We start from the raw sequence: 72,089 nt of genomic DNA on the forward strand, positions 1-72,089 counted from the left end.
GATTGTAGATTATCAACCGAAAAGGATCGTGTTAAAGATAATAGATGGAAATGAGAAGGAGGCTGTATATGAGATGAAAGAAGATGAGTACAGAACTGGTTGGAAAAAAAAAGAGTTAGTTTATTGGTATATACCGTGGTAACTATGCAATGCTCTTGATGTTTGTGCTGTAAGCTGCAGATTACAGTACTGACTTGGGACTATTGTGTAGAGCTACGTATTTCCAATAGTAAATCGAGATAAGGATAAGATTGTAGAACTAGGATTAATAGGACAAACTAAAGAAAAAGTAAAGTGTTATAACACAAAAAGGCGAAAAGACAAGAAGATAGCGGTCCCTCGATTAATTACACTGTGTAAATTTTGAGGATGAAATTTAATTTAGAGGGGAAGAATTGTAACGCCCTCACCATAGGCAGTCCATACATTTTACTGTTCCGACGACTAATGTCTGTTCGAACAGTCAGGATGTCTGGAACTACACTTAAACTATAGTGATGAGGCATAAATTAATGAAATAAATATTAAAAAAATATAGGAAAAATTTTGAGAAATAAAATAAAATTTAGAGAATTTATTAATCGGTATAAATAATAAAAATAACCCGATGAGCACCATGAAAGGGCATTTTGGTCATTTCACCTATAGAGGTGAATTTTGACCTAAATGTCAAATTAAAATTAGGAAATAAAATAATTAACATAAATTAAATTTTTGAATTTGAATTTGGAAAATGAGAAGAGAAAGAAGAAGAAAAGAAAAGAAAAGAAGAGGAAAGAAAAGAAAAGAAAGGAAATAGATTTATGGCATAAAAAAAAATTAAAGTACAATAATTATAGAATATATATAAGACACAAGAGACAAGAATTCACCAACCACAAGTCTTCTTCATCTTCCTCTTCTCTCTCTTTGAGCCGACAACATGGAAGCTTTCTCTTCCCCCATTTTCTTCTTTCTCAAAGCTTGATTTCCCAAGCTTTCTTCCCATAAAACCTTAACCCCTCCTTCACAAAAAATACTCCCCATACCCTAAGGAAGCTTTAGATACCCATTTGAAGAAGAAAAATTGAAGTTTGCAAGTTGGGTCACAAGGTAAGTGCAAAAATACCACTCCCTCTCTTCTTTAAATCTTGTAAGAATGATGAGATGAGTGAGTATTCCATGAAAATGAAAACAAATAAAAAGAAATTGAAGAACCCTAATTTTGGCAGCCATGAGTCTTGCGAGGTTTGCTATTTTTAAATGATGAAAAATGGTTCCATAAGGATATTTGAATAGTTGATATGATAAGAAGTGTAAAAGAGTTGAGTTTGTGTAAATTGGGTGATTGGAATTAGGGTTTATGTATATGATGTGCGGACTTTATGTAAATTCTTGAAATTGACTTGGTTGAGTTAAGACTGATGTTTATGTAAGTGCCATATATGCTTATTTGGAGTTTGGAAGAAGGAGGAGATTGAATTTTGGGAGTGTCAAATTTTCTATAGGTTGAGACTCAATGAGTCCAGCATGAGTTTTGAACCATAACTAAAAATATGTGACTCCAATTGGTATGAGGCCAATTAGAGGTGAAACTAGACCCAAAATAGCCCATTTTCCATGAAGAAACTATGCCCAAATTCTATTCAAAACTTGACCTAAATACTGCCCAAATCCGGATTACCCTACACCAAACCCAGAAAATGACCAAATGAACAGTACGTGTTCATTTGGTCATAACTCTCTCTATACTGGTCCAAATGACCTAAAATTTCATCAATGGAAAGCTTAGACATAGGTCTACACTTTTCATGAAGACCACTTGACCTAGTTTTGCTTTTAACCAAATCAAATTGTTAGCACAATTTGAGTCACTAAAACTGCCAACCCAGAAATTGTCCAAAATACTGTTCCTTTGGTATACTTGACCAGTTTTGGAAAAAATGCCATAACTTGGTCTCCAAAGCTGAAAATTGAGTGAAACTAGTGCCAAAAGTTTTATAAGACATAGCACAACAATTTTTATGTTTTGACCAAGCTCTAGAAACCATTGCATCCTAGGGAAAATATTAGCCAAAATTAGGAATTGAAATCTGGAAAATGTTAAGTTGAACCCAGAATGTCATTTGATACCCATGTGTTCATTTGGCCATAACTCCCACTAGGAAATTCCATTTGAGATGTGTCAATATGATCTGGAAACATGATACTTAGGGCTACAACATTGATTTAGACACCTTTGCCAAATTCTAAGTGTAAAGACCCTAAAAAGAGGGTCAAACATACTGCCCTGAAGTTGGTTATTGCCCTTATAGGACTGAGAGTCCAGGTTAATACACTGACTATAACTCACTATACCAAGCTTGAAAAATTATGAAATTGTACTTGGGAGTCCCTAAGACATAGAGGAACATATCTTGTGAAGGAACCTAAGTCTAAAAATGACAATAAGATGATCAAATGACTAGTCAAAATTTATTGACCAGAAATTGTAAATTCTGGATAGCTTAGAGGCAAACGGACCAGTTATGGTATTTTGACCATAACTTGAGTTCTATAACCCCAAATTCAGTGATTCAAAAACTGAAATTCAAGTTTAAACATAGAGGAGCAATTGTTATGAAGGAAATGTGACTAAATAGACATCCTAACCTAGTCAAATTCCTAGATAAATATAACACATCAACATGAACCTAAAGAAAGGTTCATGGGAAAAATGCTATATATGAAAATTAAAGTACTCATGAGGATAATTAAAAATTAAAAATGATATGAATATGTAAATTGGGACTAATGTCCTATTAATATGAAATTAATGGTACTAATGAACAGTACCAGAAAATAGTAACAGTGAATAGTGCTAAAATAATTAAAAATGTTTAATTGCCTATAATATACCTAGACTTATTTATTTAGTTGGATAAATTGGTATACCAATTAGGGACTATAGATAGCAGTACTGCCTACCGAAAAAATCATGAACTGACAATATATGTCTGGTATGATTGTTCTACAGGCTATATGCCTACTTACTGGCCATTATGCCTACTTTATTTCTGGCTTTACAAGCCTGACAGAGGGTCTCGTGCCCGATAGCTGGCCTCGTACCTGACAGATGTATACTGGGTAGACATATGGCTATCTAACCCGTATACTCCCGTGTATCCAGCTTTTATAATTTGTTATAGGTTTCTTGGACATTGATAATAATTAATTAATACTGAATATACAATAAGTAAACAGGAAAGATCCCAATAATGTTAATTGTTTCCAAAGAGCAATAAAAATGTAAAAGACCCAGAAATTATGATTTGCATATATTAATTCAATTGTTTAATTATTGTTATTATAAATTATGCACCACTAAGCGTTATGCTTAGCGCGTTGGTTTTCCATCGCATAGGTACTGAAGATCAGCAGCCGCAACAGTAGTATTCGGACAGAGTTTCGACCAGATCTGCCACCGACCAGAGTCACCTCACCAGTCTTTTGTATTTTGATAGGGCCCATGTATAGACTAGTATTTTGATTCATTATGCCTATTCATGATGTATTTCATTTTGGACTTGTAATTAAACTTGAGATTGAAATGAAAACTTGTAATTTATTATCTATGAATTTCTATATGAATGCAATAGATGATACTTCATTTTTAGATCTCATAAATAATTGTAAATGATATGATATAAGAGAATATGATATGGAAATGTGTGAAATGAATATGGACATGTTAACAGGTGATTAGTGGAACCCGCCAGATGCTAATAAAACAGGGAAGGCTCTGTTCGGGTCTCCACAGAAATAAGATATATAAAAAAAAATTCTACACATAGATTACTACTTTTAAATGATATTAAAAGTTTACAATAGATATGATAAAACAAGATAGGGTGCTCCCGCACTGAATGTGGTACTCCTCGCTCAGCTACACTGTAGACGGGTGAGGGACGTCACAAGTAGTGCAATAATATAACAAAGAAATACTATACAAATAAAGATAGAAATGAAACGTAATTTGGATAATTAAAATTTAATTATATTTCATATGAAACTTCTAATATTGACTATCTTTTATTCTAATTTGTTTCTCTTTGCAAGTGCTTAGTTCATAAATTTTACAGTAATAATATACAACATACAAATATTCTAAAAATATTTAATTTATGCTTATGTTATTGTGAAATATGCATTTGTAATATCTATTTAAGTTAAATTTCTTTTGCTAATCTTTTTATCACCTCACTAAATACTTTCTAGGTATTTTGGATCATTTCATAATAAACAAAATTTTAAAGCTAATCTAGTTTATTTCAGGTATTTCTTGCTCGTTTATTTAATTTTCATTATTCATAACAAATTTCAATGCCCAAGTAACCTATGACAGGCTGACTAAACTGGATAAGCGGGTCCTTAGCACTGGACACCATGGTATCTCAAGCCGTCATACCATGGGACACAAAACGTCAACCACGTATGCAATCAATATAGCTGACACAGGGCACCGCAGTGCCTCAGGCCGTCATACCATGGGACATGAAAATGCAAAACATCAACCATGTATGCAATCAATATGGCTAAAAAGTCATGGTAACAAATAATCAGGCATACAAGCCATGAATACGGGCATAAAGCCATAAGTACAGGCTTAAAGCCTTACATAGTGCTGCTCAAATAATCCCCTATTGGCATGCCAATCTATCCAATTTGACACGCGTGTCTAGGCAATACATGAGCACATTAGTACTATTAAATGTTCATATGTTTTATTATTTCATTATATTTTCTATTTATATTTTATAGCATTTCAATTCTAGTTATGATGGAAGCATAATTTCCAAATCACATTTCTACATAATTTATACATTCATTATATGATCTGTTGTCCCTTGTAGCAACCCAAGAGGGGGTGTAACACCCTAGGCAAATCCCACATCGACAAAACATGGGAGAGATGCTGGGTTTATAAGTTGGTGGTTCGTAACCCCTATTGACGCGTTTTAAAACCGTGAGGGCTTCAGCCCAGAGCGGACAATATCACTAGTGGGCCGGGCCGTTACAGGGGGGGGTGTGAATTGGGTTCTAATTGCAAAATTAAAGATTAAAAGAAATTTAAACACAAAGAAGAGTAAAGGAAGAATGATGACACAAGAGATTTATAGAGGTTCAGCTATCCCAAGCCTATGTCCTCTTCTCAAAGCCCTCCTTGAGAGTTAACTCCACTAAAATTCTTCTTTGGGTGAAGAATAAACCCCTTACAATCACCACAAGAGCAAACCCTTGCTCTTTTACAAGTCCATTTACACTCAAGAGCTATTTAAAGCTCTATCACACTCAAAATTACAATAAGTGCTCACAACAACCTTGAATGAACTCTCAGAATAAAGAATTTACAACTCAAATATCAAGTTCTCAACATTAACTATGGTAGCTCAAGTTCTAGAGAGAGAGAATGAAGAAAATCTTTAGAACACAATAAATTTTCAAAAGATTATTGTTGTAAAACTTGTTTTCAGTGATAAATGGTGCCTATTTATAGTTTTTGCAAGAAAATAGCTGTTGGGGGTGCATTAAATGCAAAACTAGCCGTTCAATCACCCAAAGCTCTGTTTTATCGAGTTGCAGAAACTCAGGTTCGGCTATCGAAGGTTGAAGCGCCAAAAAATAGCTTTTGAAAAGTGACTTTCAACTACCGAAGTTCCCACTTTCGGCTGCCGGAGTACTCTTTGGACAAAATGACTTTTAACACTCAAAAACCACGATTTAAAAAATGAACTTCGGTAGCCGAACTTCCCACTTTCGGCTGCCAAAGTGCTCTCTAGAAAGAAAGTGTCAAAAGGGCACTTAGGTTTCAGAAATGCATAACTTTTTGACCGGAACTCGGATTTTCGATCCGTTTGAACCGTTGGAAAGCTAATTTGATAAACTTTTCAATGAAAATACTTTCAAAAACAAATTTGCATTTCCCAAATGTAAAAATTTTATTTTAGTCCCCCTTAGTTAAGAAAAAGTTATAAGTAAAGACACTACGAAATTAAGAGTTCAAAAAACTCACAACTTTTTGATCCAAACTTAGATTTTTGATCATTTGAACCATTGGAAAGCTAATTCAATTTATTTTGCAACTAAAATACTTTTCAAAATTAATTTTGCATTTTTGAAAAATTTATTTAATTTTCCCTTAATAAAGAATTAGGTGAAAACTAAGTTGAGCAAGATATTCTTAGTACCACCTAGACTTGAGCCAACACAATTAATAAAATGAGATTTACAAGATATAAAATAAATAAAAGTTACATTGTAGGGTCCATAAATGTTTGCTTCCTTATCTCGCTCTTTCCTAACCTTGATTTGAAGCAATTTGGCAATTTTGAATCTAGGGCCTACAAACTCAACACAAACACTTCCAAAGTATATTAGTAGCACACTAATTGTTTATTATCATCAAAACATGGGTCAAGACACCTAGGTCCAATAGTCTCCCCCTTTTTGATGATGACAAACAATTAGTGGATGAGAAAAATTAAGCACAAGTGAAGTGAGTGTTTTTCAAAAATTCTCCCCCTTAATGTACTCCCCCTTTCAAAAATAGTTTGTGCCTTACTAAATAGAATTTGGAGAGCACATAAGAGAGGCTTTGACTCAATGAATGCAATGCCATGAGTCCTAGGTGAATGATGATGCAAAGTTATTTTTATATAAAAAAATAATTCAGAATATGTATTAAAGGATTACCAAGAAGCATCAAATAAGTATACCCAAAACATGTATTAAGTATACCCAAAATATGTATCCCACTAAATCATCATTTATATATCATGTTTAAAGCTTAAAATTTGGAATTATTCATCCACTTAGCTAATTCATCCACTAGCTATATATCTCCCCCTTTTGGCATCGTCAAAATGCACTCTAAAAGGAAAAACATACAAAAATTATGGCATCATTCAAAGGCGTACCACCATGCCAAAAGATATAAAAACATATGGCAATATATAAAGATTACAAGACAAGGTGCAATTCTATGATAAGGCATAGCTTATTGGATTTGAATCCTATCATGAATACAACTGTATTGTTTAGACACTCAAATCACATATCTAGTGTACGCTCAATCTAGAGGCAGCATAAACAGCTATTCTCAAGAATAGCCTAAAGAGCCAAAAGGACTAAAATACAAATTTAGTAATTTAATTTGCATATGACTTGTAAAACTATCAAGGAGTCTATTCAAAGCAACAATAGAATTTTGGCAAATAACCTTCATAGAATAATCAAGGAAAACAATCTAAATTAATGAGAAATGGTATTGTGTTCATATGGCAGCTAAAAATAGGAAACCAATATTTTGTTCATATGAACAGTAATGTGAACAGTAAATCATAATCTCAAGCATCAAGGTTGTTAAGCATGCCTAATTCTCTCTTAATGAAATTAAACCTATCTTCACATAAAGGTTTTATAAAGATATCAGCTAATTGGTGATTTGTATCAACAAACTTAAGAATAACATCACCGTTCAATACATGATCACGTATAAAATGATGTCTAATGTCTGTATGCTCGGTTCTAGAATGTTGTATAGGGTTCTTGGTCAAATTGATTGTACTTGTGTTATCACATTTAATAGGAATGTGAGCAAGAGATACTTTGAAGTCTCTCAATTGTTGCTTGATCCAAAGTATTTGGCTACAACAAAGACCCGCGGCCACATATTCGGCTTCAGCCGTGGAAAGTGCAACCGAGTTTTATTTTTTGCTACACCAAGAAACTAAAAAGTGTCCTAGGAATTGACAAGTACCTGAGGTCTCTTCCTATCGAGGATGCTTCCAGCAAAATTGGCATTCGAGTAGGAATATAAATCAAAGGATGCATTTCTAGGATACCATAAACCTAAATTCAATGTACCATTCAATTATTTGAGAATACGTTTAACAACATGCAAATGAGACTCTTTAGGACATGATTGAAAACATGCACATAAATATACAGAAAACATAATGTCTGGTCTACTAGCTGTGAGATATAAGAGACTGTCAATCATACCTCTATAGAGCTTTTCATCAACCGATTTTCCTTTATCATCCTTGTCAAGTTTGGTGTTTGTGCTCATTGGAGTTCTACTTGGCTTGCTATTCAGCATTCCAAATCTCTTGATCAATTCTTTGGTGTACTTAGCTTGGTTGATAAAGATGCCATCCTTAGCTTGTTTGATTTGAAGCCTAAAAAAGAACTTGGGTTCTCCCATCATGCTCATCTCAAACTCACTCTTCATGGTATTAGCAAACTCTTCACACAAACACTCATTAGTAGCACCAAATATAATATCATCAACATATATTTGCATTACAAGGATGTCAATTACATGATTTTTAACAAAAAGAGTGGTATCAACTTTTCCTTTTGAAAAACCATTTTGCAAAAGAAAGTTACTAAGCCTTTCATACCAAGCTTTAGGAGCTTGTTTCAAACCATACAAGGCTTTAGTCAATTTAAAAACATGGTTTAGAAACTCATGATTTTCAAAACTGGGAGGTTGCTCAACTTATACCTCCTCGTCAATAAAACCTTTTAGAAAAGCACTTTTAACATCCATTTGGAAAAGTTTAAAATTCATGTATGATGCATATGCAAGTAAATTCTAATGGCTTTTAATCTAGCTACAGGGGCAAAGGTTTCATCATAGTCAATGCCCTCCTCTTGGTTATAGCCTTTGGCTACTAACCTAGCTTTTTTCCTAGTTATGTTTCCATCCTCATCTAATTTGTTTCTAAACACCCATTTGGTGCCTATGGATGGATGCTCCTTTGGCCTAGGAACTAAGGTCCAAACCTTATTCCTTTTAAACTGATTGAGCTCCTCTTGCATTGCAAGTACCCAACTCTCATCATTAATGGCCTCATCTATGCTCCTAGGTTCTATTTGAGAAATGAATACAAGGCTATTACATATATTTCTAAGAGATGATCTAGTTGTTACCCCTTTTGATGTATCACCAATGATTAGGTCTTTAGGGTGATCCTTCTTGAATGTCCAATTTTTGGGTAAATCTTATTGAACTTCTTGATATGAAACTGGTTGACCTTGTTGCTCTTGAAGCTCAACTTTATCAACTCCCAAGTCCTTCAAGGGATATTCCATGTGTTAATCTTGAATTTCACTAGATTGAGCTTGAATTTCACTAGATTGAGGATCTTCAAGAGTCAACTCATCAAGATTACCTATAATATCATAATCACAAGAAATATCCTTTCTAGGACCAAAGGGGTTAACTTCATCAAATACAACATGCATTGACTCCTCAACAACTAAGGTTCTCTTATTGAAGACTCTATATGCATTACTAGATGTAGAGTACCCCAAGAAGATACCTTCGTCAATTTTGGAGCTAAATTTATCTAAATTATCTTTGGTATTCAAAATGAAGCATTTACAATAAAAAACTCTAAAATAACCTATTTTAGGTTTCTTGCCATTCCATAGCTCATAAGGGGTTTTCTTCAAAATAGGTCTAATCAAAACTCTATTTGAAACATAACAAGCCGTATTAATGGCTTTCGCCCAAAAATAAGTAGGCAAATTATATTCATTTAACATAGTCCTCCCCATGTCTAAAAGAGTTCTATTTTTTCTTTCAACAACACCATTTTGTTGGGCAGTCCAAGGAGAAGAAAAAATGTGAGTGATTCCTAGTGAGTTACAAAACTTATCAAATTTCTCATTTTCAAATTCTCTACCATGATCACTCCTAATAGAAGAGATTTGAAAACCCTTTTCATTTTGAACCCTTTTTGAAAATCTCTCAAAAGTATCAAAACATTCATCCTTATGAGCAAGGAATGCAACCCAAGTAAACCTAGAGTAGTCATCAACAATCACGAAGGCATAATATGCACCACCTAAGCTAGCTACTCTAGTAGGACCAAACAAATCCATATGCAACAATTGAAGGGGTCTAGAAGTAGATACCTTATGAATAGATTTAAAAGAGCTTTTGACTTGCTTACCCATTTGGCATGCATTACACACTTTATCCTTTTGAAACTTGATCTTTGGTAGCCCATCAACTAGCTCATCCTTGTTCAAGTTTGCAAGAAGGTCCATGCTAGCTTGTGCAAGCCTTCTATGCCAAGTCCAAGAGTCATCACTAATAGAAATAAAACACTTGACATCTTTGTTAGAGAAAGCATGCAAATCAATAACATAAATATTTTCAATTCTTTCACCAATAAACAACATTTTGTTATCACTCATCCTAGACACAAAGCAAGATTTAGACTAAAAGACAACTCTACAGCCCTTATCACATAATTGACTAACACTAAGCAAATTATGTTTTAAACCATCAACCAAAAGCACTTTGTCAAGAATAGGGGAGTTTTCCTTACTAACCTTACTTATTCCTATAATTTTACCTTTACCATTATCACCAAAAGTCACTTGCCCACCTCTATCTTTCTTTTCAAGTGAAAGGAAGAGATTGGCATTTCCGATCATGTGTCTTGAACATCTACTATCCAAGTACCACTTGCTTTTAAGCTTTGAGGATTTCAAGCACACCTACACATGATAATTCAATTTACTTTAGGTACCCAAATGTACTTGGGTCCTTGGGGGTTAGTAGTTCCATTATTAAAATCAAATATTCTACCATATCCAAGATGGATTTTCCTAATGGCACACCTATAGTTGGTGTGACTAAACTTGCCACAATAATGACAATGACCATTGAACCTTCTTGTTCTTGGTCTATATGCATGAGAGTGTGAATATGGTCTCATGTGACCATTCTTTTTATGTCCATTATATGCATGTGAGCATGAGGCATGGTGAGTGTGATGATGGCTATGAGGCCTAGTAACATGTTCCTTATGGAAGTTTGGTCTAGGTGCAACTCTCTTAGATGTATATGTCCTACTTACATTTTGTCTGGAAGCATTTTGATGAATTGAGATATTTCTAGTTTCATTTCCACTTGATGTCTTTGGTTCTTGTCCTCTAGGATTAGAACCCTTTAGATTAGGCATTTGAGGACTAGGCTCATTAGAACTAGATACTTTAACAAAGATGGTCTTGGAAGGAGGTGCTTAGGCAAATTTACTATAGCCAAGTCCATACTTGATGCTAGGAGACCTTTGAGAGTCTAAAATTGCATCAAGTTTGTCATTTCCTTTAGCAAATTTGGAAAGAGAAGTTTTTAGCTCAACAATTTCATTTTTCAACTTCTCATTTTCTAATAAAAGCTCATCTAAGGATTTTTGCACATTATTATCTAAAGGTCTATCAACCTTAGATGAGGTCTCATTCTCCTTCCTTAAACTAGCTACTTTCTTTTTCAAGAGCTTATTTTTCTTATAACTTAGTTCTAGTTCATTATTCATAGCTTTAAGAGCACTAACTAGTTCATCATAAGAAAATTCAATAATATCATCATTTAAAGTTACCTCATTAGAGCTTTCCTCCATTGCCATGAAGCACATGTTGGCAACTTCATCATTGATCTTTTCACCTTTACATCTTGTGGATATTGTACATTCTTATTCTTCTTGATTCTTTTTCATCGTCTTCCAAAGCAATTAAGCACATGTCATTCATGGAGTGTTCTTTGAAGCTTTATTCATGAGCATTATCCACTTGTGGCATTTGCTCCATTTGTTGATAAGAGGAATAGTTTTTGGTGTACTCAACTTCACCAACTTGACAATAATGGTTAGAATTATACATAGAATTAAGAGAATCCCATATATCTTTAGCATTGGAGCATTTAGAAATTTTAGCATAAGAAAAATCATTTAAAGAAATTCTCAACAAATGCATAGCTCTTATATGCAAAGAAAACATATACTTATCATGCTTACTTCATTCACCTTTTATCTTTGGCACATGCACATGTCACCTACTACTTACTTAGAAATGAAGAGACCATTTTCATTTTATGTATAACCCCACTCCTTTTTCTTATTTAAAGAAATACATCATCCTATTCTTCCAATAGAAAAAATCATCATCATCAAAAGGGGTTTTACTATCGATTGACCTTCTTCTTGATGGTTGCCATTTGATGATCTTTGAGATGATTAAGTCTTTGAATGGAGACCAGATGACACTGTTATTGTTTGTTGTGTAGCAAGAGAAGCAAAAGGGGGGGGGTTTAATTATTATTTAAAAAAGAAAAAAAAAAAAAAAAAAAAAAAAAAAGAAGAAGAAAGAGAGAAAGAAGAATGATGATGAGAGAGAGGAGAGGTTCCTAAGCCCCAAGCCTTTCTCACTCCCTCCTCTCCCTTCTCCTCTTCCTTCTTCATTCTTAAATTCTTTGGGAATAAAAAACCCCACAATCACAACCCAAAACAAGAGCAATTTTTACAACACAAAAATCTTACAGCTAAGCACTCAAAAAATCAATCACAAAAAAAATCAACATCAAAACAACAACAAATGCTCTCAATCTACAATATCAATAACAAGACTCAAAACATCAAATATCAAGTTCAGAACAAAAAGAGAGAGAGAAAGAGAGAGAGAGAGAGAAGAATGAAGAAGAAAGAATAAATTATAAAAAAAATTTTCAAAAAAAAATTGTTTTAATTTATTTTTTTAAAAAAATTTTTTTTTTTAAGCAAAAAAAAATAAAAAAAGCAAAAAAAATGCAAAAAATGCAAAAAAGCCGCAAAATCCAGTATTTTAGAAAGTTTTAGAAAAATAGCGGAAAAAAAAAAAAAAGAAAAAAAAAAAAAAAAAAAAAAAAAAAATTTTTTAAAGTCATTTAAAAAACAACTGAACTCTTAAAATAAAAAAAAAAAATTTTAAGAAAAAAACCTTTAAAAAGAAAAGAATGAACTAAAGACTTCTTAACTTCTTTTCAAAAAAAAAGCTTTTTGTGTCAAAAAAAAAAAAAAAAAGGCAAAAAAAAATTTAATTTTTTTTTTTTTTCACTTTTAAATTTGATAAACATTTTTAAAATAAAAAAAAAAAAAACAAATTTGCAAAAAAAAGAAAAAAAAAAAAAAATTTTAAAAAAAAAAAAAAAAAAATTTTTAATTAAAAAAGAAAGAAATCAAAAGTTTAAAAAACTCATAACTTTTTGATCCAGACTCAGATTTTTAATCCGTTTGAACCATTGGAAAGCTAATTCAATTTATTTTGCAACTAAAATTGTAACACCCTAGGCAAATCCCACATCGACAAAACACGGGAGAGATGCTGGGTTTATAAGTTGGTGGTTCGTAACCCCTATTGACGCATTTTAAAACTGTGAGGGCTTCAGCCTAGAGCGGACAATATCACTAGTGGGCCGGGCCGTTACATTTGTGGTATCAGAGCCGCTCCGCGTGCAACCTTGAGCGATGGTGGGGCAAACCTCAGCGAGGACGCTGAGTCCCATAAGGGGGCGGATTGTAACACCCTAGGCAAATCCCACATCGACAAAACACGGGAGAGATGCTGGGTTTATAAGTTGGAGGTTCGTAACCCATAGTGACGCGTTTTAAAACTGTGAGGGCTTCGGCTTAGAGCAGACAATATCACTAGTGGGCCGGGCCATTACATTTGTGGTATCAGAGCCGCTCCGCGTGCAACCTTGAACGATGGTGGGGCAAACCTCAGCGAGGACGCTGAGTCCCATAAGGGGGGTGGATTGTAACACCCTAGGCAAATCCCACATCGACAAAACACGGGAGAGATGCTGGGTTTATAAGTTGGTGCTTCGTAACCCCTATTGACGCGTTTTAAAATCGTGAGGGCTTCAGTCCAGAGCGGACAATATCACTAGTGGGCCGGGCCGTTACAAAAATACTTTTCAAAATTAATTTTGCATTTTTGAAAATTTTATTTAATTTTCCCTTCATAAAGAATTAGGTGAAAACTAAGTTGTACAAGATATTCTTAGTGCCACCTAGACTTGAGCCAACACAATTAATAAAATGAGATTTACAAGATATAAAATAAATAGAAGTTACATTGTAGGGTCCCATAAATATTTGCTTCCTTATCTCGCTCTTTCCTAACCTTGATTTGAAGCAATTTGGCAATTTTGAATCTAGGGCCTGCAAACTCAACACAAACACTTCTAAAGTATATTAGTAGCACAATAATTATTTATTATCATCAAAACATGGGTTAAGACACCTAGGTCCAACATGATCTATATTGATCACAATTTGCATCAATTATTTTCACATACCATTATACTCAAAACATTATTCCTTTCTCTCATGATGAGAACTAATGTCCCATTCACACATTCATGTGATTCATTTATTTATTACAATATTTATATGAATTCATAATTCAAGAAGTATTTTACTTACTAAGTATTTATGATTCACTTTAATTCCTCTCATGTACCATTTATTGTACAAGGTGTTATTATCTTATTTATAATAGAAACATAATTCCTAATGTTAACTTCATCTCATTTATACTTAACAATCCATTTAGGTTAATTTCATTTCACATTTCAAGTTGCATTAGTTATGTCTTATGAGGTCTACTAGTGATGGGAATACAAATCCTAACTACCTATTCATATAACTTAAGTATTCATTAAGTCATTTATGTGAATTACCATTCCTATTCCAAGTAATCCATGAATATTTCATGAATTCTAAATTTCATACCTTAATTTCCTCTAGCAATTTAGTTCTTGCATTTTGTGTCATTGTATTTACTCTTCACATTACTATTCATACAAATTTTTTACTATTTATTAAATAATAGGATTACAAATTATAATTTCATAATAATACCACATTTCGGGTTTTAAATTTGTTGGCATTAATTGCCAATTACAACTCAAGGCTCCCTAGGATTATTTCCAAATTTCCAGATTTTGTCACCTATGTTTACTGTTCCATTGGACCATTCTATAGTGGGATTTTGGCTAACCTTTCTTCATCAAAGTTGTTCCTTAATATATCTATTTTAATTTCCTTTTTGAATCACTCTATTTAGAGTTTTGTAGCTCAAGTTATGGTCAAATTACCATAACTAGCTGGATTAGTCATTGTCCAGAATTTCTGGGCAATTTTGAGTCTGACAGTTTTGATGAGCTAATTTTGGTTGGCAATTTGATTAGGTTATGGTCAGAATTTGGGTTTTTGTTCTCACGAAAGTTGTTCTAATATGTCTAAGCTTTCTATGGGTTCAAGAATCAGGTCATTTGGACCTCTGTACATAAAGTTATGGCCATTTGAACAATCACTATTCATATGGTCATTTTTCCAGGTCCAGATTTTGGTTACTTGGATTTAGGCAATTTTTAGGTCACTTTAAGTTGGTTTTCTGGGTAGGGTCTCTTCTTGAAAAATGTGGCATTGTGTCCTTCGTTTCACCTTCAATTGGCCTTACACCAATTAAAACTACACAAGTCAACTTATGGCTACCCAAACTCACTGGACTCAAGGTGTAGAATTTCCAGCAAAAGGGCAGCTCACCCAATCCACAATTCATTGCCACAATTAAATTCATTTTAAGGTCATACCATATCAAATGGTTACTGATTGACCATTAGAACTCCAATTAAACATCAAAGCACAAAATCCCCAATTTATTCACAAAACCCTAACCCTCACAATCCCTAATTGCATACTACACATGCAATTCCACATATAAATCTTATATGTCATCTTACCTAAGTGAGGATTCAGATTTAAATTCAATTAAACACCTCAATTCCTCTTCCTACCATGGCTAGCCAAAATTCCACTTCCTCACACTTCTTTTTCAACATTTCTCACATAATTTCACCTTGATTTATCTTAAATTTAAGAATTTAAGAAGAGAAAAACAAGATTAAGCACTAACCTTGAATTGATGAATTTCCCCACTTGTTAAACCTTCACTTCTCCTCTTCTTTTTGCTTCCAAAGTGCTAAGCAAGGTTAAAAATCAAAGTTTTGTGTTGGGATTTATGGAAATTAAGGTGAAAACCTAAGGGAAATTGAGCTCAAAGAAGTAAAAATGGTGGTTTCCTCAAGAGCATGGTTCGGCCATCATGGGTAGAGGAAGAAGAAGCTAATTTTTCTTAGTTTAATTTATCCCATTTAGCTTTTATACTTGTGTTTGTCCAATGATGATTGGCTAAGAATTTTAATTACCTTATTTTGACATGGGCATGTGTCATAATTAGGATTTTTAATTTCATTTGTTTGTATTTCTTTTATCATTTTTAATTAAATTTTTAGCAATATTTATTCATATTTTAGGACATGGATCTCACTTACTTAAATGGACAAGTTGGTCAAAAATTATCTCTGCAGGTGAAATGACCAAAATGCCCTTCGTTTTGCTTAATGAACTAAAATTATCTATACCGATTAACTAAAATTTTCTTGTGTTTTCTTAGCAATCTATTGTCATCTAAGCATCCATAATCCTTTACTGGAGTCCCCAAAATTATTTCACAGGGTTTTCTCACGGGTCTAGGGTCGCTAACTGTCTTCACAGTTACTTCCCGTTAGGGTTACCCATCGCCAGAGCTTCGGCTCATTTAACCTATCTCCATTTTATTTCTTTCATTTTTCTTTAATTTTTCTTGTCATTATTTAAGTCATTTATGACTCCTCACTCTAGTTTAAATATAGTTCCAGACATTTTGGCTGTCCGGGCAGACATTAGTCGTTGGAACAGTAGAACGTACGGACTATCTAAAGTAAGGATGTCACATAAATTATTAGAGTCAATGGTCAATTTATTTGTTAATAAAATTAAATTTTAAAATTAAATTATTATTAAAAATATATATATAAAAAATTAATATATAAATTTTATTATATCTCAAAGATCTAATTATACATTGTCCTAAAATAAATAAAAATAATATAATGAATAAATTTGGAGAGACATAGGTGACAAATAATGGGCTAATTAGTAGGTGATATAATATATATATATATATATATATCTTAGCTCCTCCTTCCCAGGAGCTGGTGAACAGGTCTAGTTTAATCTTAATATAAATAGAAATTATAATTTTGTCTTAAAAAAAAGTGTTACAAATTTAATAAAATTTTATGATTTAATTAATTGTAACTAATTTATGTTAGATTATTAGTGTGGTAAGGCAAAAAAAAAAACTTTTAAGTGGGTAGGTTTTTTTTTAGTAAGTAGTCAAATCTAAATATGTCAAGCAAAAGGTGCAAGTTGAATAGTACTTATATGACACTCTTTTAAATTCAAATGAAAATATCTCCATCTACATAATTAAATATTCATATTATATTGTAATCAAAATTTTCCTGCTTTTTCAGAAAATCATTTGCCAAAACACAACAATTCCAATTACAATGCCAAAAAGCTAAATTTTAGATTTTTGGCATGAAGTATGATAGAGACTTGACTTACAATACAAAGAAGAAGAGAGTGAGACAGAACTTAAGTCGCCTCGATAGATAATATTTCAAGTTCAGCCCACCAAAGCGGAGAGAGTCTTGGAGTTGCTTGATCAGGTGAGATAGCAATCACTTCCCTCAACTTGGAAGTGGTATCCTTCATTGTTGGTCTTTGCTTTGGATCTAGTTGTATGCACTCTTGGATAATCTCACATATGAGGTCAAGCTCATTCTTTTTGAAAAACTTAGAGGGTTGGGTCAATCAGGTAACTAATACTACATTTGTCATTCAAATATTCAGCAGTATGCAAGTTTATAGTTAAATTATATGCTTGTCAGCCAGCCATGCCTATAACTCAAATGTTATTTAGCCATAAAGTAATTCCCAGAGATATGAGAGTATAGGATTTCATAAAAGATTTACAGATTTTTCGACAGACCCTTGTTCTTCTGAGTATCGGTGCTTTCCAGAAATGATTTCTAGCAAAAGAATCCCAAAACAATAGACATCTATCTCTACATCAGCCAAAGGTGGCAATGTAGAATACGCTGACTCATTGTCACTTGAGCTTTTTGACTTGGAGGAATCTTGTGGCAAGAAAGAGATCTCAGCAATCTGAGAGGAACCATAGATACGGTGAGAAGGTACATTAAAGAAACAAAAAAGAATGAAGCCAACCCATGAAGGAGATTACCTTAGCTGCATAGTCATCAGTTAGAAAGATATTATGTGAATTCAAGTTAGAATGTGCCACTGGTGGATTTAAATCATGGTGCATGTATTGTAAGCAATAAGCAATGCCCATGATAATCCTCATCCTTGCACACCAGTCAAGATGTTCCATTTTTTTAACTGAAGATACAGAATAAATGTTTCAGCCTCTAAATTACTACAGGAGAAATCTATCGAAATTTTCATCGTTAAATTAATATATAGAGAGTATTACCAAGAAGATGCTCAAAGAGGATTCCATTAAGAGCATATTCAAATACCATCATCCTATTGAAAGGTTCATCTTCCTCACAGTAGCTAATGAGATTGACAAAGTTCTTATGGTTAACCCGAGATAACATATCAATCTATAGTGCAAAAATACTAATAAAATTTAATTGGAAATGCAAGAGAATTTAATTATAGAATCACTGGATGCTATCCCCTGAAACATTAAATCTTCAACTCAGTAACCACAAAGAGATAAACCTTTTTCTAGTAGGACATTTCTGCATTATTTGACCAATCTTTGGAAGAAGCCACTAAACTAGATGCAACAGCAATCTCAACTCCACTAGACAATGTTCCTTTGTAAACAATGCAACCCGCAAGAGTGTCAATTATATTGCTGAAATCTTCACAGGCAGTTTCCAGCTCTGCTCGATTTAGCTTGGAAACCCCTGAATTTCAAATACATAGATCATCACACCCACAACGTACTGAACAAATGTCAGACTAGGCCAAAAAAAAGTTTCAAGACTGAAGTCAACACCAATCTGAATGGTGAGCAGATAACAATTTATGTAAATTTAATTGAGCTCACCTGTAACAATTTATGTAAAATAGGGATCATAAACGTGAATGCATGATATATTGTTTCACCTTTGGTTGACTTGCCAGTTGAATAATTTGAATGAGAGAAGAGAGAAACAGTCTGAATAAACTATTTATGGAATCCCACAGCAAGGGAATTGAAATTGTTTGCACAAATTCATATATTTGCTATTCTAAGATCTATTGCAATGAGTTAATAGTACGTCTATCTTTCCTCATGTAATGTTAGGCATTTCTTTAAGTATTGTGATTTTGTTTTCAATTCCTGAGCCTGATCTTTATGTCCCCTTCTGAAACTGCTAGATTGGTATTTTGTATGCTTGTTGAAGATTTTTCAGAGTTGCAGCAGATTTACAATTCTGAATGTAAGGTTAATCTTATAAAAAAAATTCTTTATATTTTATAGTAGTGTTATGAAAGGGTGAGATAATATTGCGGTAAAAATAAATACATCCTAAGAGCTTTATTATGGATATCTCTAATAAAGTGAAATTTCACTTATAAAATTTTAAATTAAATTTTTAATTATAAAAATTTATTATATTCTTTCTTTTCATTTTTTTTTATCACAGCAATTAGATTGTTTATAAAATATTCGTGATGTTTTGCAAGTTTTTAATGATTTATGCTTACATTTTCTCATGTTGATTGACCAATTTTACAATTTTTCTAATTGAAGCATTATAGTAGGTATTTTAACAGAAACTAAAAATGATTTGCAATTAAAGGAATTAATTGATGCCATAAGATAAAAATACTCCATTATTTTGAAGAGATTCATTTAATTTTTCTTGTTATTAGATGCTATGGGTCATTTAATTTTTCTTGTTACTATATCCTAAGGTAATATTAAATAGTTCTTATGATCGGTTAATGTGGCATTATACATGCATTGGACTAATAAAGAGTAGATGTGTGGGGATAAATAAAGAATAGACTAATAAGATATGTGGAGATTTTTTTTAAATAGAAAGGTTTTGATTTCTTTACTTTGAAGAGAATATGTGTGTAATTATAAATTTTACTATATCTCAAAGATTTAATTATACATTATCCTAAAATAAATAAAAATAATAGAATAAATAGATTTGGAGAGACACGGGTGGCAAAGAATGAGCTAATAAGCAGGTGATATATATATATATATATATCACCTGCTTATTAGCTCATAAATTTGTAACATTTTTTTAAGATAAAATTATAATGCCTATTTATATTGGTACCCAGGAGCTGGTGAATAGGTCTAGTTTAATCTCAATATAAATAGGCATTATAATTTTATCTTAAAAAAATGTTACAAATTTATGAGCTAATAAGCAGGTGATATATATATATATATATATATATATATATATATATATATATATATATATATATATATATATATATATATATATATATATATATATATCTTAGCTCCTCCTTCCACCCAGGAGCTGGTGAATAGGTCTAGTTTAATCTCAATATAAATAGGCATTATAATTTTATCTTAAAAAAATGTTACAAATTTAATAAAATTTTATGATTTAATTAATTATAATTAATTTATGTTAGCTTAAACGAAGGGGGAAAGATATGAAAACTAAAGTTGAAGAGAGGTTCTCTGAGTTTTTTGAGAAGTGGATGTGTCAACTCAATGAGTATCTGCAATAACTGCGGAGGGCATCTAGGGATTATCGAGCTAAAACTGGGTGTGAGTGTGAGCAAGAGCTACAAGCTTTAGTGTCTAAAGTCATACAACATTACAAAGACTACTACACTATAAAATGGGCTTTGGCCCATGAAGATGTGCTTGCTTTCTTTTGTCCAACTTGGATTTCCCCTTTAGAGAATGCGTATTCTTGGGTTATTGGGTTGAAACCATCAGCAGTGTTTAAACTGGTTAACTCAATAAGGACAAATGGTGTTCCCAGTTTGAGTCTGGTTGAATTGACACAAGAACATATGAGAAAGATTAAGGCTTTGAGGGTGAAAATAATGTTAGAAGAGGAGAAGGTAGAGAGGGAAATGGAGAGGCAACAAGTGATTGTAGCAGACAGAAAGATGGCAGAGTTGGTAAGGTTGGTGGTTTGAGTGAAGAATGGGGAGGAAGTGAGGCAGGTGGAGGGACTGGTGCAGGTGGCACTGAAAGGAGTAATGGCAGGACTAGAGAAGGTGATGAAAGCGGTAGACTGTGTAAGGTTTAGGACTTTGAAAGGAGTTTTGGATGTTTTGAGCTCACTACAATGTGTGGAGTTCTTGGCTGGGATTGGCATGCTTCAAATTCTGCTAAGACAATGGAGAAAGAAAAGGGTTTGCACCATTAATTAGAAACTTCCAGTTATAGGGCTTTAGGGGTTTTGATTTTCACTTTTAGACTTGTTTTCCTTTGTCTTGATTTGGTTTTATCTGAATTAATGTGCATGTACTATTCAGTGGTTTTAATTTAACTTTTTTTTTTATACTTATTATAAAAAATCATAATTTAATTTTTTTATATAATGTTTTTTTAATTTTATATTATATAATATTATCATTATATTACAAATATTATATTTAATTATTTAAATTAAAATATTAATTTTAATGTCATTTTAATTAATTATATAAATAAAAATATTTATTAATTTAAAATTATTTTTTATTTGATCGCATTTTAAAAAAATTATGTGTGTTATAATATTAATATAATAAAAAAATAAAAATAAGTTTCTAAAATATAAATAGGTGAAAATATTTAAAAATTAAAATAAATTAATAATAAATATAAATTAGTCCATGAATTTAATTCATTTAAATTCTATTATTTATTTTTTAAGAAAAGTTTGATTTGCATATATTTTACTTAAACTTTTTGTAATTTAAAATGATATTAACTTGCATAATAAAATTGTATGCCTAAATTAATGTGAAAGGGAATTGCTTATAAAATTAGAAAATAAAATAATTTTTAAAATAATTTTTTATTAGCTTAGTGCATTATTATTATAAAATTTTCATTTTTATTATATTGATATTTTGAAATTTTATATTGTCATATTATTTAATACAAAAAATTTAATATCTATTTAATATATTAATTATTTAATATATTTATAGATTATATTATATATGTTATAAATACATTATTAATTAATATATAAATTTAATCATGTATATTCTAATTAAAACTGAATATTATATATATATATATATATAGAGAGAGAGAGAGAGAGAGAGAGAGAGAGAGAGAGGTCTACTTCAAAATTAAAAATTATAACAAAATTTTTGTAAAATAAATTTTAAAAAATAAATATATATACACACACACACTTAGGTATCTATCTTAACTCCTCCTTCCACCCAGGTGCTAGTGAACAGGTCTAGTTTAATCTTAATATAAATAGGCATTACAATTTTGTCTTAAAAAAAGTGTTACAAATTTAATAAAATTTTATGATTTAATTAATTACAATTAATTTATGTTATATTATTAGTGTGGTAAGGTAAAAAAAAAAAAAACTTTTAAGTGGGTAGGTTTTTTTTTTAGTAAGTAGTCAAATCTAAATCTATCAAGCGAAAGGTGCAAGTTGAATAGTACTTGATATCACACTCTTTTAAATTCAAATGAAAATATCTCCATCTACATAACTAAATATTCATATTGTATTGTAATCAAAATTTTCCTGCTTTTTCAGAAAATCATTTGCCAAAACACAGCAACTCCAATTACAATATCAAAAAGCTAAATTTTAGATTTTTGGCATGAAATCTGAGAGAGACTTGACTTACAATACAAAGAAGAGAGTGAGACAGAACTTAAATAACCTCGACAGATAATATTTTAAGTTCAGCCCACCAAAGCAGAGAATGTCTTGGAGTTGCTTGATCAGGTGAGATAGCAATCACTTCCCTCAACTTGGAAGTGATATCCTTCATTGTTGGTCTTTGCCTTGGATCTGGTTGTATGCACTCTTGGATAATCTCGCATATGAGGTCAAGTTCATTGTTTTTGAAAGACTTGAGGGTGGACAGATAATATTTTAAGTTCAGCCCACCAAAACAGAGAATGTATTGGAGTTGCTTAATCAGGTGAGATAGCAATCACTTCCCTCAACTTGGAAGTGATATCCTTCATTGTTGGTCTTTGCCTTGGATCTGGTTGTATGCACTCTTGGATAATCTCGCATATGAGGTCAAGCTCATTGTTTTTGAAAGACTTGAGGGTTGGGTCAATCAGGTAACCGATACTACGTTTGTCATTCAAACATTCAGTAGCCTGTAAGTTTATAGTTAAATTATATGCTTGTCAGCCAACCATACATGCAGCTAGAACACAAATGTTATTTAGCCATAAAGCAATTCGCAGAGATATGAGAGTATAGGATTTCATAAAAGATTTACCAATTTTTTGAGGGACCCTTGTTCTTCCAAGTATTGGAGCTTTCCAGAAATGATTTATAGCAACAGAATCCCAAAACAATAGACATTTTTCTCTACATCAGCCAAAGGTGGCAATGTAGAATGCACTGACTCATTGTCACTTGAGCTCTTCGACTTGGAGGAATCTTGTGGCAAGAAAGAGATCTCAGCCATCTGAGAGGGATCATAGATACGATGAGAAGGTACATTAAAGAAACAAAATAGAATGAAGCCAACCCATAAAGGAGATTACCGTAACTGCATAGTCATCAGTTAGAAAGATATTATGTGATTTCAAGTTAGAATGTGCCACTGGTGGATTTAAATCATGGTGCATGTATTGTAAGCAATAAGCAATGGCCATGATAATCCTCATCCTTACACTCCAGTCAAGATGTTCTATTTCTTTAACTAAAGACATAGAATAAATGTTTCAGCCTCTAAATTAGCATAGGAGAAATCTATCGAAGTTTCCATCATTAAATTAATATTCAAATGATGGAGTTGCTTAATCAGGTAACCGATACTACGTTTGTTGGTCTTTGCCTTGGATCTGGTTGTATGCACTCTTGGATAATCTCGCATATGAGGTCAAGCTCATTGTTTTTGAAAGACTTGAGGGTTGGGTCAATCAGGTAACCGATACTACGTTTGTCATTCAAACATTCAGTAGCCTGTAAGTTTATAGTTAAATTATATGCTTGTCAGCCAACCATACATGCAGCTAGAACACAAATGTTATTTAGCCATAAAGCAATTCGCAGAGATATGAGAGTATAGGATTTCATAAAAGATTTACCAATTTTTTGAGGGACCCTTGTTCTTCCAAGTATTGGAGCTTTCCAGAAATGATTTATAGCAACAGAATCCCAAAACAATAGACATTTTTCTCTACATCAGCCAAAGGTGGCAATGTAGAATGCACTGACTCATTGTCACTTGAGCTCTTCGACTTGGAGGAATCTTGTGGCAAGAAAGAGATCTCAGCCATCTGAGAGGGATCATAGATACGATGAGAAGGTACATTAAAGAAACAAAATAGAATGAAGCCAACCCATGAAGGAGATTACCGTAGCTGCATAGTCATCAGTTAGAAAGATATTATGTGAATTCAAGTTAGAATGTGCCACTGGTGGATTTAAATCATGGTGCATGTATTGTAAGCAATAAGCAATGGCCATGATAATCCTCATCCTTACACTCCAGTCAAGATGTTCTATTTCTTTAACTAAAGACATAGAATAAATGTTTCAGCCTCTAAATTAGCATAGGAGAAATCTATCGAAGTTTCCATCATTAAATTAATATTCAAATGATGGAGTTGCTTAATCAGTGTAGATACTACGTTTGTTGGCTTTGCCTTGGATCTGGTTGTATGCACTCTTGGATAATCTCGCATATGAGGTCAAGCTCATTGTTTTTGAAAGACTTGAGGGTTGGGTCAATCAGGTAACCGATACTACGTTTGTCATTCAAACATTCAGTAGCCTGTAAGTTTATAGTTAAATTATATGCTTGTCAGCCAACCATACATGCAGCTAGAACACAAATGTTATTTAGCCATAAAGCAATTCGCAGAGATATGAGAGTATAGGATTTCATAAAAGATTTACCAATTTTTTGAGGGACCCTTGTTCTTCCAAGTATTGGAGCTTTCCAGAAATGATTTATAGCAACAGAATCCCAAAACAATAGACATTTTTCTCTACATCAGCCAAAGGTGGCAATGTAGAATGCACTGACTCATTGTCACTTGAGCTCTTCGACTTGGAGGAATCTTGTGGCAAGAAAGAGATCTCAGCCATCTGAGAGGGATCATAGATACGATGAGAAGGTACATTAAAGAAACAAAATAGAATGAAGCCAACCCATAAAGGAGATTACCGTAGCTGCATAGTCATCAGTTAGAAAGATATTATGTGATTTCAAGTTAGAATGTGCCACTGGTGGATTTAAATCATGGTGCATGTATTGTAAGCAATAAGCAATGGCCATGATAATCCTCATCCTTACACTCCAGTCAAGATGTTCTATTTCTTTAACTAAAGACATAGAATAAATGTTTCAGCCTCTAAATTAGCATAGGAGAAATCTATCGAAGTTTCCATCATTAAATTAATATTCAAATACCATCATCCTATTGAAAGGTTCATCCTCCTCACAGTAGCCAATGAGATTGACAATGTTCTTATGGTTAACCCGAGATAACATGTAATTTTTTTTTCAAATCATTTAATTGGTGGACATATTGATAAATCTATTCATACAAAGTGCATTTTTATTATTTTTATTATTTTTAAATTTATAAATTTTATTTTTAAAAAAATAATTTTAACATTTCAACTGTAGTATTAAATGGGTACCAAATTATTAGAGTTAATGGTCAATTTATTTGTTAATAGAATTAAATTTTAAAATTAAATTATTATTAAAAATATATATAAAAAATTAATATATAAATTTTACTATATCTCAAAGATTTAATTATACATTGTCCTAAAATAAATAAAAATAATATAATGAATAGATTTGGAGAGACACAGGTGATAAAGAATGGGCTAATTAGCAGGTGATATATATATATATATACACACACACACTCACACACACGTAGGTATCTATCTTAACTCTTCCTTCCACCCAGGAGCTAGTGAACAGGTCTAATTTATAGTTAAATTATATGCTTGTCAGCCTGCCATGCATGTAGCTAGAATACAAATGTTATTTAGCCATAAAGCAATTTTCAGAGATATGAGAGTATAGGATTTCATAAAATTATTTTTAGATGTTAATCAGTTTCTAGACTACCTATTTTGGACCTTTTTCAATGGACCATTGATCTAGAAAAAGATTATTTGATCGGTGTACCACGAGAGACCTTGTTTGGATCAAACACGTGGGTCAAGTTCCCAAAATATATATTATGCTTACCTGAGCACATTCTTGGATTTTCCTTTTTTAATTTCATCCAATTTATCATGCTTTGAGTAGAAAACCAAGCATCATATTTAGTGAGAGATAAATGCATTCATTTTACAAAACTTCAATTGAGCACCCACTTTCTAGTTTTGCTGGTGGTGTTGCAATGCCTTGGGGCACAGTCTCTCTCTCTATATGCATACTTTTTTTTCTCCTAAACTCTTTTTGCACATAACCCAGAAAATTCCTATATTCAACGTAACATTTTGGATTTTAAAGCTTTTATGTATGCTTGAGTTATCAATTGGAAAAAACAAAAAATTGGCTATTATTAATTTTAGGGGCTTTTTGTGAGTTAGAGTTGTTATTCATTGGTCTTCATAACCATAACCATTTTTGAAAATACATAAATTAATAATTACTCAAATAATAAATTCGTTGATTGAAGCAACTGCAAGCAACAAGAAATGATCAAACTCAAATCAATAAAATCAAAAGCTTAAAGCAAGTTGTTGGCTTGTAGCTATTGAAACATGTCAGCAAAAGAATCAAATTGCATAGAGTTGTATATTACCTCAGAGGAGGGTTAAGTTGATGGAGATAGCGAAGGAAGAGGAAGATATCTGGGTTCCACGTTGAACTCAACATAGTTTATTTTACTGATACATTTTCCAACATAAGAAACATAAAACATCAGGTGGTGGGGTGCATGATTGACTCATCAACATGGTCAAAGTCAAACCTAAGTCCATCAAACTCATGTCCCTCTCTAGGGGAGGCTTTCCATATTTGTAAAGAGTCACTCGTCCCTTGACACTCACCACTAACTCATTGCTGCACGTAAGCCAAGCACAAGCATAGCTTTTCTTATATATAAAAACATATCACTCTATTCATCTCTCTCTATCTCCCACCTAGTCCTAGCTAGCTAGCTATCCCTCTTCTTTCTCCATCTCTTTGCATAAACGAAAGGGGAAAATATGGAAACTAAAGTTGAAGAGAGGTTCTCTGAGTTTTTTGAAAAATGAATGTGTTAACTCGATGAGTATTAGCAACACCTGTGAAGGGCGTCTGAGGATTATCGAGCTAAAACTAGGTGTGAGCATAAGCAAGAGCTGTAAGCTTCAGTGTCCAAAGTCACACAACTTTACAAAGACTACTACACTATAAAATGGGCCTTAGCCCATGAAGATGTGCTTGTTTTCTTTTGTCCAATTTGGATTTCCCCTTTAGAGAATGCGTATTATTGGGTTACTGGGTGGAAACCTTCAGTAGTGCTTAAACTGGTTAACTCAATAAAGACAAATGGTGTTCTCAGTTCAAGTCTAGTTGAATTGACACAAGAACATATGAGAAAGATTGAGGCTTTGCGGGTGAAAATAAGGTTAGAAGAGGAGAAGGCAGGAAGGGAAATGGAGAGGCAACAAAGTGGCTGTAGCAGACAGGAAGATGGCGGAGTTGGTAAGGTTGGTGGTTCGAGTGAAGAATGGGGAGGAAGTGAAGCAGGTGGGGGGACTGGTGCAGGTGGCACTGAAAGGAGTAATGGTAGGACTAGAGAAGGTGATGAAAGCGGCAGACTGTGTAAGGCTTAGGACTTTGAAGGGAGTTTTGGATGTCTTGAGCCCACTACAATGCGTGGAGTTCTTGGTTGGGATTGGCATGCTTCAAATTCTGCTAAGACAATGGGGAAAGAAAAGGGTTTGCACCATTAATTAGAAACTTCCGGTTGTAAGGTTTTAGGGGTTTTGATTTTCACTTTTAGACTTGTTTTCTTTTGTCTTGATTTGGTTTTATCTTAATTAATGTACATGTACTATTCAGTGGTTTTAATTTAACTTTTTTTCATACTTATTATAAAAACTCATAATTTAATTTTTTTATATAATGTTTTATTAATTTCATATTATATAATATTATCATTATATTACAAATTTTATATTTAATTATTTAAATTAAAATATTAATTTTAATGTCATTTTAATGAATTATATAAATAAAAATATTTATTAATTTAAATTTATTTTTTATTTGATTGTATTTTTAAAAAAATTATTTGTTATAATATTAATATAATAAAAAAATAATAATAAGTTTTTAAAATATAAATAGGTGAAAATATTTAAAAATTAAAATAAATTAATTATAAATATAAATTAGTCCATGAATTTAATTCATTTAAATTCTATTATTTTATTTTTTTAAGAAAAGTTTGATTTGCATATATTTTTTTAATTTTTTGCAATTTAAAATGATATTAACTTGCATAATAAAACTGTACGCCTAAATTAATGTGAAAGGGAATTACTAATAAAATTAGAAAATAAAATTATTTTTTAAAAAAAAAAATTATTAGTTTAGTGCATTATTATTATAAAAGTTTCATTTTTATTATATTGATATTTTGAAATTTTATATTGTCATATTATTTAATACAAAAAATTTAAAATCTATTTAATATATTTGTAGATTATATTATATATATTATAAATACATTATTGATTAATATATAAATTTAATCATGTATATTCTAATTAAAATTGAATTATATATATATATATATAGAGAGAGAGAGAGAGAGAGAGGTCTACTTCAAAATTAAAAATTATAACAAAATTTCTGTAAAATGAATTTTAAAAAATAAAATTTAAAAGGAAAAAAATAAATTTATATTATTAATATTTATAATAATAATTTTATTAGTTTAAAAAGTTTGTTTCTCATTCGTACCAATATATATATTCTAATGCATAGTCTATTATTATAAATGCACTATATTTATTACTTATTTAAGTTTTCATTATATTAAAATTATATTATATTTATAAAAACATCATAAAAAATATTTTTATAAAATTAATTTCAGTTTTAATTATTTCTTTATTTGGTATTTAGTATAATTAGGTATAATATTATTCTTGATTCAATTATTAATAGAAAATTAGAATTATATTAACACAATAAAACAAATTTAGTCAAATATAGTTTAATTTATCCAATATTTTTTTTATTTCAATTCTTATCGATTCTTCTTTTCATTCAAAAGAATAAAGATTATAAATAGTACTATTTTTAACACTAAAAAGAATAAAAATAAAAAAAATATTAATGTCGTAATAATATAAATATAAATATAATTAATTAATTAATATATTATCAATATTATCTTTTATTTATTGTTAATGCAAGAGATAATATTTTATATAGGTGGTATAATGCTAGCTTTATAATAATAATTTTTAAGAAATTATACTTGTAATAATATAAATATGTATATGAATAAATTAATTAGGTTTAAATTTAATTATCTTTAATTTTTTTGTTAGTATTGATCATCAATTAAAATTAAATAATTCCTTTTAAGTTCTTCATTTAACAAATTTTAAAATTATTAATAATCTTCTAATGATTTATATTATTTTTGTTTTCATTTTTATAAATTATAGTCATTAAATATTTAATTTTAATTAATATTGATAATTTTATAAATATTAATATATTGTTTTATTGAAATAAAAATATACTTCCAATAATAAAGATTTACATAATGAATAAATTAATTAGGTTTAAATTTAATTATTTTTAATTTTTTTTGTTAGTATTAGTCTTCAATTAAGATTAAATAATTTTTTTAAGTTGTTCATTTAACAAATTTTAAAATTAATAATTAATGTTTGGGTGATTTATTTTATTTTTATTTTCATTTTTAAAAATTATAGTAATTAATATATAATTTTAATTAATATTCATAATTTTATAAATATTAATATATTGTTCTATTAAAAAAATATTAGATGGAAATTAACTAAAAAATAATATGTAACTAATAAATATTTTAAAACATATATAATAAATAATTAATTGTAAATAAAAATTAAAAAAATAGATACTAATAAACTATTTTACTTAATATTGTAATACGATCAAATTATATTTTTTATTTTAGTTAATTAATTCTTGTAAAATTTTATAATTAATTAAAGTTATGTATAAATAGATTAAGAATTATTAATCGTAAAATTAAAAATTTTAAATTTATACAAACTTTAAAGTTAATTTAAATATTAAAAATATAATTATAATTAATATTAAGAATAAATGGCAATTTGAGTGAAGCCAATGTTTCCCCCTCCTCCTTCATATATATATAAGAATAAATTAATTAAGTTTAAATTTAATTATCTTTAATATTTTTTATTAGTATTGAAAATAATTAAAATTAAATAAAATTCCTTTTAAGTTGTTTATTTAATAAATTTTAAAATTAATAATAATCTTTAGATGATTTATATTATTTTTATTGTTTTTATAAATTATAATCATAAAAATATTTAATTTTAATTAATATTTATAATTTTATAAATATTAATATATTATTTATTGAAATAAAAAAAATCTTATATGAAAATTAACTTGTAAAAATAATATACAACTAATAAAATATCTTTAAATTTATATAATAAATAACTAATTATAAATAAAAATTTAAAAATTAGATAATAATAAACTATTTTACTCAATATTGTAATACGATCAAATTATATTTTTTTATTTATTAATTTCTTATTTTAATTAATTACTTCATGTAAAATTTTATATTTAATTAAAATTAAATATAAATAGGACTAATAATTTTAACTTTATATTAATTCTAAAATTAAGAATTTTAATTTTATAGAAACTTTAAAATTTATTTAAATAATTAAAATATAATTATAATTAATTTTAAAAATAAAAGACAACGGGGCGAAACAAAGCTTATATTCTCCCTTCTTCATATATTGATATATAAAATAGTTATATCGATATAAATTAGTTGTATTTTTTTATTTTTCACTTATTAGTTTCTTACTTTAATTAATTACTTCGTATAATATTTTATATTTAATTGAAGTTAATTATAAGTATTATTAATAATTTTAAATTTATATAATCTCTAAAATTAATAATTTTAAATTTATACAAAATTAAAATTAATTTAAATAATAAAAATATAATTACAATTAATTGGAGGAATAAATAGTATTTTTGGCAAAACTAATATTCTCCCTTTTCACATTTATATATAATATAGACTATGTGAAAATATAAATAAACCTATTTTTTTGAGATGAAAACAAAAATTTAAATCTTAAACATTAATTAAAAAATTAGTTATATCCCTATATTTTTATTTGAATCCACTAATTCTTTACCTATACAAATTGCACAATTTTAAAATTATGAAAATAATATTTCTTAAAAATTTCTCAAATGAAACAGGTGGAGACTATTTTTATTGTGGTAAAATAATAATTTTAAACATTATTAAGCACATGAAAAAAAAGAAGATTTTTTTAAATGTCTAAATTATAGAATAAAATTAATTAAATTTATTGATAAAATTAATTGAAATTGTTAAAATTAAAAACTATTGGATAAATTGATTGAAATTACCAAAATTAAAATTATTGAAATAATTTCAATTTAATATATATATATATATATATACATACACTTATTTAATTTAATGTTATTTTAATGAAATCATTAATTTCCCTTGAGAATGTCAAAGTAAAGATAATTTCTTCTGTCCTTTTTTATTATTTTTATTTAAATAAAATATTTTAATTAAAATTTGTTTATGAAATTCAATATTTTTTTCAAATATTACTATGAATTGGTGTTAGAATAATTATTGTCATTAAAAATTTATATTGCAGTATTAGAAAAAAACTTTATAATAAATTTTTGGTATTTGTCAATGTGATAATCTAAATTTTTTTTTATTTGAGTTACTAAAACATTTTAATTTTTATTTTTTAATTAACTCGATTAATAATATATAGATTTTGACAAAATAAAATTGAAAATTTTTGGATATAAATTATTTTTAACCATTATTTATAGGTTCTACTTTTTAGTTGAATTGAGTAATTATTTAATAAAAATCATGAAAATTAAAATAGAATCTATCACCTATATAACATTATTTCATTAATCAAATATATAATTAAAAAAATTAAAAAATTCATTTACATAGAAAGATTAGTGATATGTTAAAATAATTGATTGAGATTTGTTAAATAAAGACTTATTTTCATTCTCTCTTAATTTTTTATAAAACTTTTATTATATTAAATTATTTTATCATCAATATTTACATGACTCTTTTTTTCAATTATTTTATTAATTTTTTATAATATAAATTTAAAGGAAGTAATAATTATGGACCATCAAAATCACAAATTTTATATTATAAATATCTAACTAACTCAAAGTCATAAATTTTATATTGTAAATATCTAACTAACTCAAAATCATAAATTTTATATTATAAATATCTAACATATAATATATACATGATATATTCATTTTATTCACCTATATATTAGAAGAAACTTATTAATTTGTTAAATAAATTAATTAATAAGATATTGGAGAAAATTAATTATTATCTAATATATTTGTCATATATATAAAAGTGAGAAGGGAATAATGGGATTATCAAAAATATCTTTAATTTTTAAAATTATTTATAATTATTTTTTTATTATTTAAAAAAGGTATTTTAAGTAAAATAAAAATTAAATATTATTAGTTATAAAATTCTTATTATATTAGGTCTCAAAATTAACTATCATAATTTTCATTAAAAATAATTAAAAAAAATTAAAATAGGAGGGATATTACTATTGAAGGCTACCTAAACTATTCGGATATTTCAAGAGGCTAATTCTCCCGGTATTTTTTCTCATTTTGTTGTCATTTGCATATTCATTTTTGTGTAATTTTCTAAACTTATTTATATAATTTTATTTATTTGATAGGTATTTTTGGAATCGCTGAGATTAATTCTGGTAAGATTTTGTATTCACCTATTATGTTTATAGTATTTTATTTATCTTATTTTAATTGATTAATTTAATATTTCTTATTAACTTTATTTTCTTATAATTTTTTGAACTAACATTAATTAAAAATAAAATATCATGATGGTAATTTAATATTATGAAAATAAAAAAAAATTAAATTTAACTAGATATTAAAATTAATTAAATTATGACAATATAATATTATATAAAAAATTATATATTCAAAATTTAAATAACAAATATTAAAATAAATACAAACAACATACAATGCACTTTTTAAAAAAATAGTTATTTTAAAATTTTAAAAGACAAATTATATTTTTTTAATTATTTTCTCACTTTCATTAATAAAAAATATATTTTTTAACAGTGACACTATATTATAGATAGATTTAAAATTGAGCAAATAATTTTAATAAATTAAAAATAAAGATATTTTATTATAATTTTGTCAAACTTTGAATCAAATTATATTTTATGCTAAAGTTTTATTGAAATTAATCCATTTTGGACTCTATATTGGCTGACCAAAGCACAATTGAAAATAAATTTCAATTTATGAAAATTTATTTTTAATTTTATTTTATATATATATATATATATATATATATATATATATATATATATATAATTTTTAAAAAAGCATACGTTGCACATGAATTAAATAATTTATAACTCGTAATTAATTTTGTCTTTATAAATAAATAAAATCTAATCATAATAAATTTTAAATTATTATGTAGATAAATTAGACTTTATTTTAATATATTAAATGATAATTCTAAAAAAATAATTTTATAAAAAATAAAATAATAGTAAAAATTCTCATAATTAATTACTTATTTAAAATTTTTTAGTTAAAAAATTTGTTCACCTTATAACATACTTATTTTTCAAATAATTTCATTTAATCTATTATTCATTATGATACTAACAATTATATTTCAAACATTTGTAAACATTTATGATTTATAAAAAAGAAATTAATCTCAAGTAATAAAAGCCATACTCTTTGTTTTAAAAATTGATTAAAAATAGTTGTAAAAAATATCATAATTTTAAAATAATCTTAAATTTTGCAGTTGTTCATATATATAATATGAATAAGAAAATCCAATAACAAACATATTTAATATCAATTAAATAAATTTTTGCTAAAAATTTTATTCTCGATATCATTTTTTACATATACTAATAATAATATAAATTAAATAACCAAAAAAGAGAAGAAAAACTCCAAATAAACAATTTGTATAATATGTAATATTTTTTTAAACCATTTAATAAGAAAGAAATTTTGAAAAAAAAAAGTTAAAAAACCTAAGTTTTGATATTTTTTCGTGAATTTTTTTCAAATATAATACACTTTTATTATTTTTAATTTATAATTATTTTTGAAAAATTTAAAATTTTTTTATCTAAATTATAAATATGTTCAATTTATTTGATTTTATTATGTAATTATAAAAAATATTAAAGAATTTAATAATATTTGAATTATAGTGTAAAAATTAGAATCACATTAAAATTCCACTAAAAGAGTAAAATAGTTTGAAATAAATATTTTGCATGAGTAACATGTAATTTTTTTTTCAAACCTTTTAATTGGCAGGCATATTGATAAATCTATTCATACAAAGTGCATTTTAAATATTTTTATTTTTTTAATTATTTTTAAATTTTATAAATTTTTTTAAAAATAATTTTAACATTTCAACCACAGTATTGCACGGGTACTAAATTATTAGAGTCAATGGTCATTTTATTTGTTAATAGAATTAAATTTTGAAATTAAATTATTATTAAAAATATATAAAAAAATTAATATGTGAATTTTACTATATCTCAAAGATTTAATTATACATTGTCCTAAAATACATAAAATAATATAATGAATAGATTTGTTGTTGGAGAGCCATAGGTGGCAAAGAATGGATTAATTAGCAGGTAACATATGTAGGTATCTATCTTAGCTCCTCCTTCCACCCAGAGGCTAGTGAACAGGTCTAGTTTAATCTCAATATGAATAGGTATTACACTTTTGTTTTAAAAAAAAATGTGTTACAAATTTAATAAATTTTTTTATTTAATTAATTATAATTAATTTATGTTAGATTATTAGTGTGGTAAGTTGAAAAAATAAAAAACATTTAAGTGGGTAGGTTTTTTTTTTTCTTTTTATAGTAAGGAGTCAAATCTAAATCTGTCAAGCAAAAGGTGCAAGTTGAATAGTACTTGATTTCACACTCTTTTAAATTCAAATGAAAATATCTCCATCTGCATAATTAAATGTTTATATTGTATTGTAATTAGACTAATAGCTCATGATCAAAATTTTCCTGCTTTTTTAGAAAATCATTTGCGAAAACATAGCAACTCCAATTACAATACAAAAAATAGCCTATTTATAAAAATAAGGCAAGTAATTAGTTTTTTACACCACAAACTTCATTCACAAAATACATATGACATGTACCAGCTGGGAGCACAGCACCCCATCAAGGGAACAAATATATTACACTCTCGTTCTGATGGAAATGCTAGGGAGAAATTATAAAAAAAAAATATGGAATACAATGAAATCAGAGGACAAATATAGAACAACTGATAAAAAAAAAAGGTGTGGAAGCTGAGCATTGATGGTATTCACTAATGTAGGGGAAGCACAAATACAAAAGCTAAATTTTAGATTTTTGGCATGAAGTCTAAGAGAGACTTGACTTACAATACATAGAAGAAAGAGTGAGACAGAACTTATGTCGCCTCGACAAATAATATTTCGAGTTTAGCCCACCATAGTGGAGAAAGTCTTGGAGTTGCTTGATCAGGTGATATAGCAATCACTTCCCTCAACTTGGAAGTGGTATCCTTCATTGTTGATCTTTGCCTTGGATCTGGTTGTATGCAGCTCATTCTTTTTGAAAGAGTTAAGGGTTGGGTCAATCAAGTAATTGATATACGTTTGTCATTCAAATATTCAGCAGCCTGCAAATTTATAGTTAAATTATATGCTTGTCAACCAGCCATGCATGCAGCTAGAACACAAATGTTATTTATCCATAAAGCAATTTCCAGAGATATGAGAGTATAGGATTTCATAAAAGATTTACCAATTTTTCAAGGGGCCCTTGTTCTTCCAAGTATTGGAGCTTTCCAGAAATGCTTGTCGAGCTTTTCTTAAAGTATTGAAGTGTGCCTTTGAGGCAACTTCTTAGTATACCTGAACCAATTGCCACACACTCTCCTCTAAGTATAATGCAATGTAATTAATTGAAATTAAAGTTATATATTATATTATTTTATTTTAAAAAATAAAAGTGTAATATAATTATTAATACAATCTTGTATTTATTTATATATATTGATAAAATATAATTAAATTAATAATAAAATTTTAATATATAATATTATTTTATTAAAAATTATTTTAATTTGAAATTATTAATATTTTTATTACTAGTGATGGTGGCAGCAACAATAATGATCAAATAGTGGTGGTGGTAATAGAGTATGAGTGATGATAATAGTAATGGTGGTAACTAAGTGGTGATGAAAACAATCAAGTAGTAGTAGTGGTGTTGATAGTGGTGATGGCCGTGTGGTGATAATAATAGAGGTGATGACAATGGCAGACATTGGATGATAATATTGGGGATCAACTACTAGCTATTTGCACAATAATTATATGATGATGCATTTTAAAAGTTATTAAAGTGCATATTTATTTTCAAATTTCATAAAGGGTGTCCAAATATAAAATAATTTTAAAGAAATAAACACTAATAATACTAGTAGAATGATATACATCTTCTACAGTGCTCTCGACACCTTTTTTTTAAATCTCAAAATTCATCAATAATGAAATCCGAATTAAAAAGTTCAACAATTTCTCTTTCAATATTTATAACTAAATTATTTTTATATTTTCATCCAATTTATCATGCTTTGAGTAGAAAACCAAGCAAGTATCATATTTAGTGAGAGCTGAATGCATTCATTTTACAAAACTTCAATTGAGCACCCATTTTCTAGTTTTGCTAGTGGTGCTTCAATGCCTTGGGGCACAGTCTCTCTCTCTATATGCATACTCTTTTTTCTCCTAAAATACTTTTTGCACATAACCCAGAAAATTTCCATATTGAACATAACATTTTGGATTTTAAAGCTTTTATGTATGCTTGAATTGTCGATTGAAAAAAAAAATGGCTATTGTTATTTTTAGGGGCTTTTTGTGAGTTAGAGTTGATGTTCATTGGTCTTCATAACCATAACCATTTTTGGCAATACATAAATTAATAATTACTCAAATGATAAATTCGTCGATTGAAGCAACTACAAGCAACAAGAAATGATCAAACTCAAATCAATAAAATCAAAAGCTTAAAGCAAGTTGTTGGCTTGTAGCCATTGAAACATGTCAGCAAAAGAAGCAAGTTGCATGGAATTGTATATTACCTCAGATGAGGGTTAAGTTGAGAGAGACAGTGAAGGAAGAGGAAGATATCTGGGTTTCAAGTTGAACTCAACATAGTTTATTTTACTGGCACGTTCTCCAACATAAGAAACATAAAACACCAGGTGGTGGGGTGCATGAGTGACTCATCAACATGGTCAAAGCCAAACCCAAATCCTTCAGGCTCATGTCGCTCTCCGAGAGAGGCTCTCCTTATTTGCAAAGCATCACTCGTCCCTTGACACCCACCACTGACTCATTGCTGCACGTAAGCCAAGCACAAGCATACCTTTTCTTATATATAAAAACATATAACTCTATTCATCTCTCTCTATCTCCCACCTAGTCCTAGTTAGCTAGCTATCCCTCTTTTTTCTCCATCTCTTTGCTTAAACGAAAGGGGAAAGATATGAAAACTAAAGTTAAAGAAAGGTTCTCTGAGTTTTTTGAGGCTGAGTATCTGCAACACATGCAAAGGGCGTCTGAAGATTATTGAGCTAAAACTGGGTGTGAGTGTGAGCAAGAGCTACAAGCTTTAGTGTCCAAAGTCACACAACATTACAAAGACTACTACACTATAAAATGGGCCTTAGCCCATGAAGATTGTACTTACTTTCTTTTATCCAATTTGGATTTCCCCTTTAGAGAATGTGTATTCTTGGGTTACTGGGTGGAAACCTTCAGCAATGTTTAAACTGGTTAACTTAATAAGGACAAATGGTGTTCCCAGTTCGAGTCTAGTTGAATTGACATAAGAACATATGAGAAAGATTGAGGCTTTGAGGGTGAAAATAAGGTAAGAAGAGGAGAAGGTAGAGAGGTGTTTGCTGGTTTTACAACCCCGCAAGTGCACGGATCGCTAATAAGTAATAAAGTGATAAGTAGAGTATCGTTCCCACGAGGACTTTTATTTAGCAAGTACCAATCTACACCGTAATTTTGACTGTTTAGGCTATCGAATATTTAGGGAATGAAGTTTGTTAACTTTAAACACTAGAATAGTAAACTTAAAATGAAGTAATCTATTTTTGGAACAATTCTGGAGTTAAGATTTCACACTTGAATCTTATTAGGGATGTTATCTCGTTTATTTACTAAATTGAGGATCGTTTTCCTTGATGGAAATTAGCCTTAAGTTATCCTAAATCCTCTCTCAAGGCATCTTGGGTGTATTTTAATTAACTCAAACCCTACTTTCGTGGTGATCAAATTAATTAAAATCCTTTAAGACCTTTGACCAATTTTTAGGTTCCACAGAGGTATCAACTTATGTCTAGGTTAGAATTCCTAGGTTCAAGATCTTGATTTTCTAATGTTAATCTTCACCTTTCAGTCCTTTAATCAACATCTACAATCATGTTTAAGTGGGTACCAGCACATAGCATGCATTAAGATTACAAGAAATTAAATCAAGAAACGAATCTCAAATCCAGTAAATAAAACTTAATGTTCATCCATAATAATAATTACAAGCATTACTCTTCCAAATCCAGAATAAGGAAACTACTCACTCATGATGAGTTCAGCAAACATCATGATAAAAGGTAAAAACAGGAAAAAGAAAATCATGTAAAAGAAATAAAGCAATAGAAATCTGTCTAGGGGGATGAAACGAAGGAACCGAAGATAGTTTGCAGCTTTGATCTTTTGGAGCTTCAGCTAGAAAAACTTCTTTTAGTGCAGATCGAGCAGAGCAGTGACCTTCAAAGACACTGTGACCATCTTCTTTTTCTGATGTTTCTTTTCTATTTATATTGGTTGCTCTAGGGTTAGGTCACTTTGCATCCAAAGGGCCTTAGGAGTCTCATTTTTATTCGAAAACAGGAGGGGAATTCGAGTTATAAAACTGGCTGTAGCATAGTACACGGCCCGTGTGTCACTACACGGGTCCCGTAATGTAGGGCTGTGTAACTTGCTAGAGGAGAATTGCAAAACCTTGTTTTGGCACAAAAATTTACACGGGTCTGTGCCAACTACACGTGCCTGGTTACACGGGCTGTGTACTGTTGTTCCCATAAGGTTCTTCAAGCTTGTGCCCGGCAGAGACTTACACGGGTCCCTACAGATTACACGGGTCTAATTACATGACCCGTGCACTTGTGTTTCTCATCAATTCTCTTGGCTTTCTTCTAGCAGAGAGTTACACGGGTCTGGGGCTTGGTTTACACGACCCGTGTACTTTGTATTAGCAGCAATTCTCTGTTTCTTGACTCTTCCAAGCTTTCCTTTGTACTCCTATACTTCTGGGGTTTCACCCAAACACCTGAAATGATGCAGAAAACATGGAATTAAGGGCTTTACAATAGAAATTACAAAAACTAATGAAATCAACTATTATGCATGAAAATACTTGCCTAAATGCTATGAAATAGTATGCAAATGTGCTTAAAAACATCTATACAATTCGAGTGTATCAAATACCCCAAAACTCAAACTTTTGCTTGTCCTCAAGCAAAACAAAACTCTGTTTTAAAGCACATTTCAGGGGATACTTAGGAATATAACCATCAATTTAATAAGCATAGAATTTAACTCCTCCAACCTTCATAACAATTTCCCTCTTTCAAGGCATAAGGGTTCTAATAGCTGCCTGTTTAGAATCTTCACCTCCTTTCATGGTGTTTCGACTAATTATTCCTCGATACAAGACTATTAATAAGCCATAAATAACCTGTTTTATCGGGATAGAATTGAGAAACACTAACTCCCCCAAATTTGCCTCTTTTGTGAGTAATTGTGGAGAAGTAATTCAATTCCAACTCTATAAGCATATATCAATTTTCTATCTCCACTAATGTAGCATACGCTTTTCAAAAGATCAAAAAGTCTTTAAAAGGGTTGTAATGGGGCTAAAGGGATAATAACTTGGTTGCCAATGAAAGGTTTTTAGGGAATGCAAATATGAGGATAGCATGTATGCATAAAATACTGACTTTAAATGGAGAGGAAGGGCTTTTGGCTTTTTACAGTGCCAAGCATGCTTCCATGATACTTATTTTGGGACTTCTTCTCTTTTTTTTTTTTTTTTTTTGTCCTCTCCCCCAAACTCATTGCTTTTGCTGGGTTGGAAAGGTAAATTTTTCTTTGAATTTCAATTGCACATTTGCATTCCTTCTTGAGTTCCTCATCCTCTCTTCATTTTCTTTATGCATTTTGCTTCCTTAAAAGGGTATGGTAGGTGTTTAGGCTAGGGGCTAGGTAAATAACATGGGTAAGCAATAAATTCTAAGGGATAAACATAGGCTTCAAGTTGGCTACAAGGGATATACATTTTAATTAGGGGTGGCTAAGGCTCAGTGAGGCTATATCAAAGAATGCCTTAATCATTTCTTTATCAAGCATATGCTAGGATTTCGCCTTGATAGGTCCAAGAGATATGTTCTAGAGCTAGTGAGGCATTTTTAGGTTTGTTTGTATTTCAAAAATTTTTCCCTAATTTATAAGTTCAATGTGATAAATTAATAGTTATAAAGAGGTTTAACTAGTCTAGTTCCATTAGAGAGATTAGTTTCTTCACAAACAACATGTTAGAATCCCTTTTTGCCTATCTAGAAATATTCATTCCTCTATCCCGTGGAGTTCAATTATTAGCTTACTAAAATTTGGTTATAGTGCTAAGTTTCACAATTTAAAATACAAAATGTTTCAAAAATTCTCAAAAATTTTGATACACAAAAATAATGTAGCTGAATTTAAACAATGCAATGATGTGTATGTAATGATATGCAAATGCAATTGTATCCCCCCCCCCCCCCCCAAAAAAAAAACTCAAATCAGACATTGTCCTCAATATTAACACAACGTGCAAAATCATAGCAAACGTACAAAAATTTTAAGGAAGCATATTATTTATTAAGCATGGAAAATTTTTGAACATAAATCAAATAAAAGAGACCTAAGTTAGGATTAAGGTATGTAAGATATTACAATAAAGATCCTATCCTATAGTCCTAGCTCTAAAGGCCTCTGATGATGATGATGGTGATGCTGGTGATCCTGGTTCCTCTTCCTCCTCATCCTCCTCATCTAACTTGTCCATTAGCATGTCCAGCTTGTTGTGTGCTTCTTGGAGGCTGTCCTCGATAGCTCGCATCCTACCGTATATTGTGGTCTCCATGCGTTGCAGGCATGCGAGGACCGGATCTGTCGGTGGTGGTGTGTATGGAAGCACTCAGATAGGGGACTCTTCGAACATCCGCCCTTGCCCTTCTTCTTGAGGTTGTGAAGTTTCGCCGGGTCCTTCTCTTCCTTCGTCTCTCCGAGGGATGGTGTTTCCTTTGGCATCCACCAAGTAGCATGTGTTGCCCACCTTCTTACATATCCCCACGAATATGCAGATAGTTTGATCAATTCTCGACATTCCAGTAACAAAGCGCAGTCTGTAATGTCCTAGAATGAAGCCAAAGTGGAGGGAAATGGTGGTGACAAGGCCACCAAGTACAATGTGCCCGGTAGACTGATGGCAAAGGTGTCAGAGATGGTTGCACAAGAAGAAGCCGGTGCTGCACCGCTGTCCGGTGACCATACACCACAAAAAGAAGAGCTCGTTGGCGTTGACAATGCCAAGGCTATCGCCACAGCCCATGATGGTGTGGGCGGTGAACCGATGCATATATCGCAGTGCTGGACTAGTGATGCCTGTGGATTTAGATTTGTTGGAGTTGTACGGCTTCGTGTTTGGTGTAATGGAATCCCAGAAGTTGATGTTGTTGTACAGCATGCGATTCCTTGGGATCTCTTGGTGGCTGGCGCTATCAAAGCCAAAGATGGCGTTGAACTCGTCCATGTTTATTACCCGGTCGACACCAAGTAAGCAAAACTCAATCTTGCCCCTGTCCTCCCTATCGGTAGGCCATAAGTTGGCCTTGAAGCTATCCAAAAATTCCAGCGTGGTGTCTTTGTAGGCCAAAAATTGTAGTTGGGCGAACCTTATCCACCCAATGCTGTCAAGTAGCCCATTGATTTCATCTTACAACCCGATTTGCTCCAAAAGCTGAAAATCCATGTATTTGGTGGAGGATATTTTTTAGGCGTGAAGTCTGGTGCACATTGCTTTGTGGGCATCATCTCGAAATCCCCAAGGAATAGAGATTTCGGGTTGTGGAGCGGGTTGTGGCTGTGGTTGCGGTGGAGGAGGGGCTTGTTGAGATGGTTGGGGAGTGGCTACCCTCGTTCTTGGGTGTTGGGTTGGAGGCTGGGGTGGAGAAGGTGAGGATTCTCCTCTTTGCCTTGAAGAAGAGCCGATCCTTCTTGTTGATCTCTTCACAGGAGCCATGGATGGGTTTTTGGGAAGGAGAAGAGTAGGATTTTGGTGAAGGGAGATGAGATTTGAGAGGTTTTTATAGGCTAGGAAGGGAGGAGATGAAGGGTTTTGTGTTTATGAAGGATTTTAATGCTAGGGGTGCATTTAAAGAGCCGTTAGGACTCTTCGTTTCTCGCATTTCGTGTCCTAAGAGTTGCGTCTGCGATGAAATACACGGGTCGTGTATCACTACACGAGTCCCGACATGTAGGGCCGTGTAAATTTTTACCTGAAATTTTCAAAATCTGTCATAGTACACGGCCCGTATAAATTAGCTCTGGGACCCGTGTAACTTTCTGTCTCTCGAGTTTCTTTACTGGACATGTTGCACAGCCCGTGTCAAATACTATGAGGCCCGTGTAAATTTCTGGCTTTAAGTTATTCTACTAGAGACATTACACGGCCCGTGTCAATTGGGCTATAGACCCGTGTAACTTTCTGTCTCTCGAAGAGTTGAAAATGTATCGAACCTACGGACTTCCAGAAAGTTACACGGGGCGTGTAAAACCAGTACACGACCCGTGTAATTTTTTGATTTTTCAAATCTTTGGCAAATGAAAATTTTCATCATCACAACGCATGAAATGGATGTAAAATTGAGTAATAGAGCTACTTCCCTGGTTTTCTCCAAATTCCCTTTTGTGGTTTTGACTTGGTGATTCCTTTCCTCTCTTGATCTCTACTCCCCTTTCCAAAAATTCCTACAAAGTGAAATACTAATAAGTATGAAACAAAAATCAATACGAAAAAGGAGAAAAAGAAAAGAAAAGTTTAGAAAAATTTTGGGTTGCCTCCCAAAAAGCTCTTGTTTATAGTCTTTAGCTGGACTTTGCTTGTTTATGGTCTACCGGTAGGATGGTCGAGAGTGCAATTGGTTCCCGTTTCTATGGGTTCTCCCTGAAAGTAAGGCTTCAGCCTCTGCCCATTTACCTTGAATGCACCTGTGGTTTCGCTCCATACCTCTACTGCTCCATTTGGGAAGACTTGGGTGACCTTGAAAGGTCCGGACCATCTTGATTTAAGCTTCCCTGGAAAGAGTTTCAATCTAGAGTAAAGGAAAAGATCTCCTTCTTTTATCTCTTTCCTTGCTATGTGCCTGTCATGCTATCTTTTGGTTTTATCCTTAAAGATTTTGGCATTTTTGTATGCATCCTGTCGGATTTCTTCCAACTCATTCCATTGTAAGAGCCTTTTCTCACCAGCAGCTTTAAGGTCAAAGTTTAGGATCTGAATTGCCCAGTAGGCTTTATGCTCAAGTTCAACAGGGAGATGGCATGATTTTCCATAAACCAGTCGAAAGGGTATTGTGCTCATTGGGGTTTTATATGCAGTGCGGTATGCCCAAAGTGCATCATCTAACTTCATGCACCAGTCCTTCCTGGATCTGTTTACAGTTTTCTTCAGGATCTGTTTCAATTCCCTGTTTGAGATCTCTACTTGACCACTGGTTTGAGGATGATAAGGTGTGACCACTTTGTGAGTCACTCCGTACTTTTTCAATAGTGTTTCGAATTGTTGGTTGCAGAAGTGACTTCCTCCATCACTGATTATTGCTCGTGGTGTGCCAAATCTTGTGAAGATGTTCTATTTAAGGAACCTTATGACCACTCTAGCATCATTGGCTGGTGTCGCAATTGCTTCTACCCATTTTGACACATAATCAACTCTAACCAGAATGTACTTGTTTCCACAGGATGAGGGAAATGGGCCCATGAAGTCTATTCCCCATACATCAAATAATTCTATCTCAAGTATACCATGCAGTGGCATTTCATTCCTTCTTAAACTGTTACCTGTTCTTTGGCTTTGATCACAACCTAGCACAAAGGATCTTACATCCTTAAACAAATGTGGCCAGTAAAACCTTGCTTGCAAAATTTTTGCTGCGGTTTTTGAGATGTCGAAATGTCCTCCATATAGCGATGAATGGCAGTGATAAATGATACTTTCCATATCTTCTTCTGGTATGCATCTTCTTATCAGCCCATCATTACATCTCTTGTACAGTAGAGGTTCCTCCCATAAGTAATATCTCACATCATGTAGGAATTTCTTCCTTTGCTGATAAGTCATGTTTGGAGGCAGTACCCTTCGAAGTCCTCCATGTACTCCAATTTTAGTCTGGAAAGATGGTCAGCTACTACATTTTTCGATCCCTTTTTGTCATTTATTTCAAGGTCAAATTCTTGTAGGAGTAGGATCCATCGAATCAGCCTTGGTTTTGTTTCCTTCTTGTTCAAAAGGTACCGAATTGCAGCATGATCTGTGAATACAATGACTTTTGACCCAATGAGGTAAGATCTGAACTTGTCCATTGCAAACACCACTGCTAGGAATTTCTTCTCTGTGGTGGCATAATTGATTTGCGCATCATCTAATGTGTTGCTAGCATAATAAATAGCATGGAGCATTTTATCCTTTCTTTGCCCGAGCACTGCTCCAATTGCATAGTCACTCGTGTCGCACATTACCTCGAATGGTAGCTCCCAATCTGGTGCCTGCATTATTGGTGCTGATATCAGAGCTTCTTTGATCCTGTTAAAGGAGACAAGGCAATTTTCTTCAAAATCAAAGGGAACATCTTGACTTAACAAGTTAGTAAGTGGCTTAGCTATTTTGGAAAAGTCCTTGATAAATCTTATGTAGAATCCTGCATGTCCCAAAAAGCTTCGCACTCCCTTGACTGATGTTGGAGGTGGCATGTTTTCAATGATCTCAATTTTTGCCTTATCAACTTCAATTCCTCTTTCTGATATCAAATGTCCTAGAACTATGCCTTCCCTTACCATGAAGTGGCATTTTTCCCAATTTAGGACCACGTTTGATTCTTTGCATCTTTGTAACACCTTAGATAAATTAGCTAGGCAATCATCAAAAGTAGTTCCATAGACGGAAAAATCATCCATAAAAACTTCCATGATATCTTCAATATAATCAGAAAAGATAGCCATCATGCATCTTTGAAAGGTAGCAGGTGTGACACCCTTTACCCGTCTACAGTGTAACCGAGCAAGATATGCCACACAGTGTGCCAGAGCACCAAATCATATTTCAATTCAATTTACCCTTTTTACCATTTTATTTACAATTTTTTATTAATCTGAATTTTTCGCAAATTTATAGAAAATCCGACAGAGTGCCGGCTGTAAATTGGAAAAACAATTCTTCTGAATTTGTTAAAAACACTTATAATAAAATCATCACATCATTCTCAGTCAACCACCAATGTATTCTCAACAATTTCTCAAATGACTTCAGTATCTCAAAATTCAATTCATTTCATATCACACTCAATTCAATGAGAAATGCTCACATTTATTACTGAACATAGTTCATAGATAATTACATCAAAACCATAATTACATGAATTTATAATATACATTACAGAAGTTTACAAAATACGAAATACTAAAATACCAAAAGTGGCCTAATGTCATACCAAACGCACTGCAAATGTGAGGTGACTCTAGACTCCGTGTGCATATCTAAAAGCTCACCCTGTATGAGGTCTGCTGGACTCCCCAACTATGTTTCCAGTACCTACGCGTGGCAAAAGCGACGCGCTAAGCAATTCTGCTTAGTGGTGACAATATAAAATAAAATAACTAAAATGAAGTAAATATGCAGAATGTATATTTACATTTTTAGTAGACTAAATTTCTGATATTTATTGCAGTATTATTTGATTAAAATTTGGTAAGATTTATTATCATTGCCCGAGTAACCCATACTAGTTGGTCGATCGATAAGCGGGTACTAAGTACCTCGGACCATCACACCATCGGTCACATTGTGTCTCCCGGTGTGCAACAGAACAACTAATAAGCTGTAATAATTATCAGGGATAAAACCCAAGTATACTATCTCAATCAACATAGCCAAAGGCTATTTTATCACAGAATGGCACATGAGGCCATAAAACACAGAATGGCATGAAGCCATATGCAGTACTGCTAACAGAACCCTATTGGCATGCCAACCTATCCAAACCAATCTTGCTAGGTGTACTAGGGCATATTGCACTCTTAAGTTTTCATAATTCTTGAAATTCAAGTTTTGGTGTTACTATTCAATTCATTAGTCAACAAAATGTTGACTTTTGCATGTACAATAGGTACATTGGTTTTAATACTCCCAACATACCACATTCTACATTCTAAATTTGTTGGTATTGGTTGCCAATACCATTTCTAAGCTTAATGTTAATTGTTCAAAATCTTTAGATTTCAAGCTTTGTGTTTACTGTTCCATTAGTCATTTTTGCAGTGGGAATTTGGCAAAATGACCAAATGAACAGTGTTTAGTCATTTGGTCATAACTCAGTGTAGAAAGGTCCAATTGACCTAAAATTTTACCAGCAACAAGCTGAGATATAGACCTACAACTTTCATGAAGAAACCTAACCCAAGTTATGACCATAACATATTCAAAAATTGACCTGCAGTTACTGCTTAAAATACTATAGATTTGGTCAGTCTAGAAATTCTGGAAAAATTATAATCCGGCCAGTTGTGGTTTTTGGGCCATAATTTGAGCTACAAAACTCTAAATGGAGTGATTCAAAAAAGGAAATATAACTAAACAAAATAAGGAATAACTTTCATGTTGATCATTTTGCCAAATTCCCACTGCAAAAATGACTAATGGAACAGTAACCACAAAGCTTGAAATTTGAAGATTTTGAACAATTAACATTAAGCTTAGAAATGGTATTGGCAACCAATACCAACAAATTTAGAATGCAGAATGTGGTATGTTGGGAGTATTAAAACTAATGTACCTATTGTACATGCAAAAGTCAACATTTTGTTGACTAATGAATTGAATAGTAACACCAAAACTTGAATTTCAAGAATTGTGAAACTTAAGAGTGCAATATGCCCTAGTACACCTAGCAAGATTGGTTTGGATAGGTTGGCATGCCAATAGGGTTCTGTTAGCAGTACTGCATATGGCTTCATGCCATTCTGTGTTTTATGGCCTCATGTGCCATTCTGTGATAAAATAGCCTTTGGCTATGTTGATTGAGATGGTATACTTGGGTTTTATCCCTGATAATTATTACAGCTTATTAGCTGTTCTGTTGCACACCGGGAGACACAATGTGACCGATGGTGTGATGGTCCGAGGTACTTAGTACCCAGTGCCAGTTTACCCGTTTATCCAGTCCAGTCAACTAGTATGGGTTACTCGGGCAATGATAATAAATCTTACCAAATTTTAATCGAATAATACTGTAATAAATATCAGAAATTTAGTCTACCAAAAATGTAAACATACATTCTGCATATTTACTTTATTTTAGTTATTTTATTTTATATTGTCACCACTAAGCAGAATTGCTTAGCGCGTCGCTTTTGCCACGCGTAGGTACTGGAGACATAGCTGGGGAGTCCAGCAGACCTCATACAGGGTGAGCTTTTAGATCTGCACATGGAGTCCAGAGTCACCTCACATTTGCAGTGCGTTTGGTAGGACATTAGGCCACTTTTGGTATTTTAGTATTTCGTATTTCGTAAACTTCTGTAATGTATATTATAAATTCATATAATTATGGTTTTGATGTAATTATCTATGAACTATGTTCAGTAATAAATGTGAGCATTTCTCATTGAATTGAGTGTGATATGAAATGAATTGAATTTTGAGATACTGAAGTCATTTGAGAAATTGTTGAGAATACATTGGTGGTTGACTGAGAATGATGTGATGATTTTATTGGAAGTGTTTTTAATAGATTCAAAAGAATTGTTTTTCCAATTTACAACCAGCACTCTGCTAGATTTTCTATAAATTTGCAGAAAATTCAGATTAATAAAAAATTATAAATAAAAAGGTAAAAAGGGTAAATTGAATTGAAATATGATTTGGTGCTCCGGCACACTGTGTGGCATATCTTGCTCGGCTACACTGTAGACGGGTAAGGGGTGTCACAGCAGGGGCTTTACAGAGACCAAAAGGCATTCTCCTATATGTAAATGTTCCATAGGGACAAGTGAATATTGTCTTTTCTTGGTCTTCTGGGTGAATAAGAATTTGAAAGAATCCCGAATACCCATCTAGATAACAGAAATAAGAGTGTTTTGCTAACCTTTCTAACATTTGGTCGATGAAGGGAAGAGGGAAATTTTCTTTTCTGGTAGCACTGTTCAATTTCTTATAATCTATGCACATTCACCAACCAGTGACTACTCTAGTAGGGATTAGTTTGTTGCTTGCATTTTGGATAACAGTTGTCCCACCTTTCTTAGGAACTACATGTACTGGACTAACCCATTTACTATCAGAGATTGGGTGTATGATACCTGCATCTAATAGTTTTAAAATTTCTTTCTTGACTACTTCTTTCATGTTTGGGTTAAGTCTTCTTTGGTGTTCGATTATGGGTTTACTGTTTTCTTCCATAGGTATCCTATGCATGCAAATTGAAGGGTTGATTCCCTTCAGGTATTCTATCTTATACCCTATGGCTTTGCTATGGATCCTAAGTTCTCTTAGTAATTTTTCCTCTTCTAATTTAGACAGGCTAGCATTGATTATAACAGGATATTTAGAATTTGAGTCCAGAAATGTGTACCTTAGCGAGGATGGGAGAGGTTTAAGCTCTACCTGTTTGGCATTTTCTTGGAGCTTACCTTTGGTTTGTTCCTCCTGCAACTTCTCCATCTCGGAGGCCTTAGCTAAGGGTAGGGGTGGATGAGCTGCTAACTGTTGTGCACAGGCTGCTATTTCTATATTTTCATCATCCACTGTGTGGTTGTGCACAATACATGCTTCAAGAGGATCTTTAGGATGTGTCTCATGAAATTCCTTTTCAACATATTCGTCAATTGTGTCAACTTTGAAGCATTCATCAAGTTTAAATTTGTGTTTCATCGTGTCGAATAAGTTGAACTCCACTTCTTCTTCTCCTACCTTGAGGGTTAGTTGCCCATTTTTGACGTCTATGAGAGCTCTGGCATTTGCCAAGAATGGTCTTCCCAAGATGATAGGAATTTTAACATCTTCTTCCATCTCAAGGACAACAAAGTCCACTAGAATGAAGAATTTGCCCACTTTGATCTGAATGTTCTCCAGTATTCCTACGGGATATTTAACAGATCGATCAGCCAACTACAATGAGATTGTTGTTGGTTTCAGTTCCCCGATCTCCAGCTTTTTGCATATTGATAGAGGCATTAAACTGACGCTTGCTCCAAGATCGTAGAGGGCCCTATCTATTTTCTTATCACCAATGAGGCAAGGTATGGAGAAGCTTCCTGGATCTTTCAATTTTGGAGGCAGTTTGTTTTGCAGTATGGCACTGCATTCCTCTGTTAGAGCTACTGTTCCATAGTCTTCTAGCTTTCTTTTCTTTGATAGAATTTCCTTAAGAAATTTGGCATAGGATGGCATCTGAGAAAGTGTTTCAGTGAAGGGGATGTTGATGTAAAGCTTTTATAAAACTTCCAAAAACTTTCCAAACTGCTTGTCTAATTTGGCTTTCTGAAATCTCTGAGGAAAAGGTAGGGGAGGCTGGTATGGCTCTAGTAGTTTCTTTGCCTTCCTCGCTTCCTTATCCTGATCTTTCTTAGCTTCTTCCTCCTTTTTCTGTACTTGGTCTTTGGATTTTTCTATGGTTTCCTCTGTCTGTTCTACCTCTGGTTGTATTAGAGTTCTCCCACTCCTCAGTGTAACTGCCTTACAATGCTCCCTTGGGTTCATTTCTGGTTGGCTAGGCAGTTTGCCAGCAGCCTTACTTGAAGAGCTTGCTTGCTGAGCGATTTGATTCTCTAGCATCTTGTTGTGAGTAGCAAGTTGGTCCACTCTCGAAGTCAGCTGTTTAATCAATTCAGTTTGTTGTTATTGAGCTGCTAGGAACCCTTCCATCATGGTTTCCATAGTCATTTTCAGTTCAGGTTGTTGAGGTTGGAGAGGTAGTGATGACTGTGCAAAGTTTTGTCCTCTATTCTGAAATCCAGGGGGTGCTGGTGGTTTATACCCTTGTTGCTTGTTTATTGGCTGGTTCTGCTAATTGGACCATGAGAAATTTGGGTGGTTCCTCCATCCAGGGTTACAAGTATTTGAATATGGATTGTTGGGCTGCCTTTGATTGAAGTTTCCTCCATTATTCACATAGTTCATCTGTTCTGAGGAAGGTTCATTGAAATTACTGTATTCTGAACTCATGTATCCTCCTCCATAGCTGTCTTTAGGTTGACTGTTTGTACCAACTGTGTTGGCTTGCATCTTTTCGAGTTTCCTTGTGAGCTAATCAAATTGAGCATTTATCATGCTTAGGACGTCTACTTCCAGTACCCCTGCAGTTTTCCTTACATTTCCTCTTTCATTTGACCACTCATAATTATGGTATGCAACCCTTTCTAGAAGTTCAAGTGCTTGTGGAACTGTTTTCTCCATTAGATCACCTTCTGCAGCTGAATCAACTGTGCTCCTTGTAGAGGGTAGTAATGTAACACCCTCCCTGTAGCAACTCTGTGCATTCTATCGTCTGGATCGTGTCACCGATAGCTAGAATATCTGGAAGAATATTTAAACTAAAGTGAGGAACCATAATTAACCCAAATATTAATAAGAAAAATTTAGGAAAAATTTTAGAAATAATATGCAACCAAGTTAAATGAGCCGGTGCCCTAGCGATAGGTAACCCAGTGGGAAGTTGCAGTTCTCGCAACTAGGAGCCCTAGACCTAGGGAAAAATTCATAAAATAATTTTTGGGACTCTAGACAAGGGTCATTGAGGTTCCTATAGCATTAGAATGCCAAGAAAATGCTTAGAAAAATTTTTCAACCGGTACAGACGATTTTGGCTCAATAAGCCAAACGGAGGGTATTTTGGTCATTTTGTCTTCAGAGATGATTTTTGGCCGACTTGTCCAATTAAGTAAATAATTATTATGACATAAAATATGAATAAATATTGCTACAAATTAAATTGAAATTGAGTAGAAAAGAAAAAAAAAAAGAAAATGAATTAAATAAGAAATTATGACATCACATGATGTCATTAGTGTGCCTCCACCCAATCACATGGTGACACATGGCTATAACTCACTTAAAATGAGTTAAATGGGCAGAAATGAAAGAAAAAAAATCAGATTTCTTTTTCCTTTCTTCTTCCATCCGTAGCCCTCCCTTCTCCCTTCCACCATTAAAGCTTCACCAAGCTTGAGTTCACCACCCAAATCACCCCAAAACCCTAGCTTTCCTTCACAAATATTTACCCTTACACCTAGAGCAAGTCTTGGGTAGCAAAAGAAAGAGAGAAAGAAGAGTTCTCAAGCTTTGGGAATTAACTAAATCAAGGTTAGTGTCCAATTCTTACTATTTTTGCTTTAATTCATGTTCAATGGCATGAATTGTGTAGGAAATATAAGGAAATAAAGCAAACAAGTGTGTGTGTGCAACTTACAATTTTTGGCAGCTAGGGTTAGCTAGGGTTTGATGATTTTGCTTGGTAGAAAAATGGTTATGAGCAGCCTTTGATAGTGGATGGGGTATTGAACATAATTAAGTAAGTGAAATGCAAGAATTGTGCATCAATGAAATGAAAAAAAATTGGACACTTGAACAATTCTAGGGTTTGCTCATGTGATGGTTCATTAACCTTGTAATGGTCAATTTGTGACCATTTGAATGTGTATAATGAGGAAATGAAGTGAGTTGAGGCTTGGCATTTGTGTATGGGTGCGCTGCCTTGGCTGACCTGTAGGACTGAGCATGAGTCCAGCAGGTTTGGGTAGTTATAAATGGAATTGTAGAGGTTCAATTGGTGCAAGGACAATTGGACATCAAACTAGACACATAATGGCACCACTTTGGTGAAGAAACCCTGCCCAGAAAACCAAACCAAATTGGCTTAAAAATTGCCCTAATCCAAGTGACTTACATTCTGCCTGGGCAAAATGACCAAATGAATAGTGTTTATTCATTTGGTCATAACTCAGTGTAGAAAGGTCCAATTGACCTGAAATTTTACCAGAAAAAATCTGAGACATATACCTACAACTTTCATGAAGAACACAAATCCAAATTCTGACCATAACCTAGTCAAATTGCCAACCAAACTTAGGTTACCAAATCTGGCAGAACCAGTTTTGCCCAGAATTTTGGATTCTGTCCAATCCGGCCAGTTATGGTGTTTAGGCCATAACTTGAGCTACAAAACTCCAAATGGAGTGATTCAAAAAAGGAAATGTAACTAGACAAAATAAGGAACAACTTTCATGAAGACAATTTTGCCAAATTCCTACTGTACAAATGACCAATGGAACAGTAAATATGAGGCTTGAAATTTAAAAATTTTGAATAACTAACACTAAGCTTAGAAATGGTATTGGCAACCAATACCAACAACTTTAGAATGCAAAATGTGGTATGTTGGGAGTATTAGAACCAATGTACCTATTGTCTATGCAAAATTCAACATTTTAGTTGACTAATGAAATGAATAGTAACACCTAAACTTAAATTTCAAGAATTGTACATTTTAAAAGTGTAACATGCCCTAGTACACCTAGCAAGATTGGTTTGGATAGGTTGGCATGCCAATAGGGTTCAGTTAGCAGTACTGTACATGACATTATGCCATTCTGTGATTTTATGGCTTTTAGCCATTCTGACATTGTGATGATACTTGGCCTTGTGCCTAATATTTATTACAGCTCATTAGCTGTTCTGTTGCACACCGGGAGATACATATGTGACCGATGGTGTGACGCCCCAAGGTACTTGATACCCAGTGCCAGTTTACCCGTTTATCCAATCCAGTCATCCAGTATAGGTTACTTGGGCAACTAAAAATGGAAGTGGATAAAATTAATGAAATTATGAGTATAACAAGTACAAAATAAATAAGATTACCAATAATGATCGAAAAATTATCTGCATAAGACATCAAAACATGCACTGCATATTTATTTTCTGTTATTTCTTTTTATTTTATTATTGGCACCACTAAGCATTATTGCTTAGCGCGTTGCTTTTGCCACGCATAGGTTCTGGAGAGACCGACTGAGAGCTTAGTAGACCACAGACTGGGTGAGACCTTCTGCAGCTCTGTATAGTATCCGTGTCACCTCACCGTCATCAGTGCATTGGTAGGACACTAGGTTTTATTTTGGTATTTTGTAATTAACTTTTATTTTCTCATGTGTAATTAAGACTTATGTAATGTATTTTGGTATTGATGTAAATAATGGAAATTGTGTTTATGAATGAAAAAGTGAATATTTATTTATGACTTTTATATGAATATCATGTGAAATGAATGAATGAGAAATGGGAGTATATTTGAGAAATATTGAGATTTTGTTGATGAAATGGAGTTTGGGATTGATTGATTGAAAATTTTGGAAGTGTTTTCATAGGTTCCAAAGAACTGTTTCCTCCATTTTTAGCTGGTACTCTGCCAGATTTTCTATAAAATTTGCAAAACCTCAAATAAATTGATGTTTTCCATAAATGACTTAAATAAATTATACTTCACCAATTGTACTTCATAACTATGCAAAAAATAAATAAGGGAGGATAAAAAAATAATTGAAATAATCCATTATAAAAATTTTTCACTAATAGCCAATCTTCTATGCCATGGTGTGGACATTCCCTCTGCAGGTCTTTATATCTTTCCCATGTGTCATAGAGTGATTCTCCTTCCTTTTGTCTGAAGGTGTTGAGCTCAAGCCTTAGTTTTGCAGTCTTTGTAGGTGGAAAATACCTTGCTAGAAAAGCTTGAAAAAGGTTCTCTATAACACCCCTATTTGCGTAGCCTAGTAAATTACACTGTTCCGGAGACCGGTGTCGGTCCGGACAACTAAGGGGATTAGAACCATACTTAAGACAACTAAATAAGCCAGAAACACAAAAAATTAGTAATTGTCAAGTAGTTAAGTATAAATAAGAAAAACAGAACATAAGAAGTTAAACGAGCCGAGAGTCACAGCGATGGGTGACCTTCTTGGGAACGACTGCGAAGTCGATTTAAACTCAAATTTCGAACTGTAAAATGTGACGCCGCGGTCCTTAGGACCATTGCGAACACAGTGGAAAAGAGAAAATCATGAAAAAGAATTGTTAAGTTAGTCAAATAATTAGGTCAAGGATCCGAAAGAAATATTAAATTATTTACAAACCGGGTTGAATCGGCAAGGGGCAATTTGGTCAATTGACCCCTAGAGCTGACTCCTGACCTAACTGTTAAATAAAATCGGAGAAAAGAAAATTTCAGAGTCGAGAATTAAATTAAAGAACTAATAGAAAAATAAATAGAAAAAAAAAGGAAAATGGAAAAGTTAAAAAGGTAATGACATCATGTGGTGACATAAGCATGATGCCATAAATCCTATAATTAAAAATTTATTTAAATTGATTTTTTGGTCTTCCATAAGACAAAAGACAAAAAAAAAAAAGGAAAAAAAAAGTCATCTTCCTCATTCTTTGCCGCCCCATCTCTCTCTCCATTCTTACTCACCTTGTTCCACCATTGTTAAGAGAAAGAAAGCTTGAATTTCCCTACTTTCTTCCATAAATTCACAAAGTCCCAACACAAAAAATTCTCTTTACATGTTGAGGAAGCATTAAAAAGCAAAAAGAAGGAAAAAGACTTAAAGAAAAGAAAGCTTAGAAACCCTCCAAGCAAGGTTAGTGATTTTAGTTGCAAAATTAGTTTAATAGTTGTGTTTATAGCTTAACTAACTTAGAAATAAACTTAAAATGAAACGAAATTAATTATTGGAGGACTAAACATGGATTTTGATCAGCTAGGGTTTGATATGGTAGTGCATGAATTTGATTGGATTATAAGTTTAGGCAAGCTTATATGAATGTAGAGGTGATGTTGAGATACTTGGATTTGGTTAAATGTAATTACTAATGTAGTTAGGGTTTGGACACTTAGGGTTTAGAGGCAAAAATGTGAGAAATTGGTAAATGAAATGTTTGACCTATTTTGAGGTGAGAAATGGTCATTTGTGACCAAATGAAATGTGTTGGAAGTGTTGGAGTTGAGACTAAATTCGGACTCAATGTGGTCGTGCTACTGGCAGCATGACTAAGCTCCCTTTGAGGGACCAAAAATGAAAATTTACAAGTCAAATTGGTATGAGACCAATTGGGAATGAAAATAGACACTAAATGACACAATTTTCTTTTAGGAAGCATGCCCAAAAAGTGACCAAAACCTAGTGAACAAATTGACCAAACTTGGAAAATCTTAGTCTGCCCTGTACAAACTGACCAAATGAACAGTGTTTGTTCATTTGGCCATAACTTGAGCTAGGCAGGTCTAAATGACCTGAAATTTTACCAGTGGACAGATGAGATATAGACCTAAAACTTTCATGAAGAACATAAACCCAAATTATGCCATTAACCAAGTCATTTGGCCACCCAAAGTTGGTGACCTAAAACTGCCAAAACCAAAAGAAAACTGGGTTAAGTCCAATCCGGCAGCCATGGTTCAAATGGCTATAACTTGAGCTACAAAAATCCAATTGGAGTGATTCAAAAGGAGAATAAACTTAAGACAATAGGGAACATTTTCTATGAAGAAAGTTTTGCCAAATTCTAACAGTAAAATGACCAATAGAACAGTGCAACTTAAGACACCAAAACTGAAAATTTACCAAATTGCCTAAAAGACTTAGAATTTGAGTAAACAACCAAAACCAACAAATTTAGTGACCAAAATGTGGTATGTGGGTGAAGTTGTAGTTCCCATACCTATTAAGTCTTAGAAAGTCAATAAATTGACTTGAATAGTATCGTGAATAGTAACTCGAAACAGAAATTTTAAAGAACGTCAAGTTTAGCATATTAAAGCTAGGTATAAATGAATTTGAATTTATTTTTGGATTAATGATGAGTTATGATACTGAAACACTGTGAAACTGTGTGTTTCAGTTGAAAAGAACACCGGGAAAGAACCCGAGGAATCAAGTCAAGGCCAAGAGGCGACTCGTTTAAGGTTTGTGCACAACTAACTATTTTGTTACTTTTCATTTCTAAATTGATTTGAACAAGTTATTTTATGATTTATAATTTTGTTGTATTGAGGATTTTAATTTTTTGAATGAATTTGTATAAATTAAATGTAAATTTTCTTATGCATTTAAGGATTTATTGCATGGTTTTGAGGATTGTAAATTTTAAGTTTGATGTGTTGCCAACCTTGAGCATGAATTTATGATGATTAAATATGTTGATTTGTAAACACTTTGTGATTAGAAATTGTTTTGAATATGATTTGAAACCACAGTTGACATGGCAAAATTTGTTGTGAATTCTCATTAGCTTGTCTAGTGAGATATCTCCTCCACTAGATGGGGCGAGTTACTTCCTCTCTAGCTTGCCAGTTGGGGAAGAATTTGAAAGAGTACTCATATATACTAGCTAGTCTTTGTTTCTCCCTTTTAGCCTCGGTTATTGAGAGAATGTGAAATGTCGTGGTGTACAACACGGCATCTATTTGAATTTTGGGTCATGGGATCAACTGTGTGAATTATTGGCAACGCCCTTTAAATTATGCATAATTTGATAAATTGTGATTGAAATAAATAATTTGTTAGTGATTCAAAATATTTTTGTATTGTTTCAAAATTTAAAAGAAATGTAAATAAATAGTTATTAATTGATCAAAATGTTATTCAAATGAATAATTTGCATGAATGAAAATAATGATTTTTATATGTCATGGATTTTGAAGAATTTAGAAATTTTAAATTTTTATTCATTATAAATTGTTAAGAATAATTTGTATTAAGTTTTAAATTATTAGTTTGTGCACCACTGAGTTCACCACTCAGCGATAGCTTTGTATGCTGTCGCAGATATAGAGACTAGAGGAGCAGCAGATTGAGCTGCTGAGGACAGGGGAGCTACCTGCTTGAAGTTATCGGGTATAATTTATACCCTGATTGTAAATATTCATTTTGATGTATGTATTGCACGTAATTGTATGATATGTAAAATCGGTCTTGAGCAGCTTGTACAAAGTTTGTATAAAGTTGTAATAAATTTTAGTTTGGATTTTCTTAATGTAAATTTCTAGTATGATGTATATATAAATTATTTTGTCATTAATGAAATATGATTGATAGTATTTTATTTTAAATTGAATGAAATTCATTAATGGTATTTTGATAATTGTTAGATATTGGAAATGGTGAATTTGAATTTTGGAAGTTGATAAATGTGTTGAAATTGATTGAGATGATTGTGACTTTTGAAGAAGTTGTTGAGAAAAATTATTGGAAGTGCTTTTTTTACAAGAATTTGAAGAACTGTTTTCTCAAAATACAAACGGCACTCTGCCGAAATTTTTATAAAATTTGCGAAAAAATAAAATGGGCCAAAAATTTTAACTAGTTTTCAACTTTAATTAAATGTTTTAATACCTATTAGAAAATGCTCACCACTTATCAAAAGTAAGAAAATTGTTTTAAAATCCCTTGTAGGGTACTTAATGAGTTATCGGTAGGTGAAGTTCGGTAGTTCATTAGGTATGCTACAGGATCATGTTATGCCTTACAGAGGGGTAAAGTGTGACATTCTCCCAAGTAGTGAACGTTCCAGCCGGTTGAAAAAGTAACCACTTCCTTGCTCTGTCTCGAAGGGAGAATGGGAATGCTCTGAGTCTTATTGCTTGATCAGACACTCCATTCATCTTGAATGTATCACATAGGGCAAGAAAGCATTAGAGGTGATAGTGAGGGTCTTCTATAGGTGAACCTGCAAACTGGGTTTGTTGAATCATTTGGAGTCATGCTGGTTTTAATTCAAAGTTGTTGGCTTCCACTGTGGGTCTAGTGACACTAGGCTGAAATCCTTGGACATATGGAGTTCCATAGTCTCTCAAGAGTTTTGGTCTGTCATTATTATCGGCCATGGTTGGAATTTCAAGATCTCCTTGACCGTGCTCTTGATGTTTCCTTTCCCTCCTGATGGCTTTCAGAGTTCTGTCTATCTCCGGATCACAGTCCAAAATTTCTTCTTCTGGCCTTGTTCTGGTCATATACCAGATTGAGCACCTGAGAGAAAAGAAGAAAAATATAATCAGTAAAATAAAATTATATAATAAATATAATTGCCTAAATCAGCTAAATTGCCTATCGCTTGATATCACTATAGCCAAAGAATCCCCGGCAACGGCGCTAAAAACTTATTTGCTAGTTTTACAACCCTGCAAGTGCACGGATCACTAACAAGTAATAAAGTGATAAGTAGAGTATCGTTCCCAAAAGGACCTTTATTTAGCAAGTACCAATCTACACCATAATTTTGACTTTTTAGGCTATCGAATATTTAGGGAATGAAGTTTGTTAACTTTAAACTCTAGAATAGTAAACTTAAAATGAAGTAATCTATTTTTGGAACAATTCTGGAGTTAAGATTTCACACTTGAATCTTATTAGGGATGTTATCTCGTTTATTTACTGAATTGAGGATCATTTTCCTTGATGGAAATTAGCCCTAAGTTATCCTAAATCCTCTCTCAAGGTATCTAGGGTGTATTTTAATTAACTCAAACCCTACTTTCGCGGTGATCAAATTAATTAAAATCCTTTAAGACCTTTTACCAATTTTTAGGTTCCACGGAGGTATCAGCTTATGTCTAGGTCAGAATTCCTAGGTTCAAGATCTTGATTTTCTAATGTTAATCTTCACCTTTCAGTCCTTCAATCAACATCTACAATCATGTCTAAGTGGGTACCAGCACATAGCATGCATTAAGATCACAAGAAATTAAATCAAGAATCGAATCTCAAATCCAGTAAATAAAACTTAATGTTCATCCATAATAATAATTACAAGCATTACTCTCCCAAATCCAAAATAAGGAAACTACTCACTCATGGTGAGTTCAGCAAACATCATGATAAAAGGTAAAAACAGTAAAAAGAAAATCATGTAAAAGAAATAAAGCAATAGAAATCTGTCTAGGGGGATGAAACGAAGGAACCGAAGATAGTTTGTAGCTTTGATCTTTTGGAGCTTCAGCTGGAAAAACTTCTTTTGGTACTGATGTAGAGCCCGACAGCAGCAGCCTTCAGCAGCACTCCCTACGACCGTCCTCTTTTTCTGATGTTTTCTTTTCTATTTATATTGGTTGCTCTAGGGTTAGGCCACTTTGAGTCTAAAGGGCCTTAGGAGTCTCGTTTTTATCCAAAAATAGGAGGGGAATCTGAGTTATAAAACTGGCTGTAGCATAGTACATGGCCCGTGTGTCACTACACGGGTTTCGTAATGTAGGGCTTTATAACTTGCTGGAGGAGAATTACGAAACCTTGTTTTGGCACAGAAATTTACACAGGTCTGCGCTAACTACACAGGCTTGGTTACACGGGCCGTGTACTGTTGTTCCCATAAGGTTCTTCAAGCTTGCACTCGGTAGAGACTTACATGGGTCCCTGCAGATTACACGGGTCTACTTACACGACCCGTGTACTTGTGTTCTCATCGATTCTCTTGGCTTTCTTTTGGCAGAGAGTTACACGGGTCTGGGGCTTGGTTTACACGACCCGTGTACTTTGTATCAGCAGCAATTCTCTATCTATGTACTCCTCCAAGCTTTCCTTTGTACTCCTATACTTCTGGGGCTTCACCCAAACACCTGAAATGATGCAGAAAACATGGAATTAAGGGCTTTACAATAGAAATTACAAAAACTAATGAAATCAACTATTATGCATGAAAATACTTGCCTAAATGCCATGAAATAGTATGCAAATGTGCTTAAAAACATATATACAATTCGAGTGTATCAAGAGGGAAATGGAGAGGCAACAAGTGTCTGTAGCAGACAGGAAGATGGCGGAATTGGTAAGGTTGGTGGTTCGAGTGAAGAATGGGGAGCAAGTGAGCCAGGTGGAGGGACTGGTGCAGGTGGCACTGAAAGGAGTAATGGCGGGACAAGAGAAGGCGATGAAAGCGACAGACTATGTAAGGCTTAGGACTTTGAAGGGAGTTTTGGATGTTTTGAACCCACTACAATGTGTGGAGTTCTTGGCTGGGATTAACATGCTTCAAATTCAGCTAAGACAATGAGGAAAGAAAAGGGCTTGCACTATTAATTAGAAACTTCTAGTTGCAGAGTTTTAGGGGTTTCGATTTTCCCTGTTAGACTTATTTTCTTTTGCCTTGATTTGGTTTTATCTTAATTAATATGCATGTACTATTCAGTGGTTTTAATTTAACTTTTCTTTCATACTTCATATAAAAACTCATAATTTAATTTTTTTATATAATTTTTTATTAATTTTACATTATATAATATTATCATTATATTACAAATATTATATTTAATTATTTAAATAAAATATTAATTTTAATGTCATTTTAATTAATTATATAAATAAAAATATTTATCAATTTCAAATTATTTTTTATTTGATCATATTTTTAAAAAAATTACGTGTTATAATATTAATATAATAAAAAATAATAATAAATTTTTAAAATTAAATAGGTGAAAATATTTAAAAATTAAAATAAATTAATAATAAATATAAATAAGCCCATGAATTTAATTCATTTAAATTCTATTATTTTATTTTTTTTTAAGAAAAATTTGATTTGCATATATTTTATTTTAATTTTTTATAATTTAAAATCACATTAACTTGCATAATAAAATTGTATACCTAAATTAATGTGAAAGAGAATTACTTATAAAATTAGAAAATAAAATAATTTTTAAAATAAATTTTTGTTAGTTTGGTGCATTATTGTTACAAAATTTTTATTTTTATTACATTGATATTTTAAAATTTTATATTGTCATATTATTTAATACAAAAAATTTAAAATTTATTTAATATATTTATAGATTATATTATATATGTTATAAATACATTATTAACATAAAAATTTAATCATGTATAGTCTAATTAAAATTGAATTATATATATATATATATATATATATATATATATAGAGAGAGAGAGAGAGAGAGAGAGAGAGAGAGAGAGAGAGAGAGAGAGAGAGAGAGAGAGGTCTACTTCTAAATTAAAATTATAACAAAATTTCTGTTAAATAATTTTTAAAAAATAAAATTTAAAATGAAAAATTAATTTATATTATTAATATTTATAATAATAATAATAATTTATTAGTTCAAAAAGTTTGTCCCTCATTTATACCCGTATATATATTATGGTGCATAGTCTATTATTATAAATACATTGTATTTATTACTTATTTATATTTTAATTATATTAAAATTATATTATATTTCTAAAAACATCATAAAAAATATTTTTATAAAATTGACTTCAGCGTTAATTATTTCTTTATTTAGAATTCAGTATAATTGGCTATAATATTTATCTTGATTTAATTATTAATAGAAAATTAAGATTATATTAGCACAATAAAATAAATTTAGTCCAATACGATTTGGTTTATATAATATTTTTTTATTTCAATTATTATCAATTCTTCTTTTCATTCAAAAGAATAAGGATTATGAACACTACTATTTTTAACACTAAAAGAAATAAAAATAGAAAAAAATTAATATTGTAATAATATAAATATAAATCTAATTAATTAATTAATATATTATTAATATTATCTTTTATTTATTATTAATGCAAGAGATAATATTTTATATAGGTATAATGCTAGCCCTATAATAATAATTTTTAGGAAATCATACTTGTAATAATATAAATATGCATATGAATAAATTAATTAGGTTTAAATTTAATTATCTTTCATTTTTTTGTTAGTATTGATCTTCAATTAAAATTAAATAAAATTCCTTTTAAGTTCTTCATTTAACAAATTCTAAAATTATTAATAATCTTCTAATGATTTATATTATTTTTGTTTTCATTTTATAAATTATAGTCATTAAATATTTAATTTTAATTAATATTAACAATTTTATAAATATTAATATATTGTTTTATTGAAATAAAAATGTGCTTGTAATAATAAAGATATAAATAATGAATAAATTAATTAGGTTTAAAATTAACTGTTTTTAATATTTTTTTTGTTAGTATTAGTCTTCAATTAAGATTAAATAGTTTTTTTTAAGTTGATCATTTAACAAATTTTAAAATTAAAAATAATGTTTGGATGTTTTATATTATTTTTATTTTCATTTTTAAAAATTATAGCCATTAATATATAATTTTAATTAATATTCATAATTTTATAAATATTAATATATTGTTTTATCAAAAAAATCTTGGATGGGAATTAATTAAAAAATAATATGTAACTAATAAATATTTTTAAATATATATAATAAATAATTAATTGTAACTAAAAATTAAAAAATTAGATACTAATAAACTATTTTACTTAATATTGTAATACGATCAAATTATATTATTTATTTTTTATTTATTAATTTTCTATTTTAGGTAATTAATTCTTGTAAAATTTTATATTTTATTGAAGTTAAGTATAAATAGGATTAAGAATTTTAAGTTTATATTAACCATAAAATTAGGAATTTTAAATTTATACAAACTTTAAAATTAATTTAAATAATAAAAAATAATTATAATTAATTTTAAGAATAAATGACAATTTAAGTAAAGCCAATATTTCCCCTTCCTCCTTGATATATACATAAGAATAAATTAATTAGGTTTAAATTTAATTGTCTTTAATATTTTTTTATTAGTATTGAAAATAATTAAAATTAAATAAAATTCTTTTTAAGTTTTTTATTCAATAAATTTTAAAATTAATAATAATCTTTAGATGATTTATATTATTTTTATTGTTTTTATAAATTATAGTCATAAAAATATTTAATGTTAATTAATATTTATAATTTTTAAATGTTAATATATTATTTATTGAAATAAAAAAATCTTATATGAAAATTAACATATAAAAATAATATGCAACTAATAATGTAACACCCTAGGCAAATCCCACATCGGCAAAACACGGGAGAGATGCACCCCTAGTGACGCGTTTTAAAACCGTGAGGGCTTTGGCCCAGAGTGGACAATATCACTAGTGGGCCGGGCCGTTACATTTGTGGTATCAGAGCCGCTCCGCATGCAACCTTGAGCGATGGTGGGGCAAACCTCAGCGAGGACGCTGAGTCCCATAAGGGGGGTGGATTGTAACACCCGAGGCAAATCCCACATTGGCAAAACACGGGAGAGATGCTGGGTTTATAAGTTGGTGGTTCGTAACCCTTAGTGACGCGTTTTAAAACCGTGAGGGCTTCAGCCCAGAGCGGACAATATCACTAGTGGGCCGGGCCATTACAAATAAAATATCTTTCAATATATATATATAATAAATAACTAATTATAAATAAAAATTTGAAAATTAGATGCTAATAAACTATTTTACTTAATATTGTAATACGATCAAATTATATTTTTTTATTTATTAATTTCTTATCTTAGTTAATTATTTCATATAAAATTTTATATTTAATTAAAATTAAATATAAATAGGACTAATAATTTTAAATTTATATTAATTCTAAAATTAAGAATTTTAAATTTATACAAATTTTAAAATTAATTTAAATAATAAAAATATAATTGTAATTAATTTTAAGATTGAAAGGCAACTTAGGCAAAACTAAGCTAATATTCGCTCTCCTTTATACATTTATATATAATATAGATATATCAATATAAATTAATTGCATTTTTTTTTGTTTTTCACTTATTAGTTTCTTACTTTAATTAATTACTTCTTATAATATTTTATGTTTAATTGAAGTTAATTATAATTATTATTAAGAATTTTAAATTTCCACAAACATTAAAATTAACTTAAATAATAAAAATATAATTACAATTAATTTGAGGAATAAATGGCATTTTTGGCAAAACTAATATTCTCCCTTCCCACATTTATATATAATATAGACTATGTAAAAATATAAATAAACCTATTTTTTTGAGATGAAAACAAAATTTTAAATCTTAAACTTTAATTAAAAAATCAGCTATATCTCTATATTTTTATTTGAATCCACTAAATTCTTCACCTGTACGAATTGTACAATTTCAAAATTATGAAAAAAAATTTTCCTAAAAATTTTTCAAATGAAACAGATGGAAACTATTTTTATTATGGTAAAATAATAATTTAAAATATTGTTAAGCATATAAAAAGGAAAGAATATTTTTTTAATGTCTAAATTATAGAATAAAATTAATTAAATTTATTAATAAAATTAATTGAAATCGTTAAAATTAAAAATGATTGGATAAATTGATTGAAATAACCAAGATTAAAATTATTGAAATAATTTCAATTTAATATATACACACACACACCTATTTAATTTAATATTATTGTAATGAAATCATTAATTTTCTACGAGCATGTAAAATTAAAGATAATTTCTTATGGCTATTTTTTTTTATTTTTCATTTAAATCAAATATTTTAATTAAAATTTGTTTATGAAATTCAATATTTTTTTCAAAAATTACTATAAATTGGTGTTAGAATAATTATTGTTATTAAAAATTTATATTGCAATATTACAAAAAAAAACTTTATAATATATTTTTAGTATTTGTTAATGTGATAATCTAAAATTTTCTTATTTGAGTTACTAAAATATTTTACTTTTTATTTTTCAATTAACTTGATTAATAATATATAGATTTTGACAAAATAAAATTGGAAATTTTTAGATATAAATTATTTTTAACCATCATTTATAGGTTCTACTTTTTAGTCAAATTGAATAATTATTTAATAAAAATCATGAAAATTAAAATAGAATTTATCACCTATATAACATTATTTTTATTAATCAAATATATAACTAAAAAATCAAAAAATTCATTTACATAGAAAGATTAGTGATATGCTAAAATAATCGATTGGGATTTATTAAATAAAGACTTATTTTCACTCTCTCTAACTTTTTGATTAAATTTTTATTATATTGAATTATTTTATCATCAATATTTACATGACTTTTTTTTGAAATTATTTTATTAATTTTTTATAATATAAATTTATAGAAAGTAATAATTATGGACCATCAAATTCACAAATTTTATATTGTAAATATCTAACTAACTTAAAATCACAAATTTTACATTGTAAATATCTAACTAACTTATCATATATACATGATATGTTCATTTTATTCACCTATATATTAAAAGAAACCTATTATTTTGTTAAATAAATTAATTGATAAGATATTTAAGAAAATTAATTATTATCTAATACATTTGTAATATATGTAAAAGTAAGAAGGGGAATAATGGGATTACCAAATATCTTTAATTTTTAAAATTATTTATAATTATATTTTTTATTTTTAAAAAATGTATTTTAAGTAAAATAAAAATTAAATATTATTAGTTATAAAATTCTTATTGTATTAGGTCTCAAAATTAACTATCATAATTTTTATTAAAAAAAATTAAAATAGAAGGGATATTCTATTGAAGGCTACCTAAACCATTCGGATATTTCAATAGGGTAATTCCCAGGTATTTTTTCTCATTTTGTTATCATTTGCATATTCATTCTTGTGTAATTTTCTAAACTTATTTATATAATTTTATTTATTTGATAGATATTTTTGGAATCGCTAAAACTAATTCTGGTAAGATTTTGTATTCTCCTATCATGTTTATAGTATTTTATTTATATTACTTTAATTGATTAATTTAATATTTCTTATTAATTTTATTTTCTTATAATTTTTTGAACTAACATTAGTTAAAAATAAAAAATCATGATGGTAATTTAATATTATGGCAATAAAAAATTAAATTAAACTAGATATTAAAAATAATTAAATTATGACAATATAATATTATATAAAAAATTATATATAAAAAATTTAAATCACAAATATGTAAAATGAATACAAATAACATACAATGCATGTTTTAGAAAAATAATTATTTTAAAATTTTAAAAGACAAATTATATTTTTTAATTATTTTCTCAGTTTCATTAATAAAAAAAATATTTTTTTAATAGTGACACTATATTGTAGATTGATTTAAAATTGAGCACATAATTTAATAAATTAAAAATAAAGATATTTTATTATAATTTTGTCAAACTTCGAATCAAATTATAATTTATGCTAAAATTTTATTGAAATGTGTCCATAAAGCACAATTGAAAATGAATTTCAATTTATGAAAATTTATTTTTAATTTTATTATTTTAAATCATGATATATATATATATATATATATATATATATATATATATAATTTAAAAAAATACGTTGCACATGAATTAAATAATTTATAACTCATAATTAATTTTGTCTTTATAAATAAATAAAATCTAACCATAATAAATTTTAAATTATTATGTAGATAAATTAGAGTTTATTTTAATATATTAAATGATAATTCTAAACAGATAATTTTATAAAAAAATAAAATAATAGTAAAAATACTCGTAATTAATTACTTATTTAAATTTTTTCAGTTAAAAAATTTGTTCATCGTATAACATACTTATTTTTCAAATAAATTTCATTTAATTTATTATTAATTATAATACTAACAATTATATTTCAAACATTTGTAAATGTTTATAATTTATAAAAAAGAAATTAATCTCAAGTAATAAAAGCCATGCTCTTTATTTTAAAAATTCATTAAAAATAATTGTAAAATATTATCATAATTTTCAAATGATCTTAAATTTTTCAGTTGTTCATATATATAATATGAATAAGAAAATTCAACAACAAACATATTTAAAATCAATTAAATAAATTTTTACTAAAAATTTTATTCTCGATATCGTTTTTTACATATACTAATAATAATATAAATTAAATAACTAAAAAAGAGAAGAAAAGCTCCAAATAAACAATTTGTATAATATGTAATATTTTTTTAAACCATTTAATAAGAAATAAATTTTGAAAAAAAAATTAAAAACCTAAGTTTTGATATTATTTCATGAATCTCTTCAAATATAATACACCTTTATTATTTTTAATTTATAATTATTTTTCAAAAATTTAAAATTTTTTATCTAAAATATAAATTTGTTCAATTTATTTAATTTATTATGTAATGATAAAAAATATTAAAGAATTTAATAACATTTAAATTCTAGTGTAAAAATTAGAATTACATTAAAATTCCATTAAAAGTGTAAAATAGTTTGAAATAAATATTTTGCATGAGTAACATGTAATTTTTTTTCAAATCATTTAATTGGTGGACATATTGATAAATCTATTCATACAAAGTGCATTTTTATTATTTTTATTATTTTTAAATTTTATTTTTAAAAAAATAATTTTAACATTTCAACCACAGTATTAAACGGGTATTAAATTATTAGAGTCAATGGTCAATTTATTTATTAATAGAATTAAATTTTAAAATTAAATTATTATTGAAAATATATATAAAAAATTAATATATAAATTTTACTATATCTCAAAGATTTAATTATACATTGTTCTAAAATAAATAAAAATAATATAATGAATAGATTTAGACAGACACATGTGGCAAAGAATGGGCTAATTAGCAGGTGATATATACATAAATGTAGGTATCTATCTTAGCTCCTCCTTCTACCCAAGAGTCAGAACAGGTCTAATTTAATCTCAATATAAATAGGCATTACAATTTTGTCTTAAAAAAAGTGTTACAAATTTAATAAAATTTTATGATTTAATTAATTACAATTAATTTATGTTATATTATTAGTGTGGTGTAAAAAAAAAAAAAACTTTTAAGTGTGTAGGTTTTTTTTAGTAAGCAGTAAAATCTGAATCATTGCGAAAGGTGTAAGTTGAATAGTACTTGATATCACACTCTTTTATATTCAAATGAAAATATCTCCATCTACATAATTAAATATTCATATTGTATTGTAATCAAAATTTTCCTACTTTTTCAGAAAATCATTTGCCAAAACACAGCAACTCTAATTGCAATATCAAAAAGCTAAATTTTAGATTTTTGGCATGAAGTCTGAGGGAGACTTGACTTACAATACAAATAAGAAGAGAGTGAGACAGAACTTAAGTCGCCTCGACAAATAATATTTCAAGCTCAGCCCACCAAAGGGGAGAAAGTCTTGGAGTTGCTTGATCAAGTGAGATAGCAATCACTTCCCTCAACTTGGAAGTGATATCCTTCATTGTTGGTGTTTGCCTTGAATCTGGTTGTATGCACTCTTGGATAATCTCGCATATGAGGTCAAGCTCATTGTTTTTGAAAGACTTGAGGGTTGGGTCAATCAGGTAACTGATACTACATTTGTCATTCAAATATTCAGCAGCCTGCAAGTTTATAGTTAAATTATATGCTTGTCAGCCAGCCATGCATGCAGCTAGAACACAAATGTTATTTAGCCATAAAGCAATTCCCAGAGATACGAGAGTATAGGATTTCATAAAAGATTTACCAATTTTTTGAGGGATCGTTGTTCTTCCGAGTATTGGAGCTTTCCAGAAATGATTTCTAGCAATAGAATCCCAAAACAATAGACATTTGTCTCTACATCAGCCAAAGGTGGCAATGTAGAATGCGCTGACTCATTATCACCTGAGCTCTTCGACTTGGAGGAATCTTGTGGCAAGAAAGAGATCTCAATAATCTGAGAGGGACCATAGATACGGTGAGAAGGTACATTAAAGAAACAAAATAGAATGAAGCCAAATCATGAAGGAGATTACCTTAGCTGCATAGTCATCAGTTAGAAAGATATTATGTGAATTCAAGTTAGAATGTACCACTGGTGGATTTAAATCACGGTGCATGTATTGTAAGCAATAAGCAATGCCCGTGATAATCCTCATCCTTGCACTCCAGTCAGGATGTTCCATTTCCTTAACTGAAGATACAGAATAAATGTTTCAGCCTCTAAATTACCACAGGAGAAATCTATCAAATTTTCCATCCTTAAATTAATATACAGAGAGTATTACCATGCAGATGCTCAAAGAGGGTTCCATTAGAAGCGTATTCAAATACCATCATCCTATTGAAAGATTCATCCTCCTCATAGTAGCCAATGAGATTGACAAAGTTCTTATGGTTAATCCGAGATAACATGTATTTTTTTCCCAAATCATTTAATTGATGGACATATTGATAAATCTATTCATACAAAGTGCATTTTTATTATTTTTATTATTTTTAAATTTTATAAATTTTATTTTTAAAAAAATAATTTTAACATTTCAACCACAGTATTAAATGGGTACTAAATTATTAGAGTCAATGGTCAATTTATTTGTTAATAGAATTAAATTTTAAAATTAAATTATTATTAAATATATATATATATATAATTAATATATAAATTTTACTATATCTCAAAGATTTAATTATATATTGTCCTAAAATAAATAAAAATAATATAATGAATAGATTTGGAGAGACACAGGTGACAAAGAATGAGCTAATTAGCAGGTGATATATATATAGGTATCTATCTTAGCTCCTCCTTCTCCTCGTGAGTCAGAATGTGTCTAGTTTTATCTCAATATAAATAGGCATTACAATTTTATCTTAAAAAAATGTTACAAATTTAATAAAATTTTATGATATAATTAATTATAATTAATTTATGTTAGATTATTAGTGTGGTAAGGAAAAAAAAAAACTTTTAAGTGGGTAGGTTTTTTCTTTTTAGTAAGTAGTCAAATCTAAATATGTCAAGCAATAGGTGCAAGTTGAATAGTACTTGATATCACACTCTTTTAAATTCAAATAGAAATATCTCCATCTACATAATTAAATATTCATATTGTATTGTAATAAAAAAAATTTCTGCTTTTTTAGAAAATCATTTGCCAAAACACAACAACCCCAATTACAATATCAAAAAGGCTCTGCTTCCATTAATGATGTGGGCACGAAGGAATCCTGGGAATAATAACAGCCTTTTTAGAAAAATAATGCAAGCAATTAACTTTTTACGCCACAAACTTCATTCACAAAATACATATGACATGTACCAGCTGGGAGCACAATACCCCATCAAGGGAACAAATATATTACACGCTCGTTCTGATGGAAATGCTAGGGAGAAATTATAAAAAAAAAAAAAGAAAAATGGAATACAATGAAATCAGAGGGCAAATATAGAACAACTGATACAAAAAAAAGGTGTGGAAGCTAAGCATTGATGGTATTCACTGATGTAGGGGAAGCATAAATACAAAGGCTAAATTTTAGATTTTTGGCATGAAGTCTGAGAGAGACTTAACTTACAATATAGAGAAGAAGAGAGTGAGACAAAACTTAAGTCACCTCGATAGATAATATTTGGAGTTCAGCCCACCATAGTGGAGAAAGTCTTGGAGTTGCTTGATCAGGTGATATAGCAATCACTTCCCTCAACTTGGGAGTGATATCCTTCATTGTTGGTCTTTGCCTTGGATCTGGTTATATGCATTCTGGAATAATCTCGCATGTGAGGTCAAGCTCATTGTTTTTGAAAGACTTGAGGGTTGGGTCAATGATGTAACTAATACTACGTTTGTCATTCAAATATTTAGCAGCCTACAAGTTTATAGTTAAATTATGTGCTTGTCAGCTAGCCATGCATGCAGCTAGAACAAAAATGTTATTTAGCCATAAAGCAATTCCCAGAAATATGAGAGTATAGGATTTCATAAAAGATTTATCAATTTTTCAAGGGACCTTATTCTTCCAAGCATTAGAGCTTTCCAGAAATGCTTGTCGAGCTTTTCTTAAAGTATTGAAGTATGCCTTTGGGGCAACTTCTTTGTATACCTGAACCAATTGCCACACACTCCTCTCTAAGTATAATGCAATGTAATTAATTGAAATTAAAGTTATATATTATATTATTTTATTTATAAAAATAAAAGTGTAATATAATTATTAATACAATCTCGTATTTATTTATATATATATATATATATTTATAAAATATAATTAAATTAATAATAAAATTTTAATATATAGTATTATTTTATTAAATATTATTTTAATTTGAAATTATTAATATTTTATTACTAGTGATGGTGACAGCAACAATAATGATAAAATATTAGTAGTGGTAATAGAGTATGAGTGATGATAGTACTAATGGTGGTAGCTAAGTGGTGATGACAACGATCAAGTAGTAGTAATGGTGTTGATAATGGTGATGGCCAAGGGCGGACCTTGGATGGTAATATTGGGGATCAACTACTTGCTATTTTCACAATAATTATATGATGATGCATTTTAAAAGTTATTAAAGTGCATATTTACTTTCAAATTTCATAAAGGGCGTCTAAATATAAAATAATTTTAAAGAAATAAACACTAATAATACTAGAAGAATGATATATCTCTTCTAAAGTGCTCTCGACACTTTTTTTTTAAAATCTCTTGAATTCATCAATAATGAAAT

General features: G+C 30.4%; 2 protein-coding genes, 1 non-coding gene and 2 pseudogenes across 3 annotated transcripts; 2 read left to right on the forward strand and 3 right to left on the reverse strand.

The window, feature by feature from the left end:
* Positions 1-17,345: 17,345 nt before the first annotated feature.
* On the reverse strand, positions 17,346-19,067 carry LOC110650402 (protein MALE DISCOVERER 2-like; annotated as a pseudogene).
* A 1,356-nt stretch (positions 19,068-20,423) lies between these two features.
* On the forward strand, positions 20,424-21,158 carry LOC110652537 (protein DOG1-like 4; annotated as a pseudogene).
* A 1,732-nt stretch (positions 21,159-22,890) lies between these two features.
* Positions 22,891-24,409, reverse strand: LOC110650400 (protein MALE DISCOVERER 2-like). Its single transcript, XM_058129357.1, has 5 exons — positions 24,299-24,409; positions 24,124-24,219; positions 23,759-23,902; positions 23,307-23,402; positions 22,891-23,085 (listed from the first exon to the last, which is right to left on the reverse strand). Exons 1-5 carry the CDS (start codon positions 24,407-24,409, stop codon positions 22,891-22,893), a joined length of 642 nt encoding a protein of 213 aa, XP_057985340.1.
* Positions 24,410-54,340: 29,931 nt separating this feature from the next.
* Positions 54,341-54,447, forward strand: LOC131170977 (small nucleolar RNA R71). Its single transcript, XR_009141737.1, has one exon. It is a non-coding gene; the product is annotated as a small nucleolar RNA R71 (small nucleolar RNA).
* A 14,289-nt stretch (positions 54,448-68,736) lies between these two features.
* On the reverse strand, positions 68,737-69,772 carry LOC131170295 (protein MALE DISCOVERER 2-like). Its single transcript, XM_058129358.1, has 4 exons — positions 69,646-69,772; positions 69,394-69,551; positions 69,123-69,314; positions 68,737-68,997 (listed from the first exon to the last, which is right to left on the reverse strand). The coding sequence occupies exons 1-4, from the start codon at positions 69,770-69,772 to the stop codon at positions 68,737-68,739; spliced, it is 738 nt and encodes a 245-aa protein (XP_057985341.1).
* Positions 69,773-72,089: the final 2,317 nt, after the last annotated feature.

Source organism: Hevea brasiliensis, chromosome 11 (assembly GCF_030052815.1).
Source record: "Hevea brasiliensis isolate MT/VB/25A 57/8 chromosome 11, ASM3005281v1, whole genome shotgun sequence".
NCBI classification, from domain to species: Eukaryota; Viridiplantae; Streptophyta; class Magnoliopsida; order Malpighiales; family Euphorbiaceae; genus Hevea; species Hevea brasiliensis.

What these genes read in the sequence shown, in the direction of transcription:
- LOC110650400 (XM_058129357.1), bottom strand. Translation starts at nt 24,409, where the DNA reads ATGGCCATTGCTTATTGCTTACAATACATGCACCATGATTTAAATCCA. An exon ending in CTGATGACTATGCAGCTACG is followed by an intron (nt 24,220 to 24,298) that starts GTAATCTCCTTC and finishes GATCCCTCTCAG; the next exon opens with ATGGCTGAGATCTCTTTCTT. An exon ending in CAAGGCAAAGACCAACAAAC is followed by an intron (nt 23,403 to 23,758) that starts GTAGTATCGGTT and finishes GATCCCTCTCAG; the next exon opens with ATGGCTGAGATCTCTTTCTT.
- LOC131170295 (XM_058129358.1), bottom strand. Translation starts at nt 69,772, where the DNA reads ATGTTATCTCGGATTAACCATAAGAACTTTGTCAATCTCATTGGCTAC. An exon ending in CCTCTTTGAGCATCTGCATG is followed by an intron (nt 69,552 to 69,645) that starts GTAATACTCTCT and finishes CTGTATCTTCAG; the next exon opens with TTAAGGAAATGGAACATCCT. An exon ending in AACGATCCCTCAAAAAATTG is followed by an intron (nt 68,998 to 69,122) that starts GTAAATCTTTTA and finishes ATAAACTTGCAG; the next exon opens with GCTGCTGAATATTTGAATGA.